Raw genomic sequence first — 72,089 nt, 5'->3', positions numbered from 1 at the left:
GTTCCCACCCCATCCTCACAAATGACTCTTTTATCGTCATGAGCAGACAGTCCGACTTTAGACTGCAGCACAGTGTACACCTCGTGAGCTCGTGATCGAATGCTAGTTTGTTGAACCATGTGTGGATGAGCGCCTTCAACGCTACGACCGTACAGGCACTGCAAATAGTCCTCGACCGTAAGCGCACGAGACGCGATCCGTCTAACACCCTTTGCCCGCCTCAGAGTGCTCCCGTCTACTGTGCTATATGCATACATTTTCGATCTCAGTCCCACAAACTCTACAATTGGTAAACCATTCGACTCGTCTTTCATGAGACCGATAACCTTCTTGTTCTGTGGAACAATACCATAAGGATTATTGATCTCACAAGAAGAGGTGTCGAATTCTTTACCATTGCACCTAATTACTTCATATGGATCACAGTTCTTGATCCAGTAGATAAAGCTGTCTGTATCCATATAAAGTAATTTTGGATCTATGAAATGAGGTTTCGCAAACTCATAGTGGAATCGGTACATGTAGAATTTGGAGATATCGAGTATACACATCCCCAAATAGATGGGTTTCATAAACTCTACAGCAGTCTTCGACATCTCCACAGCAACAAAGTTTTCATTGAAGATGGTGGCACGCTTAAAATTTGGCCTGGCTATACATTTTCTCACGCCGTAACGCCCTTCCCATGCGGTTCTAATAACAATATCGCGTTCATTTCTTACATTTTGCATAGTTTTCCCGAAAATGGAATTATTCATTAATTTATAAAAGTCTTTTTCAAAATCATTACTCGCGACCGCCCTCTTTTCGGTGTTTAGTTCAATATACTACTTCAACCAGGGGGATTGCTTGAAGGAGATTGCCCGGGTGATTTTAATGAGCTCCATTCCTAATCTGAGACACTGCTGGAGGTTACGATAATGAATAATATACCTCTGCTTATCCCCAACAGTGGCCATCAGTTTAGGGATGGTGCTTCCTCGTGGAATTTGTTGCTCTGGACATAACGGCAAGTCGCTTGTCTCTCCATGCAAATTATTAGGGTACGCGATGTCTGCCTCAAGCACATACCCTACATCAGAATCGGCCGCAAGACCCATTATCTGTCCACCTAATCCCTTCAATTCGTCTTCAGGCACCCATTAGAACCCGGCAACCGGCAGCGGTTGCTTCATAGCATGCCCATATAAATTGTTAACATCTAAGTACAAAATGTAACTAGAATCAAGGGATGCGTTGTACTCGACACCCATCCGCGGATTATTTGCCTTGGCGTGTCTGTGAACATATTGACAAAGTCCGCCGCGGATCCCTCGCTCAAAAAATAGAAGCATTGAAGCATCAGTCAAAAGTTCAATGTTGCAATCCGTTTTTTTGAGCATAGCGTCCCAGGACAACCCAGGTGCCGTGTAATAAAAGGCAGGGTCCAGAGAGTACGTGGTCATACATACACTCCGGAACTTTTCGAAAACATCTGCAAGCAAACGAACGTCCGTGTCCATGTATAACCTTGCATATTCTCCCAAATTGGGGATGTTGAATTCCTGCCATACATTAACGGCATGCTCATAATCTGTGTTAGTTATGGTATCGCCAGTGAGAGTACTGGTAAAAGAAGTTATGTCGGGAAGCCTGGTTTCATTTAGTTTTGCCATACTATCAAGATACTCGTACGGGAAAACTCCTTTCCTCGTCGCAAGTTGAAACTTTTCCTCATCGGTAAATGCAGATCGAGTGATATGCATATCATTCCGAGGTAAAGTCTCAACAAGTTTCTGGAGCGAAGTTTGCATAAATCGTAGAGAGTCAAGGAAGCGGAGCGTAATTTTCGGCGTCATTCGTTTTGAAAAAGAAATGTACTTTCCAACACTTTCAGGCAGGATATTGACTTGATCCTTCTTCATACCGAACTTAGCCAAGTGCTCAACGAGAAAATGAGCGTCATACCCGCTCAGATTATGAAAAAAGACGGGTATGTGTGTAGGTAACTGATACTTCAAGTTGCATGCTTTGTGGGCTGCACCGCGGAATTTACCCGTAAGATGACCATGGTCTCTACGAGGAGTCTCCGCTTTTCTATCTAAGGCCAGCCCGCAAATATGACAATTAACAGCCTTTTCATACAAGTCATCATTTTCCTTTGATTTGGTCATGGGAATATTGATGCTGTAGAGCTTGTGAATTTGCCATGAAAGTTTTTCAAGCTCAGTGAGAAGCCAAACCGCCGGATCGTCCCCTACGTAAGACTGATAGCTATTAAGTTTACAATCATATGCGCATACAACTTGGAACGCAGCCGCATAAGGTACGTGTTTTTGTGTGAAGGTTGTGTGTGAGGCTAAGGGATTCCCTTCACAACGAGTAATAGGAGCCAGCAAGCATTCAAAATCGGCGTACACAACAAAAGGACAACACTGCTGGTGGTGAGCATTTTTAAATTTAATGAATTTATTTTCCTCAGTGGGCATAAAAACACGTACCGGGTCCTTGCATGCACAATCTAATAGATGTGTCGCTAATAACTCTTGAGATGAAAAATAATTCAAACACCTTATACAAATATGTCGTTTATGATCATTTTTACTTAACTGGGAGGAAATGAGTCGGGACATGTCTTTGATCCAGACGTAGTGATAATTATCACGTTCGGAGAAGAGCAGCATGTTGACATGCAACTCTCGTTCACCTGCAAATTTTGAGAAATGGAGAGGGCCTACTACTGTATGCTTGTTCTGCTCATCTGACTTGCTTTTCTTCTCCAGGCCATAAACGTGGACCGATATTGCGGTATTCTGAGCCTCAAACTTAGGTATGTCCTGGATTCTTAAAGGGAACTCTATTCCGTCAAAGTTATACAGTCTCTTAATATCTTTGACTTTGTAACTGCTGGGACGCTAGGGATGATGTTTGTAATTGTAATTTCTCTCGCAAGCCAGGACTGACCATGCAAAACACGCATTATCATAGTTATTTTGAACATTAATGCACGCCTGCTTTTTCTCAATATCTATAGGGAGTTTAATATAACTAGACCCTCCATTCATTGGATCATAGACATGTATATGGATGTCGAGGTGTGGTATACTGCTGAGCGCTTTAGCGGATCCACGTACTTCCATCTCGGAAAATCGGGCCATAATAGCGCTCAAGGTGGATTCTCTATACCACTCAGCAATCGATGTGCTCCGAGAAATAACGCCATTGTCACCCCATATATAATGCAGAGTAGCCGTCTCCGCGCCACCTTGATGTTTAGGGGGGTGACTCAGTTCACAGCATAACACAGCACTGCATTTAAAGGCTTTTAATTCCGGGTCTTCTAAGAGTTTGAGGAGCTCGGTCTCCAAGACGGGGAGGCACGCCTCCAAAAACCTTACAGGATCGCGATACCTCCCGCCTGGATTCTCAATTCTGGTGAAAGAGATTCGCCCCTCAAACGCTCTAGCAACTGCTGAGTATTCTAAGGGAGTCATTACGCCGTTATTCTGATCGACTTCGTTATCGATAGGACGGGTGAGAGAACTACCGCTAGCCATAAGGAAATTACTATTATTACTGTTGCTACAACTAGGAGTCCACCCGATAGATGAATGGGTTGGTGATGGGTGATCGTAATCATCATCATCATTTGCGGGGAGAGGTATACGTCTCGTAACGCGTACCTTGCGTGGGCGGCGGCGGTGAGCTGCTGCTTCTAGAGGAGGAGGGGGTGACAGCCGGTTTGAAGGGCCAGGCTGTGGCGATGGCGGACGGGCTGCGCAGCCAAACGGTTGCGACAGCGCTGGGGGAGGAGCTGGTGCGTGTTCTGCATCCGCTTCCCGCGAAGCCCTTATAGGGGCTACGCAAGGCGCGGCGTGTCTTTGCGGTTAGGTGCGCCCGAGTCCCGCCCCCGCAACCACCGCTCTAGGAACACGGCCTACTCCGTGTGATATACCTGTAAGATAAATAAGGAAAAAAATTAATTTAGTGATTTATATTTAAAAGAGCGATACATAATAACAATAAGAGTAGATAATGGTGGTTATGTGAAGGGATGTTAATGTTCAAAATTATTCACCTTCTCCGCTCTGACTCCATGGTTTGAGCAACTCATTGCCAAAATCAAGTAGATCCTCAAACCACTCAGGTAGGTTGATCTCCTCCTCAAACGGGTCAGGCAGGTTGGTCTCCTCCTCCTCTAAAGACTGAGTGTCCTGTGTGGCGGGCGCCGTTTGAACGCTACCGCCGCCTCCTTGAACGTTTTGGGTGGTTTAACCGAATTCTGAATTAGGCGCATCTACAAAGAAAAGACCGGCTTATGAGGACTAAATGTATACAATCAGGAAACGGGTATATATTAGATGAAATTATTTAAGTTTAAGAAGTGTGATTGTATTATAAATGTACTTACATTCGAGCTGCGCTTGAGCTCTTTCCATCTCGATCTGGTTGTCTAAATTAACCAAGATATGCTGGAAGAAATCTAGAAAGATGGAGAAGACTGAATATAATATCGCATATGGAAAGGGAAGTGTGCTTTCAGTTAAGTGATAGAGAAATAAGCGGACCAGCAAATTTAAAAAAAGGAATGAAATGAAATATTTACAAAGAGCACTGCACAACGAATATAACAGGTACACAACACGTGGAAGCTCTATCTTTATAGCGGATACGGTAAATTAATAATAACACATACAACATGTGGAAAGTCATTCTTTACATTGAGATGTCCAAAACGGTTATAAGACTTAACACATGCACAAACATAGAATCCGTTAAAAGACTTAGTAAACTTTACAGAGAGAGATCGAAAACGGGTATAACATATGTTACATACAACACATGGATGAACAATATTTATAGAGAGCAGTACAAAACAAATGTAACAGTTAAAATAAAAGATTCATACACCTAAGTTAGAGGTAAAAAAGGCGTGGATAAACAATTTTTATAGAGAGAGAGATTCAAAAGGTAAAAAACGTAAGCAGGAACACACACAGACCAAGTGGAGGAGCCATCTTTATAGAGAGCATTATAAAGATATGTAGCACTCATACACAGAGTTAAAGGGTGTAGATATCAGAATTCTGAAAATGTACTTACCAGGGAATGGAACTTCGTCCACATGAGCACGTTTGCTGCTGCTGCTGCTGTCACTGACGGTTCGTGATCGTTTCATTTTTACACGTTTAATTACGAAGACGTGACAAGTATTGGATGAATGAAGTATACGAGCAGTGTGAGAGTGAGGTAGGTCGGGCATTGATTTATATAGGTCCTGCCTAGCGCGTGTATGTAAGCGCGGGGTTGCGACATAGAGAGATGGCGCTAACTCTCTCTCTCTATATCACAACCCCGCGCCGGTAATAACGACTAGAGAGTCAACACTTGCCGGATACACTGCGTGCGACCTTGTTGCTGTCTACTAACGATGCTTTGGAATGGACTCTCTCTATGTCACAAACCGCTACGGTAATAACGACTAGAGAGGCAACACGTACCGGATACATTCGGTATTTTGGAATGGCGCCGGCCGTGTCCCAATACTGAAATGTCTAGCGCGTATACGTAGGTGGGGGGAGGGGGGTGGGGGTTGGTGACGGTATTTTGGAATGGCGCCGGCCGTGTCCCAATACTCCTACATATCAGAAAGCTGCAGGACAGAAGAAATCTTGAGCATATTCTTAGCTCGAAATATAATTTGCTAAATTGATGTCAAACACAAATACTACTGCCATATTTCTACAGCAATCGCTGTTGTGAATTACGACTTTGTTTGTAATAAAAGGAGGCACGATACGCCTCCTGTTATTTTTCTTCGTTAGCATCACACTATTTTTCTTCGTTAGCATCACACTATCCCTTTCTGTATCTGCATCCACATCTACATGGATAATCTACAAATCACACTGAAGTGCCAGGCTGAGGGTTAATCGAACCACATCAATTCTCTATTACTCTGATCTCGTATAGCGCGCGGAAAGACGGACACCTATACCTTTCCGTACGAGCACTGATTTCCCGTATTTTATCATGGTGATCGATTTTTCCAAATGTAGGTTGTTGTCAACAAAATATTCTCGCATTCGGAGGAGAAAGTTGGTGATTCTAATTTAGTGAGAAGATTCGGCCGCAGCAAAAAATGCCTTTGTTTAATGATCTCCACCCCAAATCTTGTATCATTTCATTTACACTCTTCCCCCTATTTTGACATTTCTTTGAGCATTTTCGATATACTCCGTCCATCCTATCGGGTGAGGATCTCACAACACGCAGCACTATTCTATAAGAGGACAAATAAGCGTAGTGCAGGCGGTCTCGTTAGTAGATCTGTTACATTTTCTAAGTGTCCTGCCGATAAAGCGCAGTCTTCTGCTAGCCTTCCACATAACACTGTCTATGTGTTCCTTCCTACTTAAGTTGTTCGTAATTATAATTCCTGTGTAATTAGTTGAATTTACGGCATTTAGATTTGACTGATTTATCGTGTAACCAAAGTTCAACGGATTCCTCCTAGCACTTATGTGGATGACCTCAGACTTTTCGTTGTTTAGTGTCAACTGCCAATTTTCGGCGCATACAATATCTTTTCTGAATCATTTTGCAAATTTTTTTCGATCTTCTGATCACTTTATCAGCCGGTAAACGACAACGTCATTTGCAAACAACCTAAGTCGGCTGCTCAGATTGTCTCCTAAATCCTTTATGTACGTAAGGAAAAGCAAAGGGCCTTTAATACTACCTTGGGGAACGCAAGAAATCACTTCCGTTTTACTTGATCACTTTCGTCAGTTACTATGAATTGTGACATCTGTGACAGGATATGACGAATCCAGTCACATAACTGAGACAATACTCCATAAGCACGCAATTTCGCTACTACACGCTTGTATGGTAGAGTGTCAAAAGCCTTCCGGAAATCCAGAAATACGGAATTAATCTGAAATTCTTCAATTGCATTCAACACTTCATGCGACTAAATAGTTAGTTGTGTTTCAGAAGAACGACGTTTCTAAATCCATGTTGACTATGTGTCAACAGATCGTTTCCTTCAAGGTAATTCATAATGTTCGAACACAATGTATGTTGCGGACTCCTGGTGCATATTGACTGTAATGATATGGGCCTGTAATTAAGTGTATTACTCTACTACCTTTCTTGACTATTGGTGTGACCTGTGCAGCTTTCCGGTCTTCGGTTACGAATCTTTCGTCGAGCGAAAAGTTGTATATGATTGTTATGTATGGAGCTATTGGAACAGAATACTATGAAGGAAATCTAATTGGAATACGGTCTGGACCAAACGACTTGCTTTTACTAAGTGATTTAAGTTGGTTCACTACTCCGAGGATATTTACTTCTACGTTACTCATGTTGGCAGCTGTTGTTCATTTGAATTGTGGAATATTTACTTCGTCTTCTATTGCGAAGGCATTTCGGAGGGTAGTGTTTAGTAAATCTGCTTTGTCAGCACTGACGTCGATACTATTTCCATTGTTACCGCACAGAGAAGTCACTGATTGTTTTATGCCGGTAGCATACTTCGCATACGACAGAAATGTCTTTAGATTTTCTGCCAGGTTTCCAGACAAAGTTCCGTTGTGTAAATTGTTATAAGCATCTCGCATTGAATAGCACGCTAAATTTCGAGCTTCTGTAAGGATCGCCAATCTTGTGAATCTAGCGTCTGCTTAAATTTGGCAATTTTGTTTCTGCAACAGTGCTCTGACCGGTTTTGTGTACTTATGTTTAACGAGTTGGGTGCTAATTATTACGATCTGTAACTTTGCCTATGTTTCATTTTAAGAACACTGTTGCTAGCCGTTGAAAATAACGATAGAAAGATTTATATTTTTCAGTGTAATTGAAATTGGAAGGAGATACATTTGGTGGCATGTCGATTTGCGGGCCAAACAAGCGCCGTAACGTGCACACCTTCACATGTCAGAGAATTATACTATAACCTTTGCAACAGAGATTTGGTTCAAGAAATCCGACCTACGCTACTTCACGTAGCGGACAGTGTGTTTCAAAATAGAACTGATCCATATACATCTTATTTAACATACTTGATTGAGGTGAGTCCAGGTCACGCGAACTGTGTTGCCAGTTCGTTGTTTAAGAGGAATGGTGCTCGACACGTTAAAGCATTAACTCTAGCCGCCCGCCGGTGACAAAGAGAACTGCGCTACAACGACATGTTGTTGAACACGTCCTTAATTCAAGGCAACTCAGGCGTATGACAATGAACTATTGCGGATTATACTTGCAGTCATGTCAGAGCTTTGTTCTAAAGACAATAGCCTAACCATTCACAGCCCACCTCGGCCCGATATCCGCTTGTGGCTACATCCTGACGCCGGAATCGTGACAAAAGTCGGTCTGGTGCAACATAACCCACATAAACGCAAATTTCAACTGGAATTCCATCTGGCTAGATTGTGTACATTTACACCAGCGATGAAAATCTGAAATACAAACAGCATTTGTACTTCAGTTTAGTCACTTGACTCTTTGTTCCCGACGATACCTTCGATCATCTGTTACCAATCCTACAGTCATACACTACGTTACTTTTAAAGTTTAATATAATTAACACAAAGAGCAATAAAACAAAAATAGACCAGATTTGCAATCGATGAATGACTCGGGTATTTTTTCCTTTATTGTATTTCAATACCCAATCTAGGATGTGCTGACAGCAGCATAAACGCTGCTCTTCAGCTGCAAGACAATAATTATACAAAAGAAGACATTTAAAATAACAGAAAAGAGAAACTATGGCATACATAGATACAAAACTGGGAAACAGTACGGAAGACAACAGACATAAAGGGGGCGACTGTAAAATGGAGATAAAAACCGTAAAAATGTAGCGTACACAAAAAACACGCACTGGGACAGTTAAAGAACCTAAGGCGAAGTATAGAAGGATCGACGGACTGCCTAGCACATAACAATCAGTGACAGTAGCACTATGCACAAGTCCAGCACACAATTAATATCACAGCTCTTGATGCACTGGAGAACAGCACCTGGCACAACACTGACACAACACACAGATGATGGTGAGCAAATAGAGGCTCTGCCAGTGGCATGGGACGAGGGAGAAGGGAAGAAGAGTGGGAGGGTACTAGATGATGGGAGATGGGTTGGGAGCACACCAAAGAGGGCCAGGGAGTTAAGGACGTGAGAGGGAAACAGTCGAGGAGGGGGTGTAGGGACTCAGGGGTGAGGAGGAAAACACACTCTGGAAGAAGGTGGGGAGTGGAAAAGGGGGGGCCCTGGGAAAGCAGGGGGGGGTGACAAGGCCAGTTTACAGTTGGAAGAACATCCAGGAGGGGGAGGTGTTGCGAAGTGCCCTGTTGAAGGAGATGGAGAGTGCGGAGGTGGAGAGAGGGAGGGATACAGAGAAAGAGGCATGGCAAAAGGCAGGGGGTGGAGAGGAAGAAAGAAATGAGGGGGTGGCGGGGATCAAGCCTGGGGACAGTGTTTAAGGATGGCTGTCTGGATTGGCCGAGCGGCTCTAGGCGCTACAGTCTGGAACCGTGCACCGCTACGATCGCAGGTTCGAATCCTGCCTCAGGCATGGGTGTGTGTGACGACCTTATGTTAGTTAGGTTTAAGTAGTTCTAAGTTCTAGGGGACTGATGACCTCAGATGTTAACTTCCATAGTGCTCAGAGCCATTTGAACCATTTTGTATTGGATGCTGAGGTACTGGAGGAAAAGGAGGAGGTGAGAGAAGGGGTTGAGGTCACACAGGAGTCTCGTGGGGAAGGAAAGGAGATACGGAAGGCAAGGCAGAGCGCGTGATTCTAGATTTGGAGTGCCTTTTAAAAGTGGGGAGGGGTGGGGGCGGAGATCCAGGCAATGCTGGATGAGGGATTTGTAGGTATGGAGGATGGTGGAACGATGCAATCCCAAGTCCTGCCAGACAGAAGGTTCAGGAGGCAGAGGCGGGAGTGGACTTTCTTCTGGGTGGTCAGAAGATGAGAGGTCCAGGGGAGGTGACACTCGACGTTGAAGCCAGCGTACCTCAGGGTGGGGGTGAGCTGGTTGGGACATCTACATCTACATCTACCTGGATACTCTGCAAATCACATTCAAGTGTCTGGCCGAGGGTTCATCGATCCACCTTCACAACTCTCTATTATTGCAATCTCATATAGCGCTCAGAATGAATGAACGCCTATATCTTTCTGTACGAGCTCTGATTCCCCTTATTTTATCGTGGTGATCGTTCCTCCCTATGTAGGTCAGCGTCGACAAAATATTTTCGCATTCGGAGGTGATTGGAATTTTGTGAGAACATTCTGTTGCAACGAAAAACGCCTTTCTTTCAATGATTTCCAGCCCAAATCCTGTATTATTTCAGTGACACTCTCTCCCATATTTCACGATTATACAAAACGTGCTGCCTTTCTTTGAACTTTTTCCATGTACTCTGTCAGTCCTATCTGGTAAGGATCCCACACTGCACAGCAGTATTCTAAAAGAGGATGGACAAGCGTAGTGTAGGCAGTCTCCTTAGTGGGTCTCTTACACTTTCTATGTGTCCTGCCAATAAAACATAGTCTTTGGTTGGCTTTCCTAAAATATTTTCTATGTGTTCGTTCCAATTTCAGTTGTTTGTAATTGTATATAGTAAACCACAAATGGTGAGGTAGAAATTGTGGAGATGGAAGGTGCTGCCTATGATGATCGCCTGGTTTTTGGAACGGTTGATACGAAGGAACCACCAGTTACAGCAAGTGGTGAACTGGTAAAGGAGGATTTGGAGGGTGCATTGGGTCTGTTGAAGGGTAGGATAGAGAGCCAGGAAGGCGGTATCATCAGCATATTGGTGAAGGTGGATAGGAAGTGGTGGCATGAGCATACGGGCAGTGTACATGAAACAGAGAAAAGGGGAGAGGATGGAGCCCTGGGGAATGCTAGCAGTGGGATAAAAGATACGGGAGTTGGTGTTGTGGAGGGTGACATAAGAAGGATGGCGTGAGAGGAAGGAAGCCACCAGATGGATAAACTCACTCACGGGGTGTAGGTTTGGAGTTTAAAGAGGAGACATGGACGCCGTATGTGGTGGTAAGCATTTTGGAGGTCGAGGGAAACAAAACTGGTGGAGCGATGGGAGGTAAGCTGGTGGGAGAGAAGGTGGACGAGGTTAAGGAGTTGGTCTTCAGCAGATAAGAGGGTCGGAAGACACACTGGGTAAGCGGGAGAAAGTGGTATTGATTAAGGCGCTGATGGATATGATCCGAGAGGAAGGAATCGAAGACCTTACTGAAGATGGAGGTGAGGCAGATGGGACAGTAGGAAGAGGCGACAGAAGGGGGTTTGTTAGGATTGAGGACTAAGAGGATGTGGAAAGTCTGAAACAGGTTGGAGTAAAAGCCAGTAGAGAAGATGATGATGTGTAGATTGGCAAGGACAGTCATGGGGGCTTCCTTTAATGTGGCGGTAGGTGACACAGTCAAGACCAGGATCATGTTGCTGTTTGACTGGAGGATAAGTTTAATGTCTTGTGCTGTGAATTTAGAGATAATGTTAGAGAGGGCAACTGCTCCAAGTAGTGGAGACTAGGAGCAAGTGGAGCGACCAAGGTAATGGCGTGTTCCATGATGGTGGGGAAAAGAGAATAATCAAAGTGGGGATTATTAGGGATGAAGAAGAAATCTGATAGATGGGAAGCGAAGTTTTTGGTCTTACTGAGGATGTCAGGAAGGGAGTGGTCTTTTGGAGGTGGGTGTAATAGGATGCGGAATGGGAACCCGTAAGGTGATGGATAGTGGACTAGTACTTGGAGGAGTTGATAGGGAGGGTGGCGTTCAGTCGTGTACAGGGCCGGCGCCAGTACCAGCATTTCTTTCCCGTAATAAGGTTCCAAATGTGTTGGTCTATTTTCAGGTGGCGTTGGAGTGCATCCCTGTCACAAGTCGCAGGAAGGAGTAATAGAGCTGGTGGGATTCACGGAGGAGGAGGAAAGCCTGTGGAGGGAGTGTGAGATGGTGGGGTTTTATGGTTTTGGTAGGAGCATGAGCCTCCACGGCGTCAGTAATGGCCTTCTGAAGCAAGGAAGAGGCATGGACAATGTCATCAGGATGGTGTTGGGTAACAGTGTGGCTCTCGACCAGGGTGGGGATAGATTCCCAGTACGCATTGTAATGGATCTGGGAGATGTGTTTTTCTCTACCGGATTTGTCGATACCAAATTGTAAATGTTTTCTTACATTTTTGTCAGAATTTTTTTATTGTAATTGGCATTATTATATGCTAAATTATTTATATTTTTAAGAGTGAAAGCATATTGATTACTATTAGTAAATGTGACGAAGAATATCAAAGAGACTGGTTACAAGTGGAAGCTTGTGTGCTGTGTAAAATGTCTTTGTCGCTGGAGTCGTCTTTGACTGTAGTCAGTCGGCAGTTAACTCTTGGTGTGTGTGTTGCCGGTAGAACAATGTGCAAGTCGCCGTCATAAATAATTTGCTAGTGAACAAAAAAAATGAATTATGTTACTATTTTTTATATAAAATTAAAGAAGAAACCACATTCGAAGAAATGGTATTTGAAGCACCAAAAATGAGGCAAACACATAAAACCAGGTCATTTCTGCAGCTGACAAAACTGCATTGTGGAATCATACTTCCACTAGACAACTGAAGCCAAGACAAATATCATCTTGTAACCATTTCACAGGAAAGGTACTGTCACGAAATATGAAAAATTTAAGTAAATAAAAATAGTGAGCAAATTTCAACTGGGTGCTCAGCCGGGATACCATATTTCAACTGGGGTCTGTAGCCGGGATATTGTGTTCACGTGATCTTCGACAGTGCTATAAGGAAGAAAATTTTTGTGAGTTAATACCAGTTTTTTCAGAATGTGTGTTACAGTATTTGTGTTCATTGGAGAAGTAAAACTTTTGGAGAAGAAATGTTTGGCAAAAAATGTAGTTCACGACAGAAGAATTAATTTCAAGAATTTTGGTCAACAATCACATAGATGGAAAACGTGCATTTGCAACAGTAGAAGAGTGTTCCAGATAAGTCACGAAACCCTAGTATTTTGTTAAAACAATATTTTTATCTTGTTTTGTATTATTGCGTATAATTTTTTTTCTTCACAATGACTTATGAGATTTTCGAGGGCATTGTGCCTAAAGTAGAAAATAGGAATGTAATAGACTTCGAAAATCAGGACAGGTCAAATGAAACTGAAAGAACCGATCAATTCCATTTACAAATTTTTTTTGTAAATTTCACGAAAGAAATAAAACAATCAGTTGACGACAATAAAACTTACTGGGATGAAAAAATTGATAACATTTTGTTGCAAGTCCAAGCAGTCAATACCCAAGTGGGTGAACTTTCGAACAGAGCTGGCAGTGTTGAGGAAAAAATTGAATCTGTGGAAGCAAAAGTAAATGAAATTGATGCTAAATTGAGTGATGAAATTAATACTGTAAAAAATGAGTTACTGGCAGATAGGGAAAGAAATTTAATTGATTTTAATGAGATAAAAGGGGACATTAAAAATTTGGATGAGAACACAAAAGTTTTAGTAAAAATTGTAGAACAAGAAACTGACAATCGTTTGGTTACTCTAGAAAAAAAAGTAGAATGCAATGATTTAGAAAACAAAAAATCTGTCAAAAAACTTAGCGAAAAACTTGAAAGTTTTGACATCGAATTTCAAAGCAAAATTCACAATGTCAACACATGCAGTCTTGTATCTAACATTCCAGTGAAGCACTTTTCGGTAGATGGACCCTTACAACCCGTTGATTTTATACGGTATTGCAAGGAATGTTTCTTACCTCACACACCAGATGATTTGAAAATTAAATTTGTGAAAAAATTCTTGGAAGGGGAAGCTTTGATTTGGGCAAACCAGATTGTAACTGTGGGGATGACCTTTTCAGAATCTGAATCAAAATTTCTGGAAAGGTTTTTGGGATGATCTTAAACAAACTGGAATCAAAAGTGAATTTTTGAATGGGAGAAACTATAGAGAATGAAATGGGAACATGAAACAATTTTGCAAAAGTGAACTTCAAAAACTTATTCATTTAACAAAACCTTTGGATGACTTGATCAAAATTGATAGCTTAAAGAGAAGATTGCCACCAGCAATGCAGTTGAGTTTAGTTCATTGTCCTGATAGTAATGTTGAGCAGTTTTTCAATTATATTGAAAAGTTGGATAGGGTAACAATAAGAACACACAGTGGGTTTACTCAGAAAGGTAATGATCAACATTTGGGAAATGATAACTTTCAGAAAAGGGTACAAAAGAATTATCAAGGTGTCAGTCAAAATTCAGGGGGTATAACAAATTTCAAAAGAAGGACCATAATTTTCATCCAAAACAAGAAGAACATTTTCGCGGAAATAATCAACAAAATAGAGAACACTTTAAGGATCAAAATCACATAAATATTGCTAGAGATCAGTACAATAGAAACTACTAACAATCAGGTAATGTTTGGCATAGGAATGGGAACAGAAATGTTGATCAGAAACATTGTCAGAACCACAAACAGCAGTTCAAACAGGAACCAGTTGTAATTCAGGAAATAAAAGACGAGTAGACGCCCCCTTGAAGGTCCGCAAGGTTGAGGCAGAAGGTGAGCATGATGAAAGGACCAATGGATGTGACTATCATAAACCCAAACATGACAGTTCCAAACCTAAGCTATCACATGAGGTTATTAGTTGTTACTAATTGAAAAAATTTCAAGAGGAAAATAATGATGATATTGATAAAGATAAAATTTCAGTACACATGAACATACAGTAGATAAAAGTAATTGTTATTCATTTAATTTAACAGAGTTTTACACTTGGGCAGAAAAGAACACTTTGTCAGATGATGTAATTTGTAGTAGTTCAGAGACGTGTGTGAGTGAAAGAGAGAATGCATGCTGTGAGAATGAAAATATTGGTGAAAGGGATCTGTTAACTTTAGAAAGGGGAAATTATATTTTTGGGGATAATTTGAATGTGTATGACCTGAATATGTATAATGATAATGGTGTTGATGATAAAGTTGATAATGATGGTAATAGTATTGATGATTATGTTGAAGAAAGGTGTTTCATTAGTTTAAATAGGGAGTTGGGTATACACATGGTTGAAAATGGATTAAATAGAGAGAATATTATAGAAATTCCCAGGGATGTTACCAGGATGAATATGGCTCGCAAGCAGGGTGTATGTAAATGTTTGAATTTTGATGTTGCTGGTAAAGAATCTGACTTCACAAATTATGATGACACATATATAACTTCTAGCCTAAGTGAATCTTTCACAGATACTAATTAGACATTCACATTTCATATGAATCAATGGCTGAACAGTGAAACTATTTCTTTTGACAAGAACTTTAGTAAGATGCTTATTAATGTATGTGAAACTATAGGTCCTAAATGGTGGAAAAAGATGAAATATTTTATTTTTGAAAAGCTGAAGGATAAGTACTTCAATAGTGCACAATGTGATTTGGATGAAAATTCTTGGCTATTTGAGATAATAGAGAGTACTGATGACAATTTTGTATCTTGTGCAAATTTTATAACTGTGACAAATAATACATGTAATGATATACCATAAGATACTGATAAGTATAGGTTTGGGGAAGTTGAATGTGATTTATTACATGAGGATACGGGTTCTGAGAAAAGTGATCAATTTTGCAGTCCTTATATAAAAGTTCAAATTGGGTCATGGATTGGTAAATGTTTAATTGATACAGGAAGTGAGATCTCGGGAATATCTGAAAGATTAAGCAAGAAATTGAAAGTGGGGAAAGATTATGTTGAAATGCCAGTTGTTGGGGTAATGATAAAAGGTGCTACTGGGAAGAGCAGTAAATTAGTAAAAAGCCAGGCTTTAGTGACATTTTTAATTGAAGGAAAGTTGTTCACACATGGATGTTTTGTAATTCAGGAATTTAATGAGGATTTTCTTTTGGGTATGAATTGGATAGTAAAAGTAAATACAGCATTTGATTGGGTTGGAAGAAAACTTTTGATAGAAACTAGTGAAAGGGAATACATTCAGACAAATTTTGTGAACACACTTGGTCGTCAGAGTAATGGAAATTTTGACAGTATCAATTTACTAAAAGAAAATAGATTGGAGAATACTGAAACTCATAGATTTGATACTGATGAAGTTGAATTTGGGAATTTAGTATATTTGAAAATTTCAGAAACACAAAATTTATCTGGGGAGCAAAAACAACAGTTAGAAAATCTGCTGTGGGAATGCATTGATGTTTTCAGTGACATACCTGGTAGGGTAAAGGGTTATCAGTGTGAGCTTCAGGTAAAACCTCATGAGCCATATTTCATAAAACCATACAGTATTGCAATATCAAAAAGACCTGCTGTTGAGAAAGAGCTGAAAAAGTTGGAAGGATGTAATATAATAGAAAGGAGTATCAGTGCATATAATAATCCTCTAGTAGTAGTTTTGAAAAAAGATGGTGGAGTAAGACTGGTTTTGGACTCTAGACACTTAAACAAAATTTTGTTCAGACAGACCATCCTGAAAATATTGATGAGTTACTCTATATATTTACAGATATAAAATATATGTCAAGTTTGGATCTAACTTCGGGTTTTCATCAGGTACCACTTTCGGTTAATTCTAGAAAATATACTGCTTTCTTGTGCAATGGTAAGAGTTACCAATATTGTGTTGTGCCATTTGGGTTAAATTCTTCTCTTTCCGAATTTATAAGAGCTTTGGATCATGTGCTGGGGCAAGAACTTGCGTCTAAACTGTAATTTATGTAGATGACATTTTGGTTACAGGGCAAAATTGGGAGGAACATTTTTCGATTTTGTAGTCAGTTTGTGAAAAACTTAGAAAAGGGGGGATGACATTGAAATTAGAGAAATGTAAATTTGCAGTTTCTGAATTAAAATTTTTGGGTCATGTTGTCACAGACAAGGGAATTTTGGCAGATCCAGAAAAAATTAAAGCAATTTCAGAAATTCCTATACCTAAGACTAAAAAACAATTAAAGTCGTTCTTTGGGTTATGCGGTTATTACCGAAAACATGTAAGTGATCAGAGTCTGAATGCACCATGTTTAAGTCAATTACTTATGAAAAACACTGTTTGAGTTTGGGATAAAAGTTGTCAGGAAGAGTTCGATAAAATTAAGCAAGAGTTGAGGAAGCAACACTTATTACACAGACCTGATTTTAATTTACCATTTTGTTTGAACACTGATAGCAGTAATTATGGGCTTGGAGGAGAGTTATTGCAAGAAAGAGTAGAGAATGGAGTTAAGATACATTGTACCATAGCATTTGCAAGCAGAATGTTGCTCAAGCATGAGAAAAATTGTACAGTCACAGAGAAGGAACTTTTGGAAGATCATTGGGCTTTACAAAATTTAGAATTTACCTTATTGGACATAAAACCATAGAATTTTCGGATCACAAAGCTTTGAGTTACTTACAAGAGTGCAAATTATACCACAGTAGATTGACCAGATGGGCAATTTTTCTGTTACAGTTTGACTTTGAAATCAAACACATAAAAGGTTCTGAGAATGTAGTAGCTGATTCACTTTCAAGGTTACCAATTGGGGGAGAAAAGGAGATTTTTGAACAAGAGGGGGAAAAGCAATTTAAAATTAGATACTTGAAAGGGGTGGAAAATGAAAAAACAATTAGAGCCATGTGTGATAAAATTAGAAAAAATCAAAATTTAGATCAGAGTTGGAAATTAATCAAAGAATGTTTAGGCAAGAAGGGGTATGAGAAACTTGATTAATTTCACAAATTGCATAAGGGGATTTTATTTTGGAGAACAGATGTAGATTCTGATAATTGGAAACTGTGTTGGCCAGAGGCTGATGCTGATAAGCTGATCATTTACATACATGAAAGTTTTGGTCATTGTGGGATACAGAAGTGCATTCAAAAGATACAAGAAAATGTTTATATTTACAATATTGGAAAGAGGGTAAGAAAAGAATTGGCAACCTGTGACAAATGTCAGAGAGTTAAAGTGAGCAATCAAAGATGTGGTGGAGAGATGCAAAACATTATTCCAGAAAAACCTTTAGATCTTGTCACAGTGGACTTATATGGAATGTTACCAAAGAGTAAAGGTGGTCACTGTTACATATTTGTTAAGGTAGATATATTTTCAAAATTAATTAAACTATATCCAGTGAAAAAAGCTTCTAGCCATGAAATTATAATAAAAATTGAAAAAGATTATTTTGCACAGGTGGGTAAACCAAAAGCTATATTATCAGATAATGGTTCACAGTTCACCTCTAAAATTTGGAAAAAGTTTATTCAAAGATCAAACTTGAAGCACATACTTATATCTGTTTATTCTCCATCCACCAATATTGTAGAAAGATATATGAGAGAAATTGGGAGACTTTATAGAACCTATTGTAGCCATAAACATCCAACCTGGTTTGAGCACATTCGAAATTTTGAAGATATTATGAATAGCCTACAACATAGTTACACAGCATTTTCATGGTATGAGATTATGTTTAATATTAGACCTCCAAATCTTATATCAGAACTTACTGAATATCCTAAATGTACCCCTTTAGCTATGCAAGAGAGAGAAGATATTGTCAGGGAAACTATGAGGAAACAAGGGGAAATGAGGAATAAAAGACATAACAATAGGGTAAAATTAACCACTTTCAAAATTGGGGATCTTGTTCTGGTCAAATCTCATGAAAAATAAAAAAATGTTAACTTCAGAAATAAAAAAATCATTGATATCTGTATTGGGCCTTTTGAAGTCATAGAAAATCCACACCCTAATGCTTAACGTTTGGTGTACCCTAAGTCAAAGAAATTATTTGGTCTCAGGAATGTTGTCTCTTTGAAACTGTATAAACAGAAATCATAATTTCAAAAATTTTAATAACCTATTATCATCCAAAACAAAAGTCCTCCACTGGAATATGCTTGCTGGAACAAAAATTACCTGTACAACCAAGTATGTATATTTGCATATATAATTAATAATTTGAAGTCACATGTTAATTGAAATTGATGAAAAAACACTGTTGTAACAAAGAATGAGAGAAAGATTAATTTATACTTTTTTACAAAAAAAAAGTCTCTGTAGTGAGCATTTCTGAATTTTTCTAATTTTTGGAAGCTAAGTCTTCCCTGTGGGTGAAGGCATGCATGTGAGGACATGCATGCAAAGGTATAAGTTTCAAAACCAGTTTTAGATAAAGCCTCATGATAAATAAGCAATTTATTGCTCTTTATACTGATGTTGTGGGGAGAATGTGACTAGTAATAATGTAGTAGAGAGGCAAGTGTACATAAATAATTGCAAAACATTTAGATAATACTGATGAACCTTTAGCTGTACTAAAAGGAGAAAATCATAAGCTAGAAAATACAAAATAAAAAAACATGAGTAAAAAAATAAAAAAAAATCATAAACAAAAAATATGCAAAACAAAAAATGAGTAAAAAAATTCAAAAAAGAAAATCAGAAGTAAAAATGTATACAAGGCAAATATATATCATTTTTTATTGTACAATTCGTAAGCATAATGAAATGAAAATTAATATGGAAACAAAAATTTAAACTTATTCTAGCAAATAAGTATTATATTACTATTATTTTCAATCTGTATGCTGTATTTTAGAATATTTCTCATGTATGTTTTATGCCATGTATATTTGTCATGTTAAATAATTTTTTTACTTGAATTTTTTGTGTATGAGGTTGATGGGGAAGTATCATTGCAACAACAGCCAGTAACAAGTCCACAGATTCAAAGAGTCTAAATTTGGAAGAGGTTATCAGACTGCATCATTAATGTACTAATTGTGTAATACAGATCCATTACTGAGTGTGGTCGGGATTTTGTTGTATATGTTCATAACAACAAAACCCCCGGGGAGCAGTTGTAATGGATCTGGGAGATGTGTTATTTTCTACCAGATTTGTCGATACCAAATTGTAAATGTTTTCTTATACTTTTGTCAGAATTTTTTATTGTAATTGGCATTATTATATGCTAATTTACTTATATTTTTGAGAGTGAAAGCGTATTGATTACTGTTAGTAGATGTGACAAAGAATATCAAAGAGACTGGCTACAAGTGGAAGCTTGTGTGTTGTGTTAAATGTCTTTGTCGCTGGAGTCGTCTTTGACTGTAGTCAGTCGGCAGTTAACTCTTGGTGTGTGTTGACGGTAGAACAATGTGCAGGTCGCCATCATAAATAATTTGCTAGTGAACAAAAAAAATGAATCATGTTACAATTTTTTATGTAAACTTAAAGAAGAAACCACATTCGAAGAGATGGTATTTGAAGCACCAAAAATGAGGCAAACGCATTGAACCATGTCATTTCTGCAGCCGACAAAACTGCATTGTGGAATTATACTTCCACTAGACAACTTAAGCCAAGACAAATATCATCTTGCAACTATTTCACAGAAAAGGTATTGTCACGAAATATGCCAAATTTAAGTTAATAAAACTAGTGACCATATTTTAGCATCCCAGTTGACACAACAGCAGTCATGGACTACCTGAGCTGTGGGCAGCTCGTAATCATCACGTTTATTGTTTCTCATCATTCTTTTGTGGTTCTGTCGCCTCATTTTTCTTCAATTCGATTTACTGGCGTCACTAGGTTGCTGGTTAGCTCGCCCGTGAGTGGCAGCAGCCTCATTTATCGATAAGTACACTGTCGTACTGTCTCTGGAGCGACCACTAGTATTTCCAGGTCGTCATCAGTTGGGAGTTCATTCAAGGACACAGCAGTGGTTGGGGATGGAGCTCCAGTGAGGTCTGCACAGCCAGTACTAGCCCGACCACTGGGGACAAACATGCACTGTCCAACCGAAGGAGACTTGAGTGGGGACAACCGTTAGTTGACTGTTTGGTTGGTCGTCTCATCGGGCGACGTGTATTTTGTATTCTGGTTGCTTCTGAGCCACTTCAGTTGATCATCATGTAGGACTTTGGTGTGTTCCTTCCTTGTGCAGAGATATTGGGTGGTCAATGGGCTGGTCTTTACTGTGCATGGTTGGGTCTGGGATGTCATCTTTCAGAAGGCAGTTGTGACAGAGTGCCAGTTAGATCCATACAGCCAGTACTCGCTGATTGCTGGAGACACACATGACAGTCCAACAGACAGAGATTGGAGTGGGAATGACTGTTGGTTGGTCGTTCGTTTGGTCGTCTCATAGGGCGACGAATATTTGGTCTTTTGACTGTTTCTGGATCTCTTCAGTTGGTCATCTTGCCAGACGTGTGACAGTTCCTTCCTTGTGCTGATATGCCGGGAACCAAATGGGCAAGTGATCCCTCTGCATGGGTGGGTCTGAGCCAGAGTGCCCAGGTCGCTGTGTCTCCGAGTTCTGAACGGACATCGAGTTGAGTTGGTTGGAGCTGCAGTCAGCTCTGGACAGCCACAACTCGAATGGCCAATGCTAACACACATAATTTTAGTGGGGACGACCTTGGTTGGTCGTCGGTTGGTCAGCTCATCAGACGACATACATTTGGTCACTGACCACTTTGGAAACTCTGTGTATGTGGACCTGTCATTTCTCCCTGTTTTCCCATGGTGATTGGTTTCAGGATTTTTGGATTTCTTGGTGTGAGTGTTTGCATGGAACTGGCTGTGGCTTCTGTGATTTCCCCTAAGCACATGAATGCTGTCTGCATGCTGGAGTAGTCAGTTGGTCCGTTGCAAGAGAGGAAATTGATTTGGTTATTGGTTGGTCCTTCAGCTGTCCATTGGTTGTGCTGCCACACAATTATTTAGTGATATGCTTGGCTGCGTGTCTCACTTATACAGTTCTTAGAGTTTCCTCTCCAGGCTGACCCTTGGAACCCTTCTGAGCACCACAGTTCTGTTCTTTGTGATTGTGATTTTCTTTTGTCGCAAATACTGTGCCAGGCCTTCAGCTTTGTATTAATTTTGTCTGTTGTATGTTCAGTATTGGCCTTCAGCCCAACCATATGTGAAGTATTTTAAGATTAGGCCTTCAGCCATGTTTTATTTTAAATTCTTGTTTGCTCTGTATCTAGGCCTTCAGCCATTTTTACTTTAAAATTTGTGGCTTTCAGCCATATGTGTAAATTCCTGTCTGTATGGTTTCCCTTTAATCATCTTGAATTCTTAAAATGGCTTTCATCCATACTGTGTAAACTCTGATCTTAAGGTTTGTCTTTAATTATTTTGAATAACTGTTTGGGCCATCACCGGTTAAGATATTTCAAGTTTTCTTAAGATGGTTTTCTGTTGTATAGTGTAAATGCTTGTCTTTAAATATTGCTTTTTATTATTTATTCAGCCGACGAATTAATTCAAATTTTCCTTAATAGGGCTTTTGGCCTTAATTGGTAAATTCTTGTCTTCTAAAAAATTTCCTTTGTTGATCAGAAATATTTTTCGGTCTTTTAGCCGAGAAGATATTATAATTTTACTTAAGTAAGGCCTTCAGTCGTCTCTCTAAGTCCTTGTCTTTCAAAAGGAATTATTTAAACCTTATTATTGAGAAGTTACTTCATCCCTCAGCCATCAGTTGATCCTTGTTGTTTTAAACAGAAAACTGTGCATATTGTTTTCGAGGAATAAAGTTCTGTGTTCTTCAGTAACTAACAATAACTGATCTTGGCCCCTTTGTACAACTTGATCCACTATGTCCTGCAAAACCAGATTTCACTACCTTGGAAGGGGATGCAGGACGTGGAGCCAGAGAGGGGTGGTGAGTAGATGTTATGGTGAGAAGGATGGTGAGGTTCACGATCTGTACAGACAAAGATGTCGACGGCGACATGCCGAAGGAGGTTTGTGGAGGCAATGACAACATCGGGGGTGGTGTCGCTTTCGGGACAGGTGTGCTGGGGAAGGGGAACAAGGTCACCTTGGATCGTGGGAAAGAACTGATGCCTCCACGAATGGGTGGCAGGTGAGCTGCTATGGATTTTGATGTTGGCGGCAATCACATAAGTGGAGAAGATATGGTCAATGTGGGAGAGGAAGTCATAGGGGAGAGAAGCAGTATAGCGGACATACATAGTGACACAGGTAGTGATGCGGGAGGGTAAGAAGGCGCTGAGGATAAGGTTTTCGATAGGGTTGTTGAGGAGGGGTTGTGGACGGTGCGGGATGTGCTTAAGGTGGCCAATGGTTACTCCACACTGCGCTCAACAACCAGGAGCATCAGTTCAGAGGAGGATATTGGGAGAGGTGCAGATAGTATGGTGAGGCTGTGGAAAGGTTTCATTCAGGGGGAAGGTGTTGACGTGTTGACCCTGTGGTGGGACATGGTGTTCCTGAGTAGGTATTTGGTGGTGTGGAATAGGATGCATCACTTGCAGTCTGCCATGACAGGAAGAGAGGGAGGGTGATGAGAGAGGAGAGAAGAGGCTTAAACTAGTGTGTTGAGGTGGGTGAAATTGAAGTGGGCTTGGTTGTGGGAGTAAGTGGCGAAGGTATTCAGGTGAAAGGAGGATTAGGTTTCGAGGGGGATCTGTTGGATGGTGTTGGGGCATTGGAAAGGGTGAATGTTTTGGAGGACTACGGTGAACAACCAGTTGATGTCTTCAGCTGTTGGGGGTGGACAGGTGTAATTGTTGGGAGGGATGGGGGGATCGATGGAAGAGACAGGGACAGTAATCTGGGGCGGGGGCAGGAGGAGGTTTAGCATTACACTTGTGGGAGTAGGTGGGATGGGGCCATCACAGGTGTTACAGGAAGGAGGTTTGGTGAGTTTTTGGAGGCCTTGCAATTGGGCTGGTGGGGAGAGTGGTTTCTGCAGTTGGGGGTCAGGTGATCGTTGTACATGAGGCAGCGCTGGCAGTGGTAGGATTGGGAAGGGGATTTGGAGGAGTCAACAGTGTGGCACCCTGGGTGAGGAGGTTGTCGATGGAGGGATCAGATTCCAAAAAGACCTGCAAGAGTTAGGCGGGGCCGGTTTTTGCAGAAGACTAATATTTAGCTGCTCTTGAGGATATGGATATGGGAAGAATAATTCCATTATGCGAAATACTTTGAGTAGGTCTTGAGACTGTAATACGAGAATCCATTGTAAATGAAAGAGAATGTTTATTGAATCACAAATACGCGTCCGCAGATGCACAGGCGGATAAGATCGTCATATTTGTGTTGAAAGCTGAACTCAACTTGACAGGAGCACGTGGAGGCCCAGTTTCACATTATTATCCACAGGTGGCGTAATTTCTGGACTTCCACAGGCCGCTAAGGTGTCCGCGTGACTGAGAAAACTTGTCCTATGGGCAGCACAAAGGCTGCTCGTTTCTCATGGTCGGTCTTTGTGTCCAGTGAGGAATTACAGCTTACCCAAAAAAACTAATAAACATTGAACCATATCTGTCACTGAAGAGCCATTAAGCTCATTTGAAGTGGAAAAGATGGACGATTACGCGTATGAAGACGGGTCTTCGATATCCCCATTAGTTTATAAGTTATTGTAAGTTAAATGTTATAAGTAGAGACCGAATCATATGCATCTTAAAAACCATTAATGATTCAAGCAAATATTCATGAAGAATGCTTAAAAATGCGTCAAAAGTGTCGAAATATGTAAGATCAAATAATAAAAAAACCATAGTAGTTACTGCGTGCATTCTATCTCAAAAGTCAAACCTGTGCATATCAATTACGAGGAAGAGCGCCAGCCACGCGAAAAATCGTTACATTTAGAACGATGATATCATTTTCTGAATACTTTCTGCCAGACGTTAGGAAGGGCACCTTTCAGGGATTATTTAATAAAAATTTGCAAAATGGGGACTCAAACCGTGTTTCAAGAATTGTTCCCTCTTTGCTATTGTTGTCGGTAGAAAGCGGATGCGATGCGAGTGATCCGCAGTGAAACAATCGATATGTACACGACCAACTTCGAGATATATCACACACAGAAGGGCACGCCCTTAAACGCCGTAATATTTTCTTTAAAGAAACGACATACAATCATGAAATTTTCTGACCAGCATTAACTTTTCATTAATACTATTGGAGCAAAGCTTTATTTAAAATTTATTTTGCATTTCTCTACTATTGTAAACATATTCGACTAAGTGCTTTTCCGAATGTTAAGTGGTAACGATGTGTCTTCGATCACTCAGAACATTTTTACAAACAGAAAAGGAGCACCATGTAACATCCACGTGATAAATTTTAGCTACAGTGCGACGAGAGGAAGTTATGCCTCTAACAGCTGCAAACATTATCTATCCGACATATGAAAAAACAGTGAAATACATATTAATTATTTATATAATACTTTATGATGTAATTGGACATATCGATGTGTATCATACAGAGACAATGATAATTGTAAATTCCTTTTATGAACTGCGTTTATCTTCCTTTGTTTTTACCTTTTGCTGGTTGGCTTTTGTAGGTTCAGGACGCAAGACGCATATCAAACTGACGTCTGTTAAGAAATTGTAATTATTTGTTCATTATTACTTGAGAATTGAGTTCATTATTATAATAAATAGGAGTGAATGATTATTTGTAACTTTAATTCCTCTCTCAGTAAGCATTATCTGTGTTAATTATTTCTTTCCGATGCAAGGAGCGCAGCCATTGATGATAGCGATTTGTATCGCGTATTTCTGTCTGTGTTTTCCTTAGAAAAAAATCTAATGTTTGCCTGATGAAGTCTAAATAGTGCACGAAAGTAAAGTTTAATAAGCATTTCAAATATTTATCCTATTTGCTCTAACAATAGAAAGTATCTGTCAATTGTCTGCCGCCATCTTAACAATTATCTCAGCGGCAAAATCAAATAACGCAACTCTGCAGACATAAATGCCGAAGGCAATAAAAATGTGTAAAAATTAATGTGCACCGGTGGTTCCGTACTCATTTTAATGAAATTAATTCGAATCAGATAGGTTCTTTAAAAACGATCCTTATAACAAACTTTTCTAGCTGATGTATGGAGCCGAAATTAATTACGCACGTGTTGCGAAGAATATTGTTTCAGGTAACATACGTCAGTGTTGTGCCCGGCTGATATTCGGGGGTTTTAATGAACGTTTTGCTGAAGACAACTGCTTCCATTATGATAGACAGTTGTATAGAATCTGTTGTATGAAATGTGATTTAGTGACTCTTACACAACTTACAGACAACACTTTAACACGACGTTAACTTGGAGTTCTTTAGCAACTTGACCAAATCTTTAGCCGGGAAAAAAATTATTTAGTAATTAATCAATGTAATAAAATAAGATTATCATTTTCGTTTACAAATTAGTTAAATGCCAAACCAGTGAATAACACAGCGAATGCCACAACCAATTTGGCACAAGAAGTCAGAGACCTGGTTATTGTTTAGAATGTTTTCCAACTTGTCTTTAAGTTTTCTTGGGATAACCTCTAGCAGTGAGGACTCCACTTGAATAATTTTATTCATTAATTAAATAGATTCATTCAAGCTAAGCCTTGAGTTACAAGCTTTTTAGTACTTGCACGTCGTAAACACGTCTAGCTGTGTACAAGTAAATAGAAAGTTAACCTAAAACAATGGAAGTGCGACTAAAAGCTTGTTTAGTTAAATGTAATTGTTGCAGACGCTTACGGTATGAGAGAGGAGGGGATTGACCGGGGCGCGCGGGTGCAGGAGCATTAGTTCTGTCTGCTTGTACCTGTTCGTTTTCTGTAATGATTTCGCTAGACAGTGGCCTCTGGGCTAGCGATTGCACGAAGTTCTAGGTCACAGTCAATGTGTGAGACATCAAAACTAGAACGAGCTAGAGACCGGCCGTCTAACTATTTTAAATATTGTAAACATAGAGCGATAATATGCATCGCCGCCAGTTTATAGTTAAAATATGCAACAACCGATGAAAAGGAGTCAATTATGCCAATGCATATGAAACATTCAAAGGCATATAGTCCAGTCTATAGATGTAAGTAATTCCTGAATTGTAAAAGTGGATATCTCACTAACGCATTATGCTACTACAACAAACGAGGTGTCTGCAGGTACGTCTCATAGAACTATATCGGGCTGTGATAGTAGATTCACTGAAATAGTTCACACATTTAAATCACAGCGCTAAAAGTTGATCTTGTGCTATTAAAAACATAATTTCTTACTAGATGAGTAGAAAAACAATAAAAGTAGCGGCAGTACTGTAACCTCTAGATATATAGGAAATCAGTTAATGTGTAATTGAAATTGGTTGTTTATGTTTACACTTATAAATCAGAAACGAAATAAAATCATAGAGCCGCGCGGGGTAGCCGCTCGGTCTAGGGCGGCTTGCCACGGGCCACTCGGCTTCCCCCCGTCGGAGGTTCAAGTCCTCCCTCGGGAATGGGTGTGTGTGTTATCCATAGCGTAAGTTAACATTAGATTAAGTAGTGTGTAAGCTTAGGGACCGATGACCTAGGCCCTTTGGTTCCATAAGATCTTAACACATTTTTTTTTTAATCGTAGAAATTGATGTTTGTAAATAAACTATGGCAGCCAGAAGAAAACTGATAACAGCAAAACATGTCTCGGAAAATTACTGTGTGATCTGATGTATCATATACGTTCAAAGGTTAAAATTATGATGTTCAGCATTTTTTCATGTTCAGTAGCTTAACTAACTTCTCTGGCGCTTGACCGATTTTCCTGGTGAACAGCGGCATTGTGGGGTGTTTATGTTAGGACGCCGTTGGAGGTAGTCAGCCTGTGTTAGCCTGTGTTTCGAAAATGCTTTATCTGATGAGCGGTGAAATGGCTGCTAGTTGGCATGTGTAAATTATTGAGAGTCCTACTTTCGGGTTTAGAAATTTTTCGGCAACTAATGGACTCGTTGTTTTCGGATTGCGTGTGATAAAATTCGTGGAATTTATACTTTGAGATACTGTGGAACTTTAATGGTTTTCTAAAGATAAGTCACCCAATTAATTGTGGTGTTTCCAACCACCTGCAAGATCTCAAGAACCTCGGTCAGACTCTGAAATTAATTTACTGTGAGCTGTAACTTTCTGTTTTCTATGTTCTTATCTTCAATAAACTTAAAAATATATGAGTGCGTACGTGAATATTGCGTAGGAAGCCCTACTTACATTTTTGTTAAACACTTTTGTGGAATATTGGGTACATTGCGACGAATGTGAGTTGCCGGTCTAGTAGACTAAATGTAGCCAAAGTTGTAAGTCCAACCACATTTACGGTGCACCATTGAAGTGTTTGAGCTGCGTTGTGAGTGGCTAAATCTTTTCGTTCAGTAGCACGTGGTGGCTCTGAGCTAATAGCGAACATCTGAATAGTTCAGAACTTAGATTCTCGACGAGTTGATGACAGAGATGGTATTTTGTTATTTGATCTCGTCATCCTCACCACACACTCGTCCTCATACAACCCAAATCGTCGCAAGATGCATCTCTGTCTTAAAACAGTACAACTTACACAATGCAAGATGGAGAGATGTTCACTAAAGGCGATGTAAGTGACATCCCCACAGAGTTGTAGACCCTAAGACCAATTTTCGACAGCAGTAAGACTGATGAAAACTTATGCGCCTTGATTCTCTAGCATTTCCTTTGCAAACGCTCACAGTAAAGTGACCACATGGAATTGATATGTGCCAATTAAACACGTAAACTGACCCCAGAAACAAACTATTTTACGGAAATTCCTTCTGATTGCGCTCCATCCCGATCTACTTGATAAAGGTTACTTAAAAGACGCCACCCACGGTCTAGTGCATAAATTGCCATGGAGTCGGGTCAGCAGGCTAGCGGAGCGGTCTTACCCAAGCAGACTACGATGATGCCGCAAGAAGTGCCACCCGAACATCGGGGTAGTTGCCACACACTCAAGCATCGCCCGGGGAGTCATGGCCGCAATATCATTCATAGCGAAAAGATAGAAGCCACTGTTACATTGGTGACGTGACTGCCACACAGCTTTGCTCCATGGATCGGTTGTTGTTCACATGATGGAAAACGAAGCCCTCTCGAAACATTGATAGACTAAGTCCATGTAAATACTGTTTGACAAACCACACAGTATCATCGACTGCCTGCAGGCAGCTGCGAGAAAATAATTACGTCAGTCATCACCCTGAAATGGCTCATCTAACTGACGATGCTAGACGCTGCGTACTGTAAACTATGTTTGTGCTGCTGCTCCTCAGTACGGATCTGCTGGGGATGGACATGGTGCCTTTCAGCTTCTACCGCCGGAAATGCATATCCTCCTATTTCCATCTATTGTACTGTAAATTTTTTCCTTATTTTGTTACCTGAAGATATGACATTTCTGTGTCTTTATATATTCTAATTGGTTATATATATATATATATATGCATTTATGTCGATGTATAATTGGTTGGTTTTGTAAATATTATTTGTATTTTTACGCTGGGTCTGGCCTACGGAAAACTATGCTATCGAACGATTACATCGATAGCTCGTGTGGAGAACCAAAGTGTTTAGGATCTTTGGTAGTCTTAACTCTGCCGCATGGAGCGCGGGCAGAGAGAGTCTGGCTGGAGTAGGGCGGTGGAGCAGGTGTGTTGTGTGACGCTCCCGCGAGTTGCCACGCTTTCGGGGTTTGGCAGCATGTAATGGCGCTCGACTTGCTATGATAGTGTCTGACACGGTATCGCGGACGGGAAGCATTAGCTGGCGCACATCGATAGCCCGTTTCGCCTGGTGACCGTGTCGAGAAGTAGGCGCGCCAACATCCAGCTTCTGCAACAGCGACGGCCGACAATGAGTGACTGTCGCCACCTCCTCGACCGACGACTTCAAACCTTCAATCAACCAACAAGGAAGACTGAAAGCACGTAAAGTTTTAGAACAGTATGGCAGACCTCAGCTTTTCAAACTATTCCATTAGCAAAATACAGCAACTTAGCATGAACCTTTGTTGCTCATTGTCCCAATTGCGTTACGAATCAGGGTCCCTTCCTTTTCCGAAATGAACTCGAATGACGTTGAAATTCAAACGCCAGCATTAAAGTATTATCAGTCGATTTCACTGCTTTAATTTCTAAGTTCAGTTAAGGTATTCATAGCTGGCTACAATATTTAGATTACACAAGCACAAATGAAAAGTGCGAGTTTTGTTACCATATTTTAGCTTACCTGTGACTGCAGCTCAGCTTGGTACGTACTAAATTTTGCTGTTGTTAATTGTTCAGAATCATTTAATTTAAGTTCAAAGTTAAATCTCTTATTTCTAAATTGCATAGATTCAAGTAGCTTTTGAAATGATTGTTGAGGTAGCCCAAGACTAATCTTATTTTATTGAATTTCGTAGTGCTTCAGAAACAAAGTTCACTATTAATTTCAATCACTAAATTAACTTTCAATTTTCCGGTTTTATTAATTCTTTTGCTGAATTAAGTCAGCGTGTAGCGAAATTTATTACTTCTGAGAAACATTCAGTTTTCACACAACACGTGTCAACCTTCAGTTGGCACGCCTTTAGTGCTAAATATATGTGCATTAATCTTTGATTATCAGTTATTATAGTAGTTGTCCATCGGAGTGGCGACGGTAATTTTCCCCAAATCTCAAATATCTAATTAACGCCAATTAATTGTTAACGTAACGACCGCAAATTTACTTTCTTTATTAACTTTAACCCCTTTCAATTTAATTTCCACCAATTTCATTTGTACTTTTCCTTTCATTTAGATGTAACCCTTTCATCCCTCTTTACCGACAGATTAACTTCGGTGACGATTGCTTTTCCCAAATTTCCATTAGGTACACGCGGTTTAATTTTTCACTGTCAGTAAGGTCGATAAGTGAGGGGGAGGTTACAAGCTGGTTGGCCACATGGTATGTGACTTCCACTAACTGTGAGACACAAACCTTCGGTTCCATGGTTCATACCAAAGTTAGCCTAGTTGCTTTATGTGGGCAAACTTTACTACTGCTAATACGTCCTCTGCGGACACACTTTACACTACTGCTACAGTGGGGTCCACAGACTCTGAACTTTGGCACATCCCTCTTGGAGACGTTCGTCGACGTCAACAAAGTACAGGCGTCGGTCGTGGAGGCCGCCGCAGTCGCATGTCCCCTTGGTTGAATTCGTGAGTAGGCAGTTCTTGGCAACTGTTGTGTTGATGGAAAACGTTGTCGCTACAGTCTGCTCATGCTGCGAGCTGACAGTACCAGCGAGGTCTAACTGCTGAATTCAGCACGCTGGACGTACGCTAGGCCCAAGGGCCGACTCTGGTCGCTGCAAGACAACCTCTCGGTTCCTGACCTTCGCCCCGCTGCAACCACGCCCTCGGTGGACGGATGAGCACCATTCTGCCAATCACAAGAACGAATCTTCCTTCTCCAGGAGAGGTCGAGTCACCTGTAGCCCAGGCCTCTACACTTTAGTTACAGCAAGTCCTCTCTCTTGGGTAAAGGAGAGACCCTTTCTAGCTGTACTAAGAGAAACATGTAGAAATCGTAATGAAACAAGCGAACTAGTACGTTAGTTCAGATCTGAAGTTTGTCAGAGGGATCCACCTAAGACTTCAAATGGTTCAAATGGCTCTAGGCACTATGGGACTTAACATCTGAGGTCATCAGTCGCCTAGACTTAGAACTACTTAAGCGTAACTAACCTAAGGACATCACACACATCCATGCCCGAGGCGGGATTCGTACCTGCGACAGCAGCAGCAGCGCGGTTCCGGACTGAAGTGCCTAGAACCGCTAGGCCACAACGGCCAGTACCTGCGTCTTACTTCTGCAAAACCTGCCCCTCCCCCCGCCCCCCTTGTTGTGTAATATACACTATTTGTTCAAAAGCATCTGGACACCCCCGTACAGGGCTGAATGGACTACTAGTGGTCAAGAGAGGGGGACCTGTCAGTATAAAAGAAGGTGGAGAGTGTTTTTTTTCATTAGAGATGCAATAGCAAAAAAATAATTTCGTCTCTAGAGCTCAGTGACTTGTAAATGTGACTAGTAATGGGATGTCAGCTGAGTAACAAACTCATGAGCGATATTTAAACTGTTATAAGGTTCACCAAGTCGCCTGTTGCTGGTTTCATTAAGGAACAACCACAGCTAAAGCAAGACTATGCGTAAATTAATGTGCTGATGGACAGGGAATGTCGGCCATTACGGATTGTGGTGTTCAAAATTCGCATGAAGTAAGTGGAAGGAATCACTCGTGAGTTGCAAAGTGCTAAGGACTGTCCAGCATGAACAATGGCTGCGCTTACGGACTAAAAAGTATTGGAGTACCACAGTAGAGCAACTAGTCATAAGCCACACAGTTCTATAGTTAGTGCCAGCAATCCTAGAGATGGTCTAAAGAGCGATGCCACTGGAAAGCGGAGTACTGGAAAAGAGTGATCTGGAGCGATAAACCACGGAATATCCTGTGGCCATCTAATGGAGAGATTTGGATTTAACGAGTGCCGGGAAAACTTCGCCTGTCATCGCAATCTGTCATAATTACGAAATACGAACATCTTAAACTGGAAAGGATCAGATAGATAATGTTACGGGGAAAGCAAAGCAAAGACTGTGATTTACTGCCAGAACATTTAAAAAACGTAACAGGTCTACTAAAAAGACTGCTTACTCTACGCTTATCAGCCGTCTTATGGCGAATTGCTGTGCGGTGTGGGATCCACATCAGGTATGTTTGACGGGGGCTATGGAAAACGTTCAAAGAAAGGCAGCTCGTTTAGCATTATCGCTAAATAATGGAGAGAGCGCATCGGATACGATACTTGAATTGGAGTGGCACTCATTACATAAACAAAGGTGCTTATCGCTGCTACAGGATATCTTGAAATTTCTGTGACCACCCCTCTCCTGATAGTGTGATAATATTTTGTTAGGTCCCACCTACATAGGGAGAAACGATCATTGTTATAAAATAAGAGAAATCAGAGTTCATAAAGAAAGATTTAAATATTCGCTACTCCCGCGTGCTGTTCGAGAGCCGAAAAGTAAGGATATAGCTAAAATCTGCTTCGATGACCCCTCTGCCAGGCAATTCATTGTGAATTACAAAGTAATCATGTATATTTACATGTAGATGCAAATGTGTGTAGTTTAAACATTGAATTAGATATGAAATGTGAAAGAGGGGGTGGTTTAAAAAATAGTTTTGTTTTTTCTTTCTATTAGAACTCCTTCTTCGAAATCTGCTGCTGAATCGAGTTTATTTGGGTGCAATATCGTGACCTCTTGGATGGGGTAAGATAATATTCGTGACCACCTCTGTCACATTTGTAGTCCAGCAAGCTCGAAAATCGAGCGAGGTGGCGCAGTGGTTAGCACACTGGACTCGGGAGGGCGACGGTTCTAACACCCATCCGGCCATCCTGATTTAGGTTTTCCGTGATTTCCCTGAATCGCTTCAGGCAAATGCTGGAATGGTTTGTTTGAAAGGACACGATGACTTCCTTCCCCATCCCTCTCCCATCCAATGGGACCGATGACCTCGCTGTCTGGTCCCTCCCCCCGAACCAACCAACCACTTCCATGAACATTTATAAGGGTTCAAAGAATTGAACTAGCCCAGTAGTCCAAGTCGTTTTGATTTCTGATCATGCAGTGCATAACTAGGATGAAAAAGATTTACTTCACGACAGGCGTGTGTGGGAACTGAAGGCTAACATTGAGACAGCTCGAGGTTTATGAGTGTTCTATGCTGATTCGTAATCACTTATTCTCTCTCTTGATTTCGAGAGTATGTTAGTACTTCGGTATGTCAGTACTTTCCAGCATCTTATTAAATGGATCATTGACTGAGGAGGTGCGATTCGAACAGCGTGAGATACCAAAACAGAAATAAGATATTTATTAATATAAGATTGACAATCGACCCCTCTATACATTTACAATATACTAGGCGCGTTCAAGAAGTAATGCCATTTATTTTTCTCGGCCAATTTCGGTTGAATAATTTGGGAATTTGTTGTGGGACATTTTCAGAAATTTCTGCTTCAGCCCCTATAATTTCATGAATAGGTAGCGGCGCTATAAGGCGCTATACGTAGCCATCGAAATGGGTCTGTATCTGACATGCGTTCCAAGCAGAGAGCTATCACTGAGTTTCTTTTGGTACAAAACCAGAGCATCACAGATATTCAAAGGCACTTTTTGAATGTTTGTGGAGACCTTTCAGCGAAAAAGAAAAAAAGCACGGTGAGTCAATGTATGAGGCGTCCTGCCAGCTACGTTGAATCAGTATTCTGTAAAATATTAGGCCCGAAACAGTACAAAGATAAAAATGTCTGCAGTGGGATGAGAGGGAGGGAGGGCTATCCGGCGCTTTTGTGTGAAAGAACACGAGACTCACAGCCGACAGGTTGGTGCCAAGTTAACTGCCTTGTCGTGGCTGTGATAAGAAATAGTAGCTGCACCTACCATTAGATAACATCGGTAAAGTATACAGTTGGAGAAAAGAAAGCGCTGCTTGTATTTGAAGAACGCATGGTTGACTAACATGAGGCATGGCAATCGGTGGGATTCAGGAGTTACTCGTTTCTCATCTCTAGCAGTACAAACCCGAGTATTGAAGGAATATTGGCTCTGAGCGCCATGGGACTTAACTTCTGAGGTCATCAGTCCCCTAGAACTTAGAACTACTTAAACCTAACTAACCTAAGGACATCACACACATCCATGCAGGAGGCAGGATTCGAACCTGCGACCGTAGCGGTTACGCGGTTGCAGACTGTAGCGCCTAGAACCGCTCGACCACCCTGGCCGGCGAGAAATATTGCTGCAATATTAGAATGGACGTGACTGATCAGCACTTGGAAGAATCAGTCCCGTAGATGCTCAGAATCATGCACTTCAATCGAGAGGAGAATTTCGATTCTGGCCTCTTAAGGTGAGCAACTTTCAGTGTAGACCAGATGGCTTAGAATATTCTGCCACTTCAGCCTTCGCTCGCAGGCACCGGTAACGCTATGTACGGTGAGCCACTGCAGCGTTCGCAGACCAGGAGATAAGATGTACGTGGAATTTTCACATTTACATTATTGCTTTTACGTTATTCCCGTGCCTCAGAAGAATCTCCGCGACGGTATTCGAAATTAGTATTTCCGTACAAGAATCTTTGGTTTTTCTGACGGTGGTTCTCATAAAATCTGATGAACGTTTTATTACAAATCGCTTATTATGCAAACAATTAAAGCACAAAAAGGTCATCGACGTACAGCTTTAATTTAACGGGTTCCGCAGACTCATAGTTCGCGACTGTGAATCATCATACACCTTGTGATCACAAACAATGGTGTGCAAAACTAAGGACGAAAGTACCTTTGGCTTGGTGTGTTACAGCCCAGTAACAATGGTCGGTGATATTTGAATCACACATAGAAAAAACTGCTGAAGTGCAGTGCAGAAGGTAAATGAGACGAAAACGCAGTCGCACAGTGATGACATATTTATTCAATGATAATAATTACGCTGGAGTTACCGTAATTTATAAAGATACAATGGACACAACAAAAGGCGGTGTGTAATGCGTCCGTTCGGGTTGTGTGGGAATGTGCATGTGGTATGGATGACGAAATAGAATACCATCTTCCTCATCAACTACCTGAAAACTAATTTTCTAATCTGTTCACAAGTTCTGTATCAACTGCAAGCCCTCACGTGCTATTGCACGGAAAGATTTACTCACATATTACACAGGTCAATTACTTCAGTGGGCTCACTCAAATGTGGTTGGACTTACAAGTTTGGCTACGTTTCGTCAATGGGGCACTAACTCACATTTGTCGCTATGTACCCAATTTTCCACTAAAATATTTAATATAAATGCAGGTACAATTTCATAAGCAAAAATCACCTTATACATGCAGCTTCTGTCACACGCAACACGAAAAGTAACCAGTTCATTAGATGCCGAAAAATATCTACGACCGGAAGTAGAAACTCGGAATGATTCACACACGCGAACTATCTGCTATTTCACCTCCTAGCGTGGGCGGTCAGATTGTCTTACAACCTGACCGCCTCCAATGGCGTCAAAACTTTGCCACCCCTCCAAATGACCGATGTTAACGCTCCACTAAAGTCAGTTAAACTACTGAACGTGAAATTACAGAAATTGTTATTTTTAACCTTTTTCACACATATGATACACCAAATCACACAGAAATTTTCCGATAAATATTCAACTGTTATCAGTTTTCTTTTACCTGCCATAGTTTATTTACAAATAATAATTTCTATGGTTTTCCTCCACTTTTGCATATATAAGTGTAAATATTAACAAACAATATAAATTATGCATTAAATAATTTCCTGTATATCTATAGTTTACAGTACTGCCGCTACTTTATTGTTTCTATACTTATTTACTAAGAAAGGTGAGTTTAAGCATGCGAAATCCATTTTTCGGCCTTTCATTCAAATATGTAAATAATTTCAGTAAGTCTACAACCACAGTCCGATACATTCCTATCAGATGTATGCGCAGACACCTCGTTTGTTGCAATGGATAAACCGGGACAAAAGTTAGTACACGATTTATAGAACAAACGACAATAAGCAACAGTAACCCATTAACTTTTGCTGCACACTTAAAAGACACCAACCAAATAATATCTAATATAGATCGATCACTTCAAATATTACATAAGTTACAGAAGGGAAAAATCATGGACGTAATGGAAGAAACTGAAATTTACCTCCGTCTAAAATATCAGTCAGACAGAGTTTTAAATAAGCAAATATACCTGCGAAATAGGAAATACCTCGGCAACTTTTTACCAGTTCTACAACGAAGCATTACCGAACCATAAAACGTAAAATTTTCTCAATACTCATTAATAAATATGACTGTAATGTGAATCGTCACGCAACCATAACGCAGTCTTAAGTCGACACTCATAGTTTTCGACACTGTTTGATTAGAGTACAGGGATAGAATTCTTATATAAGACCTTTACCAACTGTTCAAAAATGACGTGCTCCAACAACAAAATAACGAATATTTTGAAGTTATTTTAAAGATATTGCGTGTAGTTATATTCATACCAATAATCTACAATAATTAAATACACTACTGGCCATTAAAATTACTACACCAAGAAGAAATGCAGATGATAAACGGGTATTCCTTGGACAAATACATTATACTAGAACTGATGTGTGATTACATTTTCACGTAATTTGAGTGCATAGATTCTGAGAAATCAGTACCCAGAACAACCACCTCTGGCCGTAATAACGGCCTTGATATGCCTGGGCATTGAGTCAAACAGAGCTTGGATGGCGTGTACAGGTACAGCTGCCCATGCAGCTTCAACACGATACCACAGTTCATCAAGAGTAGTGACTGGCGTATTGTGACGAGCCAATTGCTCGGCCACCATTGACCAGACGTTTCCAATTGGTGAGAGACCTGGAGAATGTGCTAGCCAGGGCAACAATCGAACATTTTCTGTATCCAGAAAGGCCCGCACGGAATCTGCAACATGCGGTCGTGCATTATCCTTCTGAATGTAGGGTTTCGTAGGGATCGAATGAAGGGTAGAGCCACGGGTCGTAACACACCTGAAATTTAACGTCCTCTGTTCAAAGTGCCGTCAATGCGAACAAGAGGTGACTGCGACGTGTAACCAATGGCACCCCGTACCATCACGCCGGGTGATACGCCAGTATGGCGATGACGAATACACGCTTCCAATGTGCGTTCACCGCGATGTCGCCAAACACGGATGTGCCCATCATGATGCTGTAAACAGAACCTAGAGTCATCCGAAAAAATGACGTTCTGCCATTCGTGCACCCACGTTCGTCGATGAGTACAGCATCGCAGGCGCTCCTGTCTGTGATGCACCGTCAAGTGTAACCGCAGCCATGGTCTCCGAGGTGATGGTCCATGCTGCTGCAAACGTTGTCGAACTGTTCGTGCAGATGGTTGCTGTCTTGTAAACGTCCCCATCTGTTGACTCATGAATCGAGACGTGGCTGCACGATCCGTCACAGTATTGCGGATAAGATGCCTGTCATGTCGACTGCTAGTGATACGAGGCCGTTGGGATCCAGCACGGTGTTCCGTATTACCCTCCTGAACCCACCGATTCCATATTCTGCTAACAGTCATTGGATCTCGACCAATGCGAGCAGCAATGTCGCAATAAGATAAACTGCAATCACGATAGGATACAATCCGGCCTTTATCAAACGTCGGAAACGTGATGGTACGCATTTCTCCTCCTTACACGAGGAATCACAACAACGTTTCACCAGGCAACGCCGATCAACTGCTGTTTGTGTATGAGAGATCGGTTGGAAACTTTTCTCGTGTCAGCACGTTGCAGGTGTCGCCACCCGCGCCAACCTTGTGTGAATGCTCCGAAAATCTAATGATTTGCATATTACAGCATCTTCTTCCTGTCGGTTAAATTTCGCGTCTGCAGCACGTCATATTCGTGGTGTAGCAATTTTAATGGCCAGTAGTGTATAACTGAGAAATAAAGCATTTTCAGGTTAATTAATAAATTACCTGTAAAATGATTATAATCTTCCCAGTGTTAAGTACGTTAAAACACTGACCTTATATGTAAGAGCTTTGCAACAACTGCTCAATAGTAACGTGCCCCTAATATAGTGTAAAATATCTCGAATCTATTTTATGAGCATAACATGGAGTTATAAGAGCAGTGACATACATGGCATAATTTACTACTAAAAATCATCCATAAAGGAAGTTACAATGTGCCTCGTATGTCTACAGATATGACTTGTTCCTGAATCAGAATCACATTTGGCACTAATGTAGCCAATGTATGTACAATGCTTCCTGAGGCGTAGCGCCGTATACCGATCTCGCCTTGGAGGCGGTTAAGTGGGAGATGTGTATCAGAGCTGGACAGTGACAGATGGTGACGCGAGACTGGGCGCGCACATAGTTTATGTATCAGCCGACAGATGACAGTATTGGATAGGGGACTGTGATTTAGTTTCGATTGTGCCCACTAGAGTGCACTGAGGTAATAGAATGTTTTTCATAAACTGTCCTAGCATTTTCATAAAGTGTTATTATGTCTTCTTGTGTATGTAAAATGTTATAAATGTGTTTAAGCAATATGAATGATGCGTGAGTGTGATTTAAGGTTAATATGAAGATAATAGTTTAACGTGTTATGTAGTATGATTTATTGTGGGAACATTCCGAAGAAGTATGGATGTGGACAAAGGGGATTTTGTGTAATAGATTTGTAATGTAACTTTATGGTAACGGGAACGTTAATTCAAGTATAAATAACAATAGTAAATGACTTTATGCGTAAACAAAACTTTAGCATATTAGATAATTACGTCGGCAAAAAGTGCAGTCGTTGGGTTCACTGTTTTGGGATGGGAGAACGTTGTTTTGCTATTGGCTGTAAACTAACCAATGGTAAAGCAATATTACTCTTGCACCTTTCTCTTCTGGTAGAGAAGACTGAGAGTATTCTAGAGAGGAATCGGAGCCTAGCCATGAGACAGTTCCGGCGTGTGTAGTAGTAGTTCCGATGGAAATAATAAGTTGCCGGATCTAGCAATGTTTCATACATCAAAAGTGTTGTAAAGTGACGGCAAAATTATTCCGATAGGTGTGTAGAAATTTGGGAATTTTTAAGTGGATTTTGTAACGAGAAAAGACATTAATTCCGCGTGGCGTATTGAGCAGGTTGGTCGCTAAAAACTGTGACTGTATTAGGTATCGACAGACTTAACATTTGGCGAGCATTCTCAATCATAAACAATCCGTATTTTTTGTAGCTATTACGTTTTCTGGAGATGCAACACCATTAATACGAAGACAGTGACTTGTTCTCAAAAGAAAAGTTACTATTGATGACACTGCAGTTTTCCCCAGGAATAAATGATGACTAACTAAAAACCTCAGCTGCCGACAGGTGTTGTTGATATATCTCGATGTGGACAGCTGAAAATGTGTGCCCCGACCGGGACTCGAACCCGGGATCTCCTGCATACATGGCAGACGACCTACCATTTTTTTTTTCTTTTTGCATTTTGTTCGTTGTTGATCGTTGTGTTTGGTCGTTGCGGACGTCGCAAGACATCCTGTTCAAGTTCAGTGGTTGATCATTCCACTCAGTTTTTTTTTTTTTTTTTATTACAAAGGCCAACCGGCTCTCTGACCGAACACGCTGAGCTACCGTGCCGGCATCCATCTGAGCCACCGAGGACACAGATGAATATTGCGACTGCAGGGACTTATCCCTTGCACGCTTCCCGTGAGACTGACTTTCCCAACTGTCCACAATTCTACATATGTATTGTACCTTATAGACATGTGCCCACCCACTCATTACTCGCGCACGCCTTGGCGATTCCCGTAAGAGCTTGGGCAACCTGTGCGCATTCGCACAGACGAAGGTCAATGGCTGGATAGCCTTTATCTATATATACGAAGACAGTAACTTGTTCTCCAAAGAACAGTTACTGTTGATGACCGTGCAGCTTTTCCCTGGAATAAATGATGACAAACAAATGTCTATAAGGTACAATGCATATGTAGGGAAAAGTCCCTGCAGTCGCGCTACTCATCTGTTTCCTCGGTGGCTCAGATGGATAGAGCGTCTGCCATGTAAGCAGGAGATCCCGGGTTCGAGTCCCGGTTGGGGCAGACATTTTCAGCTGTCCACATCGAGGTATATCAACAACACCTGTCGGCAGCTGAGATTTCCGGTTAGTCATCATTTACTACACCATTAACTTGCTAACGTGAGTGAAAGGGATGGCGAATGACTGTGTTAAGACTAGCATGGGCTTGGCAGTGATACTTGTTCACCTAAGTTTCAGAATATATTAATTAAGGACAAAATTTCCAACATTTCATTTCGTGTGAAAACTTTCTCCCGAAACGTAGATTAGTGACTTTAATTGCAGCCTGGTTCACGTCGAAGTACAGTAGGTTTCGCTCGGTTTCTCTACTGATGATCTGCTGAGACAATGTTCACAGGTAGGTGCAGGTTCGTAGCAAAGGGACGGAAGGAACCGCGCCGCCGCATTCCGTTTTAGATACTTGTATATAGACTAAGGCCGATATTGTAAAATCGTACATTTAACAAAGAGAATGACAGGCGAAGGCACCACGAAATTCTTCAAAAAAGTCGAGGAATTATTTGTAACATTTAATTTACAGTACTTATAAACTAATACGGATATCTAAGGCGTGTCTTCACACTCGCAATCGCCCATCTTTTCCGCTTCACTTGAGCCTACTCGATCTTCAGTGACATATATGGTTCAATATTTACTAAATTTTGAGTGAGCTTCAATTTTGCACTGGACGCAATAAACGGCCATGAGAAAAGAGCAGCAGTTTTGCTCCCAATGGAAGGGTTTCCCCGGTCATGAGGGCAACGTTTGAGGTCGGTGGAAGCCCAGAGATAACTCAGTCTGTGGAGCATAGTGTGAAACTGGCCTTCCATGTGCTCCCTTCAAGTTAATTTCAGCTGTCAACAAGAATAAGACCCGATTTCAGCCGCCGCCTGTGCTTTTGCGGTCGCCTGTCTGTGAATTAATAAAGTGTCTGTCCCCTTTGCAATGGGCTGTCGTGTTAAAGTAACCACCACGGATAGGAATGCATGCTTCGCAGTGTTTTCCCGTGCTGGCCACTAGGTTGGCAAAGAGTTCTTTTCTTAGGACGTTCCATAGACATACCTGAGCGGTAGACAAGCGCTGAATTTTCGGGTTCATGGGGATGTGTTTCAATACTTTTACTTTCCGCAAAGAACACGTCTTCGATGGGATTTAAGTCGGTGGAACGGGAAGACCTTTCCATTTTCCGAGAATCCTCTCGTTCCTGGAGTTCCTCCACATATGGCTGGTGTATGCGGTCGCGCATTTTTATCAATAACAATTAAGTCAGAGCCGAATGCCTTCCTGAAAAGAGTACATTGTCACAACCACAATGACCAGTGAGTGGGCCGTGTTCAAGGATTTGGAGGTTAGTACGCCCAGGCAATATTACGTTTCCCAACACAATAACACCAGGACTACCGAAAGGATCATGCAGGACAATGTTCCTGGGTGCACCTCGTGCTTCCCACCTCTTGGCAAATGAGGACACGTGCAGAGTCACTACTCAGAATAAATCCGCTCTCATCAGAGAACAACACCTGATCACACCACTCGGCGGTCCAGTCCCTAGGCTCTTGACACCATCGCAAACGGTGTCACTAATGTGCGGTTGTCAACAGAAATCAACGTACCGGTCGTCGGGCTTTGCCGCTGTGGAGCGTCAGATTCCATGTCTAGTAGTCCTGTTAAATGTCGTTGCAATTGCGCGCGCTGTTTGACGTGGGTCCCTTCTTGCTTTTACAGAATACAGTGGTCATCTGCTGCTTTAGTTGGCCGTGGTCGACCAACTTCTCTACCTCACGCAGCAATGCATACGTTTCGGGAAGTCCCAATGCAAGTGAAACAGTTCTGAGAGTAAAGCCAAATTCTTGGCGTACACTCACCACATGGTGAATTATTTCAAATCTTGTCTCTGGCCCACGTTGTAACGAAGAACACCACCACAGCTCACTGCAAGAGCTCGCTGATTTACACCCACTTTCTCTTCCCTATCCTTCAACTGACTCGTGCAGTGGTGTCACGCCAAGTCCAAATTTCTGTACACTATGCATGACTTGGAGATTTCTGGCAACAACTCCTCGCACCTCTGTTCGTTTCCAGAGGAGTAGAATGTGGTCGTAACTGCATAATTTGAAACAACATGGTTGTCAGCTTTAATGATTTGCCGTATGTTAGAACGACAGACGTAACATTTTTTATAATTCTCACCTTTTCTTTGATTATTTTCTTCGTATTCTGTAAAAGTTCAAATGTAGTGGACATCTGCCATTTTACCAAAATACTTTTTGTTGCCTCGTTATTGAGTTGCCAATGTATTTTGGCGCCTGTTAATGGAGAGCACAACAATACTCTGTAGTTTACAATACTTGGCACCTGTTAGTTCATAGCAGAATAATGCACTGTAAGATCTGCATTAACCTTTATAAATTCTCCTGTTTAAAAGCAAATGGAACACTACGATTTACTCAGATGAAGATGAAGGCGTCCTTGAAGGAAAAAGAGAATCAAATCCCCAAAGGTGTCAGAGAAGTATAATAAAGCAAGCAAGATTGAGACGAACATCTTAATAGGATTTACTCTGAAAAGAACGTAGATGCCATAATAATTGGTGGAAAATACGGGTAATTCCATAATTTTTAGTGCTTTTGTGCCTTAAGTTAAATCAATTCTACAAGAGTGCAGCTGTCTCCCAGAAACTTCATTTATATAGAGTAATGTGAGAATTCACTTTAGCAGAAGTTTACTTCAACACTTAATTCACAATTTCTACAAACCTGGCTGTGTTGTGGGACTGCCAGTCATCTATGGTCTTAAGAGGCACCCACATGCCTTGCTCATACTGTGGCATCAAGCAGTCAGGCATGCAAGATGAGTGGTCTGCCAAGCGAGTGGATTTATTCATATTTCTCAATGACTCATTATGAGCTCTAGTACCCACAATTAAGCTACAAATTATTCTCCTGTTTGAATATTACGCAACGGAAACGGATAACGTACATCTGACTATTAAAAATTTACACAACTCGGATTGTTCACTACGCTCGGGCAATACCACATTTTCTTTCTTACCCAACGGCTTTGACCAACACGTGGCCATCGCACTGAATATGAATGGCACACGCATTATAAATTCTGGGTATCATGACTACACACTACTCGAAGAACAAGGCCACCAATCTTGTTCTTTTCACTATCCTTTTTATTCCGATAAATTATATTATGATTCAAAGATTAAACACACCATTACATTTTATACAACAATTACACATGAGAAACTCTGCCCAGTGGGCATAGCTTTACATTGGTGATTCTCTATCTTATGGTCTCGTAATTATTTAACGCTCAGTTCACTTTCTGGATAGGATGGTGGATCTTTTGCTATATCTCACACTTCGACTCTCACACCAATCATCACGAAAACTTCCTCCAGACCGAGCGGTACAAAAAGGAACATGCATGACCCACTGCCTCTGAACCTACCTTGCTACTCTCCCATGCAAACCACACATACTTAAATTACATGAAATACATCGCACTGGCAACATACATCACAAAGAATAGTCACAACGTTAGAATCACTTCACTTTCAGCTTTCCCACTTCAATTAGTATTCATCCCAGTTTTACATGGCACTGCCCCACTTCGTAACTTTTCTTTCCTACTACGAACTCTGGAGTATATGTGCACGTCTTCATGTGCAATGCAAGCCACGTGGCGTTGCTGGATAGACAGCTGATTCACCTTGCTTCTCTCTCAGAGTATTAGAGTTTGAATCCAGCGTCACACGGAAACAAAACACGCAAAGTAATATGAAGAACATATTCATCACACACGCGAGTCCTCAACTGATACCATGGACGAGTACTTCTCTTTATCCTTTGTCTCATACACAGATTGAGACTCACACAGTACTCACCACGTGGAAGTACTCGTCTCTAATTTTAAGACCTACATACGCCATTTCTTAAATATTTCCAACTTATAGTACACACGCCAGTAATTCAGCTTAACTTACGCACTCGGAAGTATTTCAACTTATTGCAACACGTGGTTCCACTGTGACCGTCGGTCACTTCCGAAGATTACTACGATCCCCTTAATATTACCTGCCTGACACTTAATTTCGAACGAGGTGGCGCAGTGGTTAGCACACTGGACTCGCTTTCGGGAGGACGACGGTTCAATCCTGCGTCCAGCCATCCTGATTTAGGTTTTCCGTGATTTCCCTAAATCACTCCAGGCAAATGCCGGGATGGTTCCTTTGAAAGGGCACGGCCGACTTCCTTGCTCATCCTTCCCTAATGCGATGAGACTGATGACCTCGCAGTTTGGTCTCTTCCCCCAAAACAACCAACCAACCAACCAACCTACACTTAATTCTCCCCACAAAAGTTCCTGATATAGAGAAATTATTATTCCAAACTACTCTTAAGTATTCCACATGCATACCATTCTCTCCACTCTTTTGTCTTTACAGAGCACATTTAAGACAGGTCTTACCAACACAAGATCCAGCGCCAGAGTGCTGAAACATGGCCATTCTTCAGGTCATCTCGCACCTCTGCCTAAGTGGGGGAGCACCTTGCTACCATATTGGTCAGCCACATTTCAGGCGCTCAAAGCTTAGGTAAATTTCATCTCTTTGGTTCCACCAAAGGTGACCAAAGGACCGTCTCAAAGATGATCATATATTGCATATTCACTATCTGCGGTTAGCAGACGACCATACATTCATTCATTTCGCAGATCTCACCAAATTGGATATAGGGATTTATTTTGTGGGAGTGCACATGTGATCAATTAAATAAATAAAGTCCTTCTTTCCTCCACTGGTATCGGGCTTCGGCGTATTAAGTGAAATTGAGTTATTATTACTAAAGTATGTTGTTCTGACAAGAATAATGAAGAATGTGGTACCTATTTTCAATGTCGGGCGGTACTGTACCCTTTGAGTCTGATCAATAATACCTTTAACCTTGATCTAAACCAGCGTGTTAAATTACCTATAAATGTATGCTATCCTTCTACTGAAGTGCCTATCAAGGAGAAACACAGGGAGGATTTTAAAAAAATCATTCGGTATGTGGGAGACAACTGCAGCGAATTTTAGGTGACCATTCTGAGGAACACTTTGGTGGAAAAAATTAACGAGTTAGAGAACTAATTATAGATGCCTTTCTTCTTAATTCCTTTTCCAAGCATAAAAATTTTTTGGAGCCATGTGGAAGCACTATGAAGCCAATAAAACAATTATTTTTTAAGTCAAATGTTTGTAATTTTTCCCAAATATTTTAAAAGGGCGCAAGTGTGGAGTTTTTGAAATGTAATAACATTATCTTTCTGCTCAATGTAAGAGATTTCAGATCAACCATACAAATGAAGAGTGATAGTACTGTGTTCCGGATGGATAAATCGCAGACAACTCATGGACATTTGCCCTTCTAACAGATGAATATTCTTTTAAGTTACTGTCTTTGTAAATGTGTGTCTTGCTGAAAAGACACTTTCTATGTTCAGTAAGAAAGCTGCTATTTATTTCCAGAGTTGCTAGTTTCGGACTTTGCACATTTTCACAAGCTACCTATCAGAGAATAAAATATGTTATGAATGGAATGCTGTACGTTGATAATAAAGCTGTCACTGATAATGTGGTAACTTATTTTGTGTGTAGGATGAATTGGTGTGGGTGGCTCTATTTACGTCATCATACTTAAATATATACCAGATTTGCGGTAAAAGAGGTCGCAGTTGCAGTTACACATTACTGCATAATGTGAATGTAAGGGCAAAAATATATTTTTCTTCATTATCCAGCACGATGTGATCCTCGTGACAACGGTATTTTACGTAAATGGAGAATTTGATCTGCAAGACGCGACGAACTGAAAATTTTAATCTCACTATAAACTATGAACGTTTAAAATTGTTTCTATCAATATACTGGTCACATTCAGTAAACATTAACTTCTAAAATAAACAACTACGGCAGAGAATACTGCTTAGTTTGTCATATTTGTTAACCAACATTTCCTTTCATCGTAAGTTTATGACATATAGTGTACTTACTAAAGGATTGTTGTTGATGCCACGTATTACAACTGCTTTAGTTCTTGGAGAAAATCAAAAGAGTTAGCGGAGCTCTTAGAAATCATTCTATGTGTGCCTACTGCTAGCCTTCCAATTGAGTCGGGCATCGTGTGCCCAACACATAAAATGTTCGATATTAGACATAATGATGGTTGTGTATAATGTGTTGTGTAGTGTTGTGTTCTGTTGTGTAGTGTTTGTGTGTGTTTATTGGTATTCATAATGAAGATGGTAGGAGAAAAAGTGAAAAATACCCGGTGCTGTGACACATCCTCCTTCTTTCGAACAACTGCTATGTCTAACGTTCCTCTTTCACGGGAGGACTAACGTTACCAGTGTAACGCCACCATACTTCCTTTGTATGGAGACGCTTGGAAACTATTTCAGGGAAAAGGAACAAAATTTAATTTCATTTAATTACCATTGGGGGGGGGGATGGAGGTGGGAGGAAACAAATAGCAGATTTAGCATTACACATGACAAATTGTCTTTTCAGGAAGAATCTGAAGATAAGAAACATTGCGCTACCACAATTCCATGGTTTTTCCGATTTCAGAATGTTTAAATTTATTCCAATACCTGAATCCCAATCGGGAACATTAGAGTTAAGCGCCAGCGTACAAACGTACTGCAAAGGGTAAATTGTACTGGTAGCCGCCCTTGTGATAACTGCTCCAGTAAATCCTGTAACGATTCTTTATGAAAGGCGGAACATTTCACGCAACTGCATAAAACATTCACGGTTCGTTTTTCGTTTTTCGAACAGCAGTTTCCAGCACGCTATTGTATTCCAAAATGGACATGTCTGAACAAAAGAAGAAAAATCACATCTAGTGCCTGCCGAAACAGTGCAGCACACAAAGCAGCGGAAATCTTTTTGTAGTGTTACGGAGTGCTGGAACCAGAATTACAAAACAGAAACGGAAAAGTTACTTTGGAAACGGGTCGCTCGTACGACAACACTACGCTAACTTCTTCCAGTGACATTAACATCCAGGTGAAGGCATTCTATAGCGCAGTGTGTTTCCCAAAGTTGGAAATGCACAATTTAGAAACATTTGTTTCTATACCCTTGATATGGTAATATCCGAGTCACAAGGAATGGTAGCTTTTCAGTCGGTAACCACAATGCGAGAGGTAATGTCTTCCATTTTATGAAAAAACTCCCATTGTTTTAAAACATGTATTGTGCATGATATTGTAAATCACATTAGTAAGGAAACAAATAAAATACGTTTTCAAGATATTTTGGGAAACGTGTGTATAATATAGCTACTTAAATAAAATCAGGAATAAAATTACGCAAGAATTCATCCTGTAATTGCATTTACGATAGTGGATGTAGGTCACTTTGATTGATGATAAGTTACACTTTAATCCATTGCTAATGCCGTGAATCAAGCGGACATCTCTGTGTTAAAGATTTTTTATTCTTTTGTGGCCATAAAAATGTGACCAATCCACAATTCCCATGCCGGCCGAAGTGGCCGTGAGGTTAAAGGCGCTGCAGTCTGGAACCGCAAGACCGCTACGGTCGCAGGTTCGAATCCTGCCTCGGGCATTGATGTTTGTGATGTCCTTAGGTTAGTTAGGTTTAACTAGTTCTAAGTTCTAGGGGACTAATGACCTCAGCAGTTGAGTCCCATAGCGCTGAGAGCCATTTGAACCACAACTCCCATGAGGTATCGCTGCGACTCAGGAGTGGATAGCAACAATATGAAGCGTGTTTTTAATTGAAGTACAGCACGCGGCGGCGGTCAGGTTACCAAAATCTATTATGAACGAGTACATGACACTTTCGCTAAGATCCTCATTAAGTGGGTGTAGTGTATAGAGGAACACGGGTGATACTTTGTACAAGTATCAAATAAGAACAATAAGAATGGGAGACCAATAACGGAGTTATTGGATTAAAATGGGTGTAAGACGGATGTGGTCTTGCATTCCAACTGTTCATTATCTATATTGAAGAAGCAATCACTGAAGTAAAACGTGATTTGAGGTGTTGGGATAATAATTCAGGTTGAAAGGATATCAATGGTATACGTCACTGATGTTGCTATTCTTGGTGAAAGTGAAGAAGAGTTACAGGATCTGTTGCGAGGAATGAACAGTCCAATGAATACGAAATACGAATTGACAGAGATCCGAAGAGAAACAAAAATAATGGAGAGTAGCAGAAATTAGCTTAACGACAAGCTTAACTTCAACTTTGGTGGTCAAGAACTAGATGACCTTAAAGAATTCTAGTGCCTTGAAAGCAAAACCAAACATGAGACCTGAGTATCTCCAGGCGTACACGGTGTTTGGCCTCATGGCAGCAAACACCTGAACGACTTTTTATAACGCCTGAATTCAGTCCCGCCGAATATCTGTTTCAACTTGGAGATGGAAAAAGACAGCTGCCTTCCTTTCCTTGATGGACGTCCTGCTTATAGGAATCCAACTCACAATGTCTTGTACTTATAGACTGATAGTTATCACCATCCGGTTCGGAGTGAAGGCATACATTTTACCTTGGTTCACAGTACCCACGTCACATCGGACCCGACAGTTGGTCAGCTGAGTTTGCCCATCATAAGGCCACCTTTCGTCAGACATTATAGTGAAAGACAGATCATAAGCGCGTTTGGGTATCGACCAACCGTTGGCCGAATTATGATAATACCGAGGTGCCACCAAAGTTTGCGGTCATTCCGCCTTACACAGGAAGCAATTTCAACTTGTTCGTATTCTGCGGAAATATAATGATAAATTTGTTTTTGGACCACCATCTAAGATTAGATCCCTGTCAGGTTTCGTAAAGGATGATCTTGGTCTGAGAAAGGCGGGAGTCTACGGTATTTCTGGCAGTTGAGGGAGGCCATTATTGTGGTTAGACTATCAGGACTGTGGAGAGGCGGTGAACTCAGCGTAAGCGTCAGACACGCTTACAACAGCCGAGCACATGCGCTATTACACAACGCTGTCTTCTTACAGGTCTTCCTGTGGGATATAACAACACGGAGATTCCGGCATGCACTTCCAGCTACTGGGATAGCGTTATTAAGGAAACGGTTGATATTAAATTAGCTTGGAACTTTACAAATAGACATGGAGGTTTCTGTTTAAATTCTGCGTGGAAACCTGCTATATCCCTTGTCAAAAAACAGTGGGACACCGTTATTGCTACCTCACCTATTGGTTATTAATTTTTGTTATCGACAACTTCTGTAGTTGCGTGATGGCGCTAATACTTATACTGTGTGTGTGTGTGTGTGTGTGTGTGTGTGTGTGTGTGTGTGTCTGCATGTGTGTGTGCGTGTCAGAGTGTGTTATCTTTAAAGGATTCCTATGCAAACCCGGGTTATGAATTCCCTGCATAGCGCTTACGTGCTGCAATTTTACCTTGAAAATGACAGGGCGTCCACATGTGGAAACAATCCGGTTGTCAACCACGTCACACGGCTGCATTCCTGAAAGCAAAACATGATGTACGATGCAAGCAAGACGTAGAAAGTAGACTATCATAGGTGTAGATGGCATTCTTTGCTAAAAGAAGTCTGCTAGTGCCGAAAATCGGCCTTAATTTGAGGAAGATATTTCTGAGAATGTACGTCTGTAGCACAGTCTTGTACACTGAAGCGCCAAAGAAATTGGTGTAGGCATGCGTATACAAATAGACAGATAAGAATATGAAACTGCGGTCGGCAGCGCCTATATAAGACAACAAGTGTCTGGCGCAGTTGCTAGATCGATTACTGCTCCTACAACGGCGGGTCATCAGTGTTACAGACGGCGCACGACAGATGCGGCACAGCTTCTCCGAGGTAGCGATAACCTGGTGAATTTCCGTTACGACCATTTCACGAGGGTACCGTGAAAATCAGGAGCCCGGTAAAACATCAAATCTACGACATTGCTGCTGCTGGAAAAAGATCCTGCATGAATGGGACCAACGAAGACTGAAGTGAGTGGTTCAATGTGACAGATATGCTACTCTTCCGCAAATTGCTGCAGTTTTCACCACTCGGCCATCAACAAATGTCAGCGTGTGATCCGTTCAACGAAACATCATAGGTATGGGCTTTCGGAGCCGAAGGCCCAGTCGTATATGCTTCATGACTACACGACACAAAGCATTACGCCTCGCCTGGGTCCGTTAACACCGACATTCGACTGTTGATGACTGGAAACATGTTGCCTGGTCATATGAGTCTCGGTTCAGACTATATCTACCGGATGGGCGTGTACTGGTATGGAGGCAACCTCATGAATCCATGGACCCTGCATATCGGCACGGGACCGTCCAAGGTGGTGGAGGTTCTGTAATGGTGTGATGCACGTGGTCTTGATACGACTCTAACAGATGACACGTACGTAAGCAGCCTGTCTGATCACCTGCACCCATTCCAGTCCATTGTGCATTCCGACGGACTTGTGCGATTCCAGCAGGACAATGCGACACCCCATACGTCCAGAATTGCTACAGAGTGACTCCAGGAATACGCTTCTGGGTTTACACACTTCCGCTGTTCGCCATACTTTCCACACGTAAGTATTACAGAACATATCTAGAATGATTTGCAACGTGCTTTTCAGAAGAGGTCTCCACTCCCTCGTACTCTTACACATTTTTTGACAGCCCTGCAGGATTCATGGTGTCAGTTCCCTTCGGGACTACTTCAGATATTAATCAAGTCCATGCCACATCGTGTTGGGGCACATCTGAGTGCTCGCGACGGCCCTACACTATATTAGGCAGGTGTACCAGTTTATCTGGCTCTTCAGTGTATGAAAGTGATTCATGAACGGTGGAAAATACCTTGAAAGTAAAGAACCGAAAAGTTTGAGAACCATGTCAAAATTAGGTGGGCTGATGCGATACGAAGTGACGCGTTTCTCCGCAGAATTAGTGAATAAATATATGTGTTGAAAACGCTGACACAAAGAAGAGACATGATGATGGGACATGTGTTAAGATACCAGGGGTACTTAAGCGAACATTCAACGGATAAACCTACAGGGAAGACTGATACTGGAAATATCCAACAAGTAATTGATTACCTAAAGTGCAAGTACTACTCTGAGGCGAGATGAAGAGGTGGTCACTGGAGCGGAATTTTTGGCAGTCGCATCAAACCAGTCAGTGGGCTGACAGCAAAAAATTAATATCACACATTTAAGTAACCCTATCTAATTACAATGTTGCAGTACGCGTGGATCTAGTTATACTTCTACATACAAATCCAGTCGTACGAGTTAGTAGGGTTTCTTCGTCTTCTTTTCTCTAATGGAGTGTGGGATGAATTAGAATTTCAGTTGCTCTGTGCTCACTATAATTAATCTAGTACAGACTTCGGTATACGAAGCATAAATATAAACACAGCAAACCAGCGTGAAGTGCATGTGAAAGTGTACTCCTCAATGTGCCAATTATTAGGGCTTCATCCAGCTACAGTCACGTGTGGAGCTTTCGTAGAATGATTGCCCTAATGACTCTGTGCACGGTATAATAATTCTGGTACTCTCTTTCTGATCCATATGGAAACGATATGTAGGTTGAAGTACATTCCAAATTCCTCGCATGAGGTTAGTTCTCGAAACTTTGTAACCAGGCGTTCACGGTATAGTTGGCATCTGTCTCCTACCGTTTTTCAACTCAGCATTTTCATCATCTCCTTGACGTTCTCCGATGCGTCGAAGAAATCAGTGACAGTTTGTGATGTCCCTTCTTTGCGTGCGTTCAGTATCTCATTTTAGTCCTACTTGTTACGGGTCTACACGCGTGAGCAATAGTCTAGAGTGACTCGGACGAGCGTTTTGTATGCAATCTCCTTTTTTGTGTTTTCCTAGTATTCCATCAATGAACCGAAGCCTGTCACCTACTTTATCTACAGCTGAACCAATGTGATCGTTCCTATTCGTATTCCTACAAACAGCCACACCCAGTTATTTGTATGAGTCGATTGATTCCAGATACGACTCGCTGATATTGTGCTCATAGTATTTTTTTCCTTTTCGTTTCGTGAAGTGCACAGTTTTATGTTTCCGAACGTTCATTTAAGATGCAAATCTTTGCACCGATAGGCGTCCGGGAGGAGGGGCAACAAGGACGCTTGTCCCCTCCTATAATCTGAGTAAGGGGTTCTTTATTCGTTACGGAATTGTCAAGAATTTCTAGTAATTATTGTCTGCCACTCTACTAAGTGCAGGTGTAACATTGCCCACCACTGCCGGCACTACTGCCATTTTTAAGAATCACCAAATGTATAAAGAGTGACAACACTCTACGAATGGATGTGTTTGGTTATTTATTTGTGATTGCGTTGTCGGGTATTGTGACACTCTCAAGCAATAGCTGTAGGTTTAAGTCCAACGTTATTACAACATAGATATTTTCTGTAAATATCTTCTTGTTATATTTAATATTTCGTAGGATAGCCTTCGTTCAATCACATGAGGATGCACAGTTCATATCGAGCGAGACTTAGGTAATTTCTGGAGAGATACGTCCTCTGTCGTTCTTAATCTATATAAACGATTTGGGAGCAGATCAGAGCAGGCTCTGAGCACTATGGGACTTAACTTCTGAGATCGTTAGTCCCCTAGAACTTAGAACTACTTAAACGCAACTAACCTAATGACATCACACACATCCGTGTCCGAGGCAGGATTCGAACCTGTGGCCGTAGCGGTCGCATGGTTCCAGACTGAAGCGCCTAGAACCGCTCGGCCACACTGGCCGTCTCCAAGCAGGCGTCTTAGATTGTTTGCAGATACTGCTGTGGTTTCCGTTTAGTAAACTTATCAGAAGTTCGATACGAATGACAACATGATTTACAGACTATACCTGCACGGTACGACAAGTGGGAGTTGAGTCTGATGAACGAGAGGTAAACTTGTTAGGTTCGGAAAACTTAGTTTATACGATAAATCATACACATTTAAAGGTTGTCAGTTCAGGTGAATATCTAGGGACTATATTTACCGACAAATCCAGATGGAATCAAGAAATTTAAGATGTTGTCGAGAGGGAGAACCAATATCTTATTAGCAGAAAACGAGAAAAGTATAAAAGAGACTGTCTGTACCACGCTTCTAGATCCTCTTCTGAGGTAATTCTGTGCGGTATGGGATCCTTCCTTACAAGATAGGATTGACAGAGGAATGGTGCTGTTTAGTCTAAAGGAGTCGCATCGACCGGACGACGGGTCAAAATCAAGTTATTTGCCTAAACCGCTCCAAAATAATGCCAGGATGTTTTTTTTTTTTGAAAGGGTACGATCTATTTCCTGTCATATCGTCAACGAATCCGAGCGTGTGTTCCTTTCCCAATGATTTCGTTGTCGACGCATCATTAAGCCTCATCCTTTTTGACACAGTACATTGATAAAATTCCAAGAAGGTTAGTTCATTTTGTACAGTACCCAAACAGGAGACAGAGTGTCACACGAATAAAGAGTTAATATGACAGTCCTTAAAACGTAGGCGTTTTTTGCTAGAGAGAGAAACTTTGACATTTTAGTCAGCAATTCTCTTCTTCGAATGCGAATTTTGTTGAATCCTGCGTACACAGAGAGAAACGACCATTGTGATAAAATAAGAGAAATAAGATTTCGGACGAAAATATTGTTTCAATTTTCTTATATTCTGTTTCAAGAATGGAACTTTCGAGAAGTATTTAAGATTTGGTCTATGAAACCTAGCACTTGATCGTGAACTGCAGAGTTATGGTGTACAATATATACCTTCTTTTCTTTTGCTAACCAAAATTACAGCACCTTTGCCACTTTTGATTCTCTGAACTCCAACACTGGTGCCGCAATCAGTCTTTACATATGATCAGAGTCCATTATGGTTCATAAGAGATCTTTCGATAAGATTCTACTGTGGTAGTCAATGAAGCTTGACATCCATACTCGTTTCAGTCAGCTGATGCAGCGAAGCCACTTCTGTCACAAATGTAGTGTTTGGGATGAGTGAGCTTTACTTTATTTATTCGCCCATTACTGCAGACGGAAATACAGTGGTAGCTGCTGAGGTGTGGCCTGTGTCTCCCAGGCAATGTGTATCTTCCTTTCGCAAAATGCTAAAAAAGACAACAGTAGCTTTCGGAGTCGGGATAATTGCTCGTGAAATAGAGTGTCATTTCTGGAGCCGAAAGGCCGGGTAGCTATCGGACATCGGACAAACCCGCGATAGTCACCCAAGAGCTTACTCTGAGCTGGACCCAGATTCCCTGTAGACTGGCTGGTCAGCCAGGCGATGGCGACTTCTTAGAACCGACAAGAGTTGCAGAGACTGGTCGCTGCATCAAACGATTTTGTCCGCTTGGAACACGGAGTATCATCAGAGGCTGGCCAATCCTTCAAGCAGTGGCAGTCGCTTAGAACCCAGAGGAACTGGCTGGAGCATCAGATGACTGCAGCCGCTTAAGACCCAGAGACGCCCTGGAGAATCATTCGTGTGTTAGGTCACAAATGGTTCAAATGGCTCTTAGCGATATAGGACTTAACTTCTGACATCATCAGTCACACAGAACTTAGAACTACTTAAACCTAACCTAACCTAAGGACATCACACACATCCATGCCCGAGGCAGGATTCGAACCTGCGACCGTAGCGGTCTCGCGGTTCCAGACTGTAGCGCCCAGAACCGCTCGGCCACCGCGGCCAGCGTTAGGTCTCAGTATCTACTTAGAACCTAGAGGATCCACAAAGACTGGTCAGTGTGCTAGGCGATGGTGGTCGCTTAGAACGCAGAGGATAACCAGAGATAGGCGAGTGCATTAGGAAATGGTGGTTGCATAGGTGTCGCACTCCTGCAGACTACGTCGAACCTGGGAAACAACATGACTGACTGTCATCTACCAGACTAATGGCTCTTACTCGTAGACAACACTACTTACTGAGGGACGATTTTATCTAACCCTAAATTAACTAATGACAGTACAGCAGACAGCGCCAGTTGAATGTAGGATGGAGAATGATTTGGCTGGCTAAGCCCAAATTACTTACACTCCGACTCGGTGTTTTGTGACAGCAGGGAGTCTCCCACCATATACTCGAATATGGAAACGCGGCCATTGACTACACCAAGAAGGAACACGGCTCCATTACGCATGTTGGAAGTTTCTTGCATTCTGACGACAGCTTCTTCAGCTCCTAGTTGTCAAAAGTGTGTAGCGTAGACCGCAGCACTTATCTATAGCCCTACGTTTTGTTCTACATAATATTCATTAGGATCAGTAACTTTAGAAGTTGCTGTACAGTTCTAAATTTTTCTGTCCTGAGTTATATATCTCACGTTCAGCATTGAAATAAGAAAGGTCTGCAACTTTACCTGATTTACCGAAAATACAGGGTATAAAACATTCAACTGGTTTTATTTGCTCTCTTTACTTCGGTAATAGCAAATGAGTTATGGTCTCTTCGAAGAGGTCAGGCCTATGTTTAACCACTAGATCTATTTCCAAATAATTGGGCTTCAAAATTGTGTGTTCAAGGTAGTTTTGAAGGAAATAACTTCCCTGTAATTTGCATGATGTCTTGTCACGGCCACAAACAACAAAACGGTATCCATCCCAAGTGATTGTTTCTTGATTAAAAGTCTCCTTTGGTGATGACATTATAATAGGGGAACGTTCACATCAGCCTACTGTGATTTTCTCTGAAGTTTTCGCTTTCATCTGAGGGTTATGTTGGTGGCCAGTAGAAATATCCCGTTATAATTTTATTCGCATCTGTGATGATGGGTCTTAAGCAAACAGTTTATCGCGCAGCTTCAATTTCTGCCTGTGTAGTAGAGTGCGTAGTCCACTGCGACAAATACACCACCTCTACTTCCCATGAAATTATCCATTTGGTTTAGATTTATATTTTCCCTATGTCCCCATCTGAGAAGTCAATGGCATTAGTATACTGTTACAGTAATTTTAATCGTGTCTTATAATTTGACTTTGTAAATTTGTAATTTAAAATGTGCTTGACGTTTTATAAGTATAAGGGGAAGGGGAACATAGAATAAAATAGAATGAAAGTAAAATTTGAAGGCAACGTCCCGCACACTAGCGTCACATGCCGGTAAGAGCTTATAATTTTGTATAAATTTTACACCAGTTATTAGTGGACGCCAGGATTAGGCAATATTGACATTGAACGTTGTTTCGCAAGTGGCAAGATTTTTGCTGAGTGAACCTTTTAAAATATGTTTAAATTTTCGGAGCTTTATGTTGGATAAGAAACGCCTGTTACTTTTTATGCGTAATTCATATTCATTGCAGGTATCTGATGATGGCACATACCGAAATGCCTTAACAAATAGAGACGTTTTAGCTAGCGATTCAGCGAATTTTATTTACAAAGTACTCATAATGATCACGCACTCATACAGGAAATTTAAATCTTTTACTAATAACTAGTTTCACTTTCTCAATTTCAGTTTCACCTGAAGACACCACCACAATACTATTGTTTATGGTTATGAGAGTAATATTCTGTATTCTTTGTGGTGGTTGTATTCCCTAGAACTGCCTCTGCCCACCACGCCTAGTGAAGTGGGCCAAATAATAATTAATGTAAAGTGATAACATTTCGAAATACATTTGCCTGGGTAACATATTTAAGTTATTAACGTTGAAATATCATAGGTTAATGTACGCTCGAGATACGTCATTGCAAAAATGAAATGCTGGTACACTAATAACTGGTGTAGCAGTCAGAATGGTTAATGACAACATGCAAATGTGCTTGCATTGTGTAGTACAGGTGCTGGATGTCAGTTTATGGGATGGAGTTCCATGCCTGTTCCACTTGGTCGTTCAATACATGGACCGTTAATGCTATTTGTGGGTGACACTGAAGGAGTCATCCGCTGATGTCCCATATTTACTCGACTGGAGGCAGACCTTGTAATCGATAAGGCCTAGACAACATCTCGACACTCTTTAGAGCATGTTGGATTACAACAGTGGTATGGGAGCGAGCTTTATCCTGTTGGAAAGCTCCTCCTCGAATGTTGTTCATGAATGGCAACGCAACGTGTCGAATCACCCGACTGACGTACAAATTTGCAGTGAGAGAGCGTGGGATGATCACAAGAGTAGCACAATACTTGTGTAGTGCACATGAGGGTTTTCTAGGCTAGGCGGTAATTTGAGGTGCTCTGATGAGCTCTCGCAAGTCGATACGCAGCAAGGTAAGTCGGACGGCGTTCGTAAATAAACACACTTCGACTGTCAAAACTTTGTCAGTAAACTGTGGACCAAGAGCTGGCTGAAACCCGAAGTGGAAAAGTGAGGTATTTAGCGAATTGTGGAACGTATATCAGAAAGATAGATCAGTGGCCATTGGATGGGGAGTGTTCGTTGCAGGTCACAAAACTATTGTTTTATTGATGTCGAAGTTGAGTGTGATGCTGAAGTTATCTGGCCCCAGTAACGGGTACAGATGAGAGCACGTAAATTGTTAGATGTTTTTACTGGCCAACTGATTTCGCCGTACAGTTCTAGAGTCATTCAAAGAAAGTCTACGGTCAGTAGCGCCCTAACGCCTACAACATGCAGTACTAGTTGGAGACGACTTTAACCCAGACCTCGTCTAAAACGTCAATATAGAAACGGGGATTAGCGATCATGGTATCATTATAGCAACTGCGGTTACGAAAGTTAATAAATCAGTCAAGACGCCTAGGAGAGTGTTTCTGCTAGATAGAGCAGATAAGCAGTTGTCTGTATCTCACTCAGTCGCCCCGCTCCACTCAGTACATGGCCAAGTGAAGCGCTTTCTAAAGTCTTAAGACAGTTCGGAGCTCAGCCATCATTGTGTATGGATGCAGGCATTAGGAGCTTTGGGTATATGTATTAATAATTATTTTACGGAATCATGAATTAAACTTGACCTTGGAGTGCCGCAAAGTGAACGTGAACGAATGAGATTTGTATGTAAACTGTGTCTCCTGAAATAACTAAAGTACGCGTGACGCACTGTCACGTCGGGCCGAGAATGAAGCGATCAAAGGGAGTAAGTTGAGGAACATTGGGGCAAGCATTCTGTCACCAGTTTTGTAGTTTTTGTGGCATTAGGTTTGCTTGGGTACCATAAGCTAGTTATTAAGAGTGACTACGAATGTGTTTTTGTATCGAAACTGTAACCTACGATTAACACGCACTTTACGGTGATTTTTCAAACAAACGAGTGACAATATATCTAAGTTTTCACTTACAGACTATCATTCAATTAATAGGTCACTTAACGTGATGATAGAAAAGATTTCATACAGCCTGTAAAGAAGTGTTGTGCGGCTAGTTTCCTCTATAGCTTTTTCTAGCCGACGAACATTCCTCGATTTCTAAAATGGGAGGCGTTTGTTCGAACTGCGGAAGACAAGAAGACCACCGCAAGGTGAGTAGATGTTTTCTATTAGATGAACAAGTAATCGCGCCGTTCCAACGTGTGCCAGCTGTAGCACTGTTTTATAAGAAACTGGGATAGCCATACACACAAATTTACAGCAGAATAGGTATTAGCGTCTACAGCGCTGGCTCCGTGAATTCTGATGTGCTTCGCCCTTACAGGTGAGTTTATTTTATGGGTAAGAACACCCACGTAATAGGAGGACACAGGGCCTAAACAGTATAGTCATTTCTTGTGTTAGTTGTTTAATGGTATGCCAACTTCTATATGAGTTGGTTTCGGTAATGCAAAGAGTAGGTGTGCGAACCCAGTTGCAGTGCATCGTCAGAAAGAATATAGGCCAGATAAAGGCATGTAAGTTGTAACAGGTGAAAGCCGTGCGGATAGGCAACAAGTGAACTATACCACCAGCTAACTCTTTGCTACAACAAAATCTCTGGCGCCTGTTATTCCTGCAGACAGTTACTTCTAAAACATTTTGCAGAGTTGTTTTCGGTGTTTTTCAGCTATCCATTCTGAATCGTTGCACTAATTATTAATGGCTATGGAGGATTGACGTTACATGCTTCTCCTGCCCCGTGTTTTGCACATAAGGATTCCCTAAACTATTTTTCACACTTGACACGAAGCGGCCAGTAACTTCATCACTTTTATCCAACATCAGCACACTGCTGCACTTATATCACTATATCCCCCAGCACTTCACCTACATGCTCTGTAGATACCATCGCCACACAAGTTTAATCAACTTCTGCTGTATACTCACGTAACTCCATCAGAGGTCTGTTCAGTCTCCCAGAAACCTTCTTCCGGGTTCCTATCTCCCCATTGCTCTTAAATTCAGCTGTTTCTTTGGTGACCTATCCCCAGTATCTCCATTCCTCTCCCTCTTAAATACGGCCCGCGCCGTATAAAATATAGATTCCTATTCTCTTTCACCAAATCCACACGTACCCAACATCCTCAAACTTTTTGTCCAGCGCCACTTTTATCCGTTCGTACCCTCATGTAGCCACAAACCCATACACCACCATCATACTGATAAAATCAACTAAGATATGAAATTTTATTTCCCTGCATATTACACTTCACTAAAAGAATTCACGTTTTATCTCGAAAAAAAGTACTCGAATCAAGTTTCTGTATTAGACCTTAAAAACACATGTGTGTTTAAATCTTTTTGTTATTCTAAAACCGCTTTGTATATTAATAAACTTACTGAATGTAGTTCTTACAGCTGACAATAATTCCTGTACACTCGAGTAGCGAGAGAAAAACGAATTGTCAATCTGTAAAAAAATAAATAAAGAAATGAAATAAAATACAGTGCGATTATATGTAATAGGACACTGTGTTACAGCGAACTGTTATTTATGACACCACTGTTGGTTTTAGATAATGACATGCTGTGTATTGTGGGACAGGAGGATCAGATTGGAATCTTCTTGCGTAATATTTTTTTCTTGGGGCAGTCGGCACTAGGAAGTAGTTGCCTTACCCTCACATATAATGAACCCTTCTACTGTGCGCCCCGGTCACGCTGTCTCGAGGTCCGAGAGAAGTTCTATAAAACCCGGGGATTAGCTCAAGTCTTGTTTACGTTGTCCGGTCTCGGCTTAACGGCAGGGACAGCGCAGTCCACCGCTACTGGCCTCTCTCCCAACTCCACTTGTTACTGGAGAGGAACAACTACGCCGCCCTCGCTATTTCGCGATCCTGCCACCCAGCGCAGGTTATAACATCCCTCTATCTAACTCCAAATCTACTTTTGTTTATCCAGAACTGAGAATTATTCACCAATCTTTTAAGACAATTTCTAATGTTGTTGAAGTGGAAATAAGAACTACAACTCTTTTAGGAGTGCAAAAATTAAACGGTAGATCAGGTGTTACAAAGTCTTCTCATCGGATGTGACAAATCACATCATTAGGAACTACACTATATACTAATATTAATCTGATAACCTCTCAAAAGCCTGAATATGGTTCCGAAAGGTAGATAAGTACGTGTGATGCATACTTGTACCTTCCAAAATTACGAAATCACCCATAGAATGCCACGAAAATATTCCCCAGACCATAACGCTCCCCCCTCCGACTGGTACACTTCCGAAAATTGTTGTAGGTATTTGCTTCCATACTTTTCACACCGTACACGTCAACGGCCGTTTGCCTGATGGAGCATAAAACGTGATTAGTCTAAGAAAAAGAACTTTTGTCATCACTCAGTAGACGTCCAGTTGAAGCTCTTGGGGCGTTGATGGAATCTCAAACAGAATTCTGAAAACTTATTCCAGCTTAATAAGCAATACCTTTAGTGAGGTAAGCAATGCATCACTGGTACAGGGAAGCTTTCCAAACAGTTTACAATTTAGAATTATTAAACCATTTCTTAAGAAAGGTGACAAACAGACTTAAACATTTATCTTCCAATTTCCTTAATGACAGCTTTATCCAAAATATTCGAAAAGCTAATGTACTCAAGAGTAGTCGCGCACTTCAGAACAATTTACTTAGCATATCACAATTTGGGTTCCAGAAAGGTTGCTTGACTGAGAAAGCTATTAATACATTCACTCGTCAAATAATAATATATCGTCTGTTGTTTTTTTTATCTCTCTAAGGCCTTCCAATGTGTAGGCCATGACACTCTTTTAGAAAAAATTACGTTTTATGGAACTGACGACTTTATACAAACTTGGTTTGTATCATACTTGGCCGGCCGGTGTGGACGAGTGGTTCTAGGAGCGACCGCTACGGTCGCGGGTTCGAATCCTGTCTCAGCCATGGATGTGTGTGATGTCCTTAGGTTAGTTAGGTTTAAGTAGTTCTATGTTCTAGTGGTCTGATGACCTCATATGTTAAGTCCCATAGTGCTCAGAGCCATTTGAATCACACTTGACAAACAAAATGCAAAAAGTTGTGCTGAATAATTCAGACAATATCTTAAAAATAAATTAAAAAAATTATGGCTGGGGTAAAATCACAAAAAGAGTCCCATCGGGTTCAATTTAGGGTCCACTTCTATTTCTTATATAACTACATGAATGACCTTCCACTAAACATTCAACGAGAAAAACTGGTACTTTTGCAGATGATACTAATGATATAAGAAATCCCATTAGAGAGAAAGCAACCGAAGAGTTAGTAAATGACATATTCCAAAGAATAGTCTGAAAATAGATTCTCCCCAAATTTTGAAGAAAAGAAACACATTACATTCAGTTTAGTACAACACAGTCATAGCAACAACTGATGTAGAACATGAGTAGGATTCATAAGTAGGGCAGAATGCTCCAATGTTTTGGGTGTACATATTGGTGAAAACTTGAACTGAAAGAATGATGTTACTGAGCTTTTCGAACAATTAAGTTCAGCCAATTCTGCTCTCCGTATAATTGCGAATTGTGGAAATAAATGTATCAGCCTCCTTACATATTTTGCATATATCTACTAAGTAGTGTCTTATGGAACCCTTTTCTGGGGTAACTCACCAGTTAAAAAGAAAGTACTGACTGCACAAAAGCGAGCAGTATGAATAATATACAGGGTGAAGCGAAATTCGCGCACACGGGCGATAAAAAAATATCTCTCACAAAATTTCATCCAGCGAGTACATCAGTCAGAAAAAGGACGTTAAAGAGTGGCAATCTGGCAACACTGTAATCACATGTATGGTAACTACGTCTGTCAGCTCAGGTTACAAGCGATCTGCGGTTGGTGCAATAGACAGAGTTTTTGGTTAATATGCAGGAGATCGATGGTTTGATCCTGAGTTGACGCCAATGTTTTTTTTTTTTTTTCATTTGGTAAATGTAGCCCACATGGTATGGTATCTGGTATCTTAATCGTCAACAGCGATTGCAGATGGTCCTCTAGAAAACATTTGCACTTACATGCTACAATTGTAGAAATGGAAGATTGGTCAGCCTTGAAAGAAGCCCTTTCCACGTCGTGGGCGTGAGTTTATTCGAACCACTTCATCAAGTAGATGCGAAACCTGTTTTCTTTGTACTCTTCTCCAATGGTCAAATAGATAAGTATCAACTATTATTCTGGCCTCGTTTAGGTCCATTGCATTTCTCTAGGGTCTTACGTTGCCAGTAGGACTAGCAACATACTTTGCAAATAATGTCCAAACTCAGTTACTATCTGTGTGTGTTATCACCATGGACCCAATAATTATGCCTTTCAGTACTGAGTCCGGTAACCGTATACTGTTTACTAAGTATCTCAATGCATTATTATTATTATTATTATTATTATTATTATTCTATTTATGAAACTGTGGAAACATCACGTCTGTTATCATGAGGGAAAAAGTGTAATTCCAAACCCTAAATTTCATAATTTCATAATTAGCAGTATTGGGATGATCCATGCCGAACATTATCTGTGAGAGGGGTCATGCACGTTAGGTGGAACAGCGCACATGACTGACGGCGTGCTTATACTTTAAGCGCTGTCCACCAGACAGAGACTAGTTGCGAGCGGAGTAACGCGCCTATAACAGACTCCAATGTACAAGCGTACACGTACAAAATTTTCTCATTGTAAACCTCCAAACCAGTGTGGCAGATGTATGGCATACACAAACGATAAATATGTGGATATGCTTTTGGCCCTTGGTGCATCTGATAACTGGGTTTGTGTTGCCGATTGTCAATATGCAGCAAGATAAAAATGTGTTTCGTCGTCTGAAAAAAATGTTCAAATGTGTGTGAAATCTCATGGGACTTAACTGCGAGGGACAGACACATAGCAAGTTAATCGGTTATTGTGCTTTGAGAGTATAAAAATGATAACATCTTGCATTTTTTACTCGATCAAATTCTGTTCATGAGAATCGTGAAACATTCATTCAACGATGTGGCGGGATGTTTTCTACTTAGTTCTCCTCAGAATTGAAATCATTATTCGACTACGTCAATCTGATGTTGTAAGCAATCTGATGTGAAGAAGTCAGTATTAAGTGCGGTAGGAAATGACATGCATGCCATTTCGGAAGACGAAGAAATACATAAACAACGGGGAGGTTTTAGAAAATACGATGAGAACAGGTGTTTCTTTCAGAGCGCCCCCCCCCCCCCCCACACACACACATACACATACTCAAAGCACAAGCACTTCTTAAAAAAAAAAAGATTAAAAAGTTAAAATTTAGATATACATTAAAGGAACATCTAATTAGAGCAACTTAAAATCTTCTTAGGTCACTAGACTTAATAGAAATGAACCAGGCATTGTGCGACGTACTAAAACGACCCACTTAAAATCTGTGGGAGTCGTAGAGCCACTTGTGAACTCTCTAAAAGCCTTCACACACTCGGTGCATAGTCAAATAAAACAGAAGACACAACATAAGTTTACTGTGCATATCAAAAATTTTAAAGCCACTGTGTTTTCAAGTGGCATGCTATGATTCGTTTGCTGCAAAGAACCGTCCATTCCCCGAAGAATGGAGCCATGCATTGAAGGACAGTGCCCTGATGCGAGATGGGCCAGAGCAATGTCTTCACTCAAGGTTATGTGTTTGGTCTGAGATACAACGGTGGTGAGCGATTGGTTCACCGACCTCTACTTCTTGCCCTTCACTTCCATCCACTTCTCATCCCACAGTTGTACGTTTCTTACTAACCAGTGAGATGACAGCCAGCAGGGAAATAGTGCCGGTTCTTACGTTATGGTTACTACCGTTCTCTGAGCCATTTTCCGAATTTAGTAAGGTGTTGGGGAATAATTTACAGGGTAGGAATGAAGTGCTGTATGAATGGATCATAATTTATGCTCTTCCTCGAGTCCTTTCCTTTATTTTTCTCCGCTTGCAAATTGTCAGACTGCTACTTAGAAAATCTGCTGATACGAGCGACTTTGACAAGGCAAGATGGTTATGACGCGACACGTGGGAACGAGAATCATGAAATTGGCGCAGCTGGTCGGCTACTGACGTGGCCATCTATGGGAAGTAGTTGAAGGACGGTGAAACAACAGATAGATGACACGGAGCAGTACTTCATCACAGACCGTGGAGGCCGGAGGATTGCCTACCCTGCAAAACTTTATAGACGGCGACTCGTTCTAGGTTTTTACATTATGTATTAACATTTATAGTAACGTCTGATATTATCAGGAAATGGAGAAAATTTTTAAAAATATTTCCACAATATCTTTTAGTTGCCTAGAACGAAAACAACATACACGATTAAATTTAATAACTAGTTTCGGTTGTTCACACAGTCATTACAGATCAAACAGCTAGCAGCTAGCAGTTGTTATCACTCTTGTCTTTTCCAATAGGTCACACACTAGTTTGATCTACTTTACATATATCTATATTTTATCCTCTTAGTTGAGAAAAGTTACGTCTTCTAACGGTGAACTGTAATAGTTTTATACTCAAGTACAATTTTAATAAGCTTGCTGTAGAACTTCCATTTTTTAAATCTCGTTGGTACGGGCATGACTTTATTGAAGCTGTCTCTTAGATGAAGCTACTGCTTTTTCCTTTCTTACGTAGTACCAAGATATGCAGACGATACGGTCTAACCTTACTACATACATTGAAGGATAGTTGTCTGAATAACCAGAACGAGTTATCGTATTTGATCTTGAACAATTTTACGATTTTGACAATTGAAAGATTTCGTACAACGTTTTTTTTTTTTTAATTCTATGAAAATATTAATATTTCGTTACACATTCAATTCGAAGAAGACAGATCACAGTTTACCCATGGTAATGTGAAAATTAATGCAACAGATGGAAATTTTACAAGCTTGCGTTTTATTTGCTACACAGCAGTATAAAGAGTTGACAGTATACTAGAATGAATGTAAAGAATACAGAAAGTAGACAGATGCAACATGCATAAGGATGGACAAAAATTTTCCGTCTTCACGGATTTGCACACTCATCCCGACAACTCGTTAATGCGTTCAGTATGGAATGTGACCACTTCCGGCAGCAATACACGCCGGGCAACGGGGCATGCTGTGAATGATGTCATCAGTCTCACGTTCTCCAAATGTGCGTGAATTCCTATGGGACCGAACTGTTGAGGTCATCGGTCCCTAGACTTATACACTAGTTAAAATAACTTATGCTTAGAACAACACACACACCCATGCCCGAAGGAGGACTCGAACCTCCGGAGGGCGGGACCGCGCAGTCCGTGATATTGCGCCTCAAACCGGACGGCCACTCCGCGCGGCAAGGCAGTAACGTCCATTCTTTCTGCAAAACTGCTCGCAAATCTTGGAGAGTGGTTGGTGGATGCTGACGGGATGCAACCCGTATCCTCTGAGCATCCCAGATTTGTTCTATGGGATTCAAATCGCTGTACGTCCAAAATCTTCAGTTTCCCAGGAAACATCAACCACCCATGCTCCATGAGGTCGAGCATTATCGTCTATCAGTACAAGTGTGGGCCCACAGCGTCTCGTAACAACAGTACATGGGTTCCCAAGATCTTTTCACGACACCTGACACCAGTTAAATCTTGCCGATTCACCCATACAATTTCACTAAGAGCTGTTCGAATGGTCAACGTAATTCCTACCCGCGCCATTAGGGATCCTCCACGATATCAGTTTCTTTCACATAAAGTTTGTGTCCCGAAATCGTGTTCGATGTTTCCTCCAGATGCAAACACGCCGAGAATCTCTCTCTAGACCAAATCGGACTCAACTGTGAATACAACATTGACCCGCTGTTCGGCCGTCCACGAGGCGTGTTAACTACTACACTCTAGACGTTCCCCTCTGTGAAGAGGCGCCAGAGGTGCATATACAGAAGGTCTCCGATAATAACTGGCACTCTGCCGAAGCCTTCTGTACACCGTTTGCCTCGATACAACACGTTCATTGAATGCCGGTCGGATGAGAGTTGTCGTGCAATACAAGCAAGGGAACCTCCCCATCGCACCCCCTTCACATTTAGTTATAAGTTGGCACAGTGGATAGGCCTTGAAAAATCGAGAGAACAGACAGAAGTTGTGTGGAACTATGAAAAAAATAAGCAAAATATACAAACTGAGTAGTCCCTGCGCAAGATAGGCAACATCGAGGTTAGTGTGAGCTCAGGAGCGCCGTGGTCCCGTGGTTAGCGTGAGCAGCTGCGGAGCGAGAGGTCCTTTGTTCAGCGAAATAACGGTCTTCTCTCTCTGACGACACCATGCTCGGCACTGCACTGGTCTTCGGGTTACAATTTTGGTCTTTAAAAACTGTCTTCACATCCGAGAAAAAACAGGACAATTCACATTAAGCCACCGGGCCACATCAGCTTGTGACTGTCCTGCTTCCACACTTCCTATGGTCCTCCACCGCAGAGAATCTGGTAGGCTTCTTCTCTGTGCCATACTGCAGCGTCTGCGACTGTTTGCACAACGACTGAGAATATGGAACTATCCGGCAAACATTACTCCGTGTGTAAGAGGCCCTGACGTTATGGTTGGCGTGGTTGTCCGTTAACCGGAATGTCATCTTCCGTGCAGAATAAAGTCATACTGACATGTTTGTGTAATTGCATCGTGTATTAGATGCAGGATGGGGAAATAGTGCTTTGTTGCTTTAATTTTGGTTCCAATGGCTCTGAGCACTATGGGACTTAACATCTGAGGCCATCAGTCCCCTAGAACTTAGAACTACTTAAATCTAACTAACCGAAGCACATCATACACATCAATGCCAGAGACAGAAGCGCCTAGAACCGCTCGGTCACACCCGCCGGCTTTAATTTTTGACGTCAGTGTGGCTACATTATACGGTTTCCTTTCCTCTCTCTTACTCCGCTTGTAAGTAACTAGGGCGCTGCAAACTCTGTCGCATCACGAAAAGACGCATCCATTACCTCGAAATTCCGCCAGTGACAAATGGATTCCGCTGTGCGCAAGCTCAGATGCAATAAAAGATGAAGAAATTATGCTACCACCGCCAGGTCATGACATCTCCTTATGAATATTAGGTCGCTCGGTAGTTATCCTATCGCTCCTTAGCCTCTGTTGGTGTCTGACAAAGTCGTGGACAACGTGCCCTTACAGGTTGTAGGTATTCATTGATAAGCCAGAATATTATGACCACAGCATACAGTGAGACAGAATGCCACCTGGTGGCTTGTGGAAACGTCACGCGGCAAGGAAAATGTATCAGTGTAGCTTACAAAAATGAGAAATCATCTGAGAGGCGATTTCCGCTGCAAACTGTAACGGCATAGACTACTGACGGTGGCTTTACCTAGAGCGCAAGAAGTGCAATCAACGACCTGCCGACACAGTCGCCCTACGACGTGCTCCTATTTCCATGCCATCAAATCCCATGTGTCGATGGCCTTGTCTGAGACACTGACCAACTTTTGAGAAATTTTTGTGCTAGCCAGAGGGTTTTCCCGCATGGAGGAATACGGAAGTGGTATATTTTCCACGTAGTTAGCTTTGGACAGCTGATTTAAAAGCACAGTGAGAGACTGTGGCCATTCCAGACAGCTGAGCAATGGTGTGACGCCAAATCTATATCAAACACAGCCATGCAATCAGTTCCGTAGCTGCATGACGCACCTGCCACCGACCTGAGCGTGCTCTGAACCGCTGTCTGCTGCCTGGCTGGACGGGTCATCACTCTGGTGCCATCTCTACGACACTGCTCCTAGAAATCCCAGTCACCATCCCTTTGGTCTGAGCCGTGAATGGACGGTCGCCAAGCTCTTTGCCGGTGGTGTCCACCGCGATCAACTGTCCACGGTTCATCTCCCTAGGCTACACTACCAACTGTAGCATTACCGAGACACCGAGCTACATACGAAGATATCCTCCTCGCATGTCACTGGTCGCCTGCTCGCTGCTAAGTGCCATGACTGCCACTGTCAGCCCAGCACTTGGCGTATCAGCAAAGCTAAGTAAGTAAGTCTCCTCGCAGCTGTATGTGTACGCCACATGCGTGTGCACGCCGCAGATTATGCTATAAGCCTGACACTCTGACGCTGGTATACGAGTATTACGGGACAATAGCAGGCCGCGACCGGGACGACAGTCCACTCAGATAATTACTCATCTCTAACGAAATAATAAAAATCGCTTTGTTCACAGATTGTTTCATTGCAATCTTCTAGAACGTCCTCCAGTCCCGTGCCGTCGGATGAACCCAGATCGGAGTACAATGTCCTCTGACGAGCCTAAAGACGGCTCCCATCTCCAAGTAGCGATCATTGCACATGCGATCCGGTATATTCTGGTATCAGAAGTGAAATTGCTTGTGAAGAGTCTATGGAGAGGAAGGTTCGCTTCATTCTGGCGACAGAAGCAGATAGAGACTGCCGTGATCAGTCGATTTGGAAAACGAACATACACTGACACCGTAAACATAATGACCACTGCCCACCGCGACAGTGGATGGTGGTGTTGGGGGCACGTGATGCGGCTATAAAAGTATTTAAACGGAGCAGACACGGACTGGGAATCGCCCTAGCGAGGATATGGGCTGCCAACAGGGACATTCGTTCATACAAGAGACTTTGACAATGGGCAGGTTAATAATACGCAGAGCCTCTCAACGAGTATATTGAAACGGTGAAGCTGGTCGAATGTTCATGACTCCTGTCGTGAGTGTTAACGGAAAGAAGGACATTGAAACTATCACTTGGCGCTAAGTGGTTGGTCGTCTAGGATTATTCATGGGGTTCAGAGGCTTGCCTGCTCTGTAAAGTAGGATAGATTGTGATCTGTGGTATCTCTGCCAAAAGATAACAACAGTGGCCTAGACAGAAGTGTGTCGGGGCGCACATTTCATCGAATGTGTAGAACATTTAAATGCGAAGCAGACCACCCCTACGTTTTCACATGTTGACCCACTATATCGTCAGACACGATTGCAGCGGGCACGTGATCATCGGGAATCGATGGACGGTCCGACCAGGAACACGTTAGCAGGGGTTTGCGAGTTATTGGGAGCTCCAATGTTACGCCCGTTGTAGAGCCACTTAGGAAAAAAGCGTTCAGGGCTGGAAAGGAAGCCAATTATATCTGTCGGGAGGCCCTCATCCGAGATGTCGAGGCGGCCTTGCCTTCGGCAATCGAACGTGCAGGGTGCAGTCGTCTGCAAGTTGTGGTTCACGTCGGCACCAACGACGCCCGTCGCATGGCTTCTGAGACCATCCTCAGAATCTTACAGTCGGCTGGCGGAGGTGGTGCAGTCTGCTGACTTCGCACGGGAGTTGCAAGCGGAGCTCGCTATTTGCAGCATCGTTTCCAGAGTCGATCGGGGTATTTTGGTTTGGAGCGGAGTGGAGGATCTCGATCAAAGGCTTCGTCGTCCGCGTGACGGTCTTGGCTGCACGTTTCTAGATGTGAGTAATGGGTCACGGACTTGTAGGATTCTTGTTGATACATCACGTGTGCGGAATTGTAGGACACCTGCTGATTAGTCATGCGTGCACTACACAGAGGAAGCAGCTACTCGGGTAGCAGAGTACTTACGGGGTGCACGTCGAATTTTTTTTTTTTTTGGCTAGGCGGTAGTTTGAGGCACTTTAATGAACACAAGCCAGTCGAGACGCATACATGGAAATAAGTCTAGGTTTAGAGTAAAGATAGTTCGACTGTAAAGATTATATCAGTAAATTGTCAAAGTATACATAAAAATATTCCCGTATCTACTGCCCACCAGGAAAGTTCTCAACCTTAATTATTCTTGGGAATGAGAGCTGGCTAGAACCAGAAGTGAAAACCGTTATGATATGTAATGAGTCTTGGCTTGTTTATCGGAAAGACAGATTATACGCCGTAGGACGGAGAGTCTTCCTTGCAGTCGACAGAAGTGTTGTCTCTGTTGAAGTTGAAATTTATTGTGATGGTGAAGCTACCTGGTTGCGCATAACAGGTCTAGGTGAAACCAAATTAATTGTTAAGAGTTTTTACCAACCACCTGTCTCCGCTGTGACAGTTCTAAAGTCATTCAGAGAATGTCAATAATCTGTTGCAAATAAATACCCAGATCATGAAATACTAGTAGGTGATGATTTTAGCCTACCGAGTATAGAGTAAGTTAACATCGATTCATTGCAGGGGTTACAGACAGACAGACTTGTGAAGTACTTTTGATCACGTTCTCTAAAACCTGTCTCAAGCAGCTCGTTCGACAACGCACACGCAATGGAAATACATTACACCTTGTAGCTACGAACATGCCAGACATTATCGATGGTGTCAGTATAGAGGTGGGGATTAGCGATAATGATGTGATCATAGCGACTATGGTTACGAAAGTTAATAAATCACTCAAGAGGGCTAGGAGAGTGTTTATGGTAGAAAGAGCAGATAAGCAGTTGCTAGCATCTTACGGAGACAATGGACTATAATCACTTAGTTTCCATGATAGACGTAGAGTAATTATGGACAAAGTTTGAACAGATTGTAAATCGTGCTCTTGACAAGTATGGGCCTACTAGGCCGATTAAGGACGCAAAAGACCTACCGTACTTTCATAACGAAATTCGTATTACACTGAGAAAGAAAAGGCCGTAGAATTCTTGGTTCAAAAGTGGACGCGCTAATGACGAGAGGCAAAGATTGGAAGACATTCACGCGTCCAATAAAATATCTGTGCGCGAAGCATACAACAGCTACCATCGTCATATCTTGGCTAAAGATCTGGTGGAGAACTCGAAAAAATTCTGGTCTCATGTAGAATGGTAAAGCGGGTCTAAGACCTTCTCCAATCACTCGTTTTCCAGTCTTCGTCCGCAGTAGAAGACACCAAAAGGGAGGTCGAAATTTAAATTCCATGCTTAAGAGATCGGGTACGCAGCAGAATCGTACAAACGTTCTGTCGCTTGACCATCGCACCGTATCCCGTATGAATAACATAGTAATAAGCGTGCCTGGTGTAGAGAAACAACTGAAAGAGCTGGAAATAAATAAGTCGCCAGATCCGGATGAAATCCTAATTCGATTTTACAAAGATTATATGTCTTTGGGCCCTTGCTTAGTTCGCATTTATTGCGAACCTCTCGACCAACGGAAAGTGACAAGCGACCGGAAACAAGCGCAGGTGACTCCTGTACATAAGAAGGTTAA

The 72,089-nt window shown here is 41.5% G+C and overlaps 1 non-coding gene across 1 annotated transcript; it reads left to right on the top strand.

Moving 5' to 3' along the window:
- Positions 1 to 40,510: 40,510 nt before the first annotated feature.
- On the top strand, positions 40,511 to 40,584 carry Trnat-ugu. The gene has a single exon. It is a non-coding gene; the product is annotated as a tRNA-Thr (tRNA).
- Positions 40,585 to 72,089: the final 31,505 nt, after the last annotated feature.

This window comes from Schistocerca piceifrons, chromosome 3 (assembly GCF_021461385.2).
Source record: "Schistocerca piceifrons isolate TAMUIC-IGC-003096 chromosome 3, iqSchPice1.1, whole genome shotgun sequence".
Classification (NCBI taxonomy): Eukaryota; Metazoa; Arthropoda; class Insecta; order Orthoptera; family Acrididae; genus Schistocerca; species Schistocerca piceifrons.
Note: the sequence above shows the minus strand (reverse complement) of the source record. Positions and strands in the feature narration are given on the sequence as shown.